The 61,177-nt window shown below is 41.9% G+C and overlaps 5 protein-coding genes across 11 annotated transcripts; 3 read left to right on the forward strand and 2 right to left on the reverse strand.

Annotated features, from left to right (window-relative positions):
• The first annotated feature begins 2,770 nt into the window (after positions 1-2,770).
• On the forward strand, positions 2,771-14,347 carry mtmr1a (myotubularin related protein 1a). 5 transcript variants are annotated; one of them, XM_019256944.2, is made up of 20 exons: positions 2,771-3,171; positions 4,490-4,595; positions 4,712-4,735; positions 5,753-5,776; positions 6,339-6,407; positions 7,856-7,943; positions 8,056-8,150; positions 8,239-8,346; positions 8,804-8,902; positions 9,242-9,325; positions 9,411-9,560; positions 9,846-10,034; positions 10,162-10,347; positions 10,537-10,695; positions 10,786-10,833; positions 11,590-11,682; positions 11,779-11,892; positions 11,975-12,018; positions 12,091-12,223; positions 12,769-14,347. In XM_019256944.2, exons 1-20 carry the CDS (start codon positions 3,065-3,067, stop codon positions 12,934-12,936), a joined length of 2,088 nt encoding a protein of 695 aa, XP_019112489.1. In that variant the 5' UTR covers positions 2,771-3,064; the 3' UTR covers positions 12,937-14,347. The 5 variants fall into 5 exon arrangements, with proteins under 5 accessions (XP_019112489.1, XP_019112490.1, XP_019112492.1 ...); XM_019256945.2 differs by lacking the exon at positions 5,753-5,776 and having other exon boundaries at positions 2,772-3,171; XM_019256946.2 differs by lacking the exon at positions 6,339-6,407 and having other exon boundaries at positions 2,776-3,171.
• A 321-nt stretch (positions 14,348-14,668) lies between these two features.
• On the reverse strand, positions 14,669-30,134 carry cd99l2 (CD99 molecule-like 2). Of its 2 annotated transcripts, none has more exons than XM_010754053.3 (10): positions 29,929-30,131; positions 27,029-27,082; positions 26,658-26,702; positions 25,561-25,683; positions 24,944-25,024; positions 24,251-24,319; positions 24,118-24,171; positions 23,897-24,016; positions 22,621-22,686; positions 14,669-22,132 (listed from the first exon to the last, which is right to left on the reverse strand). In XM_010754053.3, the coding sequence occupies exons 1-10, from the start codon at positions 29,987-29,989 to the stop codon at positions 22,071-22,073; spliced, it is 735 nt and encodes a 244-aa protein (XP_010752355.1). In that variant the 5' UTR covers positions 29,990-30,131; the 3' UTR covers positions 14,669-22,070. The 2 variants fall into 2 exon arrangements, 1 of the variants encoding a protein (XP_010752355.1); XR_002041802.2 differs by having other exon boundaries at positions 22,089-22,132; positions 23,958-24,016; positions 29,929-30,134.
• Positions 30,135-33,012: 2,878 nt separating this feature from the next.
• arrb2b (arrestin, beta 2b) lies at positions 33,013-44,235 on the forward strand. 2 transcript variants are annotated; one of them, XM_027275978.1, is made up of 14 exons: positions 33,013-33,167; positions 38,332-38,362; positions 38,480-38,540; positions 38,885-38,929; positions 39,019-39,215; positions 39,780-39,907; positions 40,374-40,524; positions 40,605-40,689; positions 40,883-40,955; positions 41,674-41,811; positions 41,957-42,040; positions 42,409-42,485; positions 42,630-42,684; positions 42,788-44,235. In XM_027275978.1, exons 1-14 carry the CDS (start codon positions 33,145-33,147, stop codon positions 42,876-42,878), a joined length of 1,239 nt encoding a protein of 412 aa, XP_027131779.1. In that variant the 5' UTR covers positions 33,013-33,144; the 3' UTR covers positions 42,879-44,235. The 2 variants fall into 2 exon arrangements, with proteins under 2 accessions (XP_027131779.1, XP_027131780.1); XM_027275979.1 differs by having other exon boundaries at positions 40,389-40,524.
• med11 (mediator complex subunit 11) lies at positions 43,227-48,504 on the reverse strand. Its single transcript, XM_027275981.1, has 3 exons — positions 48,369-48,504; positions 45,524-45,654; positions 43,227-45,200 (listed from the first exon to the last, which is right to left on the reverse strand). Exons 1-3 carry the CDS (start codon positions 48,436-48,438, stop codon positions 45,015-45,017), a joined length of 387 nt encoding a protein of 128 aa, XP_027131782.1. The 5' UTR covers positions 48,439-48,504; the 3' UTR covers positions 43,227-45,014.
• A 135-nt stretch (positions 48,505-48,639) lies between these two features.
• On the forward strand, positions 48,640-58,898 carry pelp1 (proline, glutamate and leucine rich protein 1). Its single transcript, XM_010754056.3, has 19 exons — positions 48,640-48,806; positions 48,975-49,039; positions 49,687-49,792; positions 49,892-50,041; positions 50,445-50,516; positions 50,606-50,665; positions 50,837-50,993; positions 51,152-51,284; positions 51,660-51,747; positions 52,012-52,100; positions 52,204-52,317; positions 52,466-52,616; positions 52,746-52,899; positions 53,014-53,069; positions 53,198-53,331; positions 53,684-53,786; positions 54,261-55,874; positions 56,464-56,772; positions 58,345-58,898. Exons 1-19 carry the CDS (start codon positions 48,666-48,668, stop codon positions 58,435-58,437), a joined length of 3,789 nt encoding a protein of 1,262 aa, XP_010752358.3. The 5' UTR covers positions 48,640-48,665; the 3' UTR covers positions 58,438-58,898.
• Positions 58,899-61,177: the final 2,279 nt, after the last annotated feature.

A 61,177-nucleotide genomic window follows, 5' to 3' on the forward strand; every position in this document is an offset into this window, starting at 1 on the left:
AGGCAACCTGCAAGTATCAGTCATCTTATATTAATGGAGAACCCCTTAAGCCTGTTCTCAAAATGTAGTTTATTTCAAGTCAGCATGCTGTTTATCAGGCTAAAATATTCCTGTTCATTCTTATCAAATCAATTTTATTTGTATAGCCCAAAGTCACAAAGTACATTTGCCTCAGAGGGCTTTACAATCTGTACAGGGAGTGACACCCTCTGTCCTTAGACCCTCGGTTCCAGTGAGGAAAAACTTGCCCACAAAAAACCTTTAACAGGGAAAAAAGGTGGAAGAAACCTCAGGAAGAGCCACAGAGGAGGGATCCCTCTCCCAGGACGGACAGACGTGCAATGGATGTCACATGTACAGAACAAATCAACACAAACATACTGTACAATTACAATGACTGATAAAATGACAATGAATTACAATGACTGATAAAATGACAATGAATGATAAAATGATTACAGTAGCAGTGGAACCTGTGATAGAGATAGACACAGATGCACAGATCCAACATATTTGTCCCTTTGAAAGCAGCTTGAGGTTTATATTTATATTTTTTAATAGTTCCTATTTTGATATTTATTTGCATGGGACCTTTACTGAACAATGAGCAAACTACACTAACTACTGACTAGAAATTTGTCGACAGATTTTAAACAAAAGCCAGAGACTATATTTTATTAAGTTGCTGTAACTTTGCCTGGGAGCCTGACCAAGCAAGGCCCCTCTGTCTTATTCAGACTCATCCTGGGTCCAGGTCTGCATCTTTACGGAGCTTTACAGAGAACTTCTGTGGAGCTGCACACTGACTGCCAAAAAAATTTAAAACAACTAATGGCTCTCCAACTAATTATCTGAGTTTGACTTTCAGGGCAAACCCCAGCATCATTTGTTTTAATGCAGACTATTTCTTTTTTCAGTGAGCTCTCCATGTTTTACCGTTTTAAACAGGAATGAGGAATTTCAAACTGAATTCACTTTTTATACCCAAATTTGAGCTGACTCACTGAGCTTCTCTGAGAAGTCAGAAATGAATTAAGCATAACATTTAACCACTATTCTTCTGTTCAGGAATGTAAGTAAATAACTAGAATGAAATATATCAGTGAATTTGTAAAGATTCACAGATAACAATAATAACTATATTTTAGCACTAAAAGGGCTTCTACATACTGCTGTATTGTAATAAATGTGGGTTTTACCTTTAGCTATAAAAGCTGATGACGTCAGAACCTCCGAACAGACACACAGACAGGATGGTTTACAGTAAATAACAGCCTTTATTCATAATTAGCAAAGTTCATAAAACATGGTGGGGGCTCCAATCAGACAGGGAGATGCCGGTCGGGGGCACAGGCTTCTTTCTGGAGGGTCACAACAGCAGGTCCACCTCTAATGTAACTCAGTGACAACCCACTACACATCAGGCTAGCTTCGCTAGTTTCTAAGGCACGCTTTAAACACAGCACGCAGAATGAAAACCCACTACACATCAGGCTAGGGTCACTAGCTTTTAAGGCACGCTTCAACACAGCACGCAGAGTTCAGACACCACCCCACACACGGCGAACCTGCAGCGTTTGGCACCCATGAGACTGAAACCCTACCACCGGATATCAGATATAAAAAATAGGCCGACCTATATACACAAACACTAAATGACAAATACATATAAAAATGTTAAAGTGCACTTAGCTCGCCCGATTGGCGAGACCCTCCCCCGGGGTCTGCGCTGGTGCCACCGTCCAACTCCCCGGGGCAACGGCTTCGCTGGACGGCGAGGACAGGGACTGACTGGCGATCCGGAGGGCACTGTGGCGGCTGCCCAGGGAGCGATGGCCACACGGCACTCTCTACAGAGGCCCTGGTCTAACTACAGGAGGCAACAGGCCTCCCCTCCTGACACATACACCACTAACTTCCCCCTGGCTACCTGTCTTCGTCGCCGGCAGCTCTAACTAGCTGCGAACGACACCCACCCCCGCTGACAGAGTACCGCGTCGCCGAACGTGTTGCTCCTCTCTCCCCACGCCACATCTCCGGCCCTTATCAAAATTGTCTCTCCTCCACGCCCCCCTCCCAGCTGCACCGCATCAGTGATTAAAGAGTCCTAATCCTGACGTCACCCACCAGGTCTCCCTTAATGTCACCACAGTATTAACCATTACAGAAACATCAAAAATTATTTTGGTAATTACCAATGCTGTTCATTTAGGACAGCTGTGGCATAGAGTTCACATTGGTTGGTGGTCTAATAAATTTGTTAGGCACTGCATATATAGTTTTTTTCACATACACACTGTATATTTATGTCTGAATAAAATATATGTATATTTGTGATGAGCTGGCGACGTGTCCCGGATGTACCCCGCTTCTGACCCTGATGAGGAGAAGAGGTTATAGAAGATGGATGGATGAAAGAAAATAAGAAATTATGAATTTAAGTGAATAGTTTCTATAGTTAGTGTAGAAGGTACTATCATCATTTTGGCAATGACAGTTTGGTTTGCCGTTGTCAGGGCACAATAAAGCAAATGGTCCAATTTTCATTTGAACAGGAATATTTCAGCAAACGCTGAATTCTGCCTCACTCAGAAGGGCCCATTCACTTTGTTGGAGGGCCCTTCATCCTGTTGATGCTGCCTTCTTACCGGGTGAGTCAAAAGGACAAATCGCTCAAATCTTATCACATGTGACGTAAAATATTTCAATCTATGTTATCGCGCGTTATAACACGTTATGACGTGACATATATATATCATATGTATATCACTCTCAAGTGCACTAACACGAATGAGGCGTTCACTGACAACGGTGCCCTCCGTCCTCTCATCCTCGTTGTAAACAGGCGGAGCTACAGAGCGAGGAGATGCAAGCGAGAGAGAGCCGTGAGGAGGAAGCACAGACACAGATGACAGGAAACCACAGAGTCCGGTCTACAGCTTCCGAACTCATTTCACAGACGGAACAAAGGGCGGACATTGCATTTGAACAAAGGTTTAACTTCATATCAGAGGAAACAATCCGCACGACCCCAGTGACCCTGAAGTAAACACTTCTCTGGCAGATGGAGAAACAGGCCGGAGCTGCCGGGGATGGGGTTGGATCAGGCCCGAACAGAAAGCCGTGGGGCTCGCCGACCTGCGGACCAGCCGCCGCTGAGACCGTGGATAGGTGAGTCAAGTTTACGGCTGACTTTTTCCACGATATGTCATTTTCCAAAAATAATGACATAATATATTTCCTGAAGGGGAACATTTCCTTACAACACACGAAGCAGAGCTGCTCTCACCCAAGCGTCGTTTTGAACTGGTTCAAATGATTGTCCAGTAACAGAGTTTGTTATATAATGTCTGCTTTTTGATTGGACTACACCTACGATACAGCAGCTAAAGGCGAATGAGCTACAAGCGTGTTTAAATGAGTATATATAAGAAGAAGACCGCTAACAGCTAGCGTTAGCTCAGTAACACAGTACTGTACACACACACACACACACACACACACACACACACACACACACATAGTGTGCTCTGTCAGAGATGCTGCGGCTGACATGTTTACATGTTTTTTACATGATGCCCGCCAACATGTGAGCCGTAGTTGCACTCTCTGAACGTAGAAGCCAACAGCTAACCAACATCTCACCAGCTCCCAACCCAGCCCAGGACCTGGACCAGCCCGGAGAGGGTTAACCTGGGAGGGTTAACCCGGGGAGGGTCCCAGGCCTAATGTTTCGTTAGAAGATGAAATTAAGATTTGTTCAGTAATATTCACTATGTAAGCTTAATATCTACTGAAATATGAATGATAATTTAGAGGATGACACCCAGGACACACAGGTGTGTGTTTATTCAAACAGGGTTCATTAGTTCAAGCTTTCAATACAGCTTATTAACATAAAGTAGAATAACATGATGTAAACATTTGAATGGTGCCCACACGGCTTGCTTGGAATATATTTCATAATAAAATAATAAATAACCTTTTAATGTAAAGCTTTATCTTGTAACTTAATAGTACTTAACAGAACAGTGTTGTTGCCAGGTAGAATCTGTTCAGCTGATGGAAAACATTGGTTGTGTCATGTCCTGTTTGCTGCTGATTGACAGCAGATTGTGTTGACTGTCTCCATCTGTTCTTAATGCTGTTACCTATTTTGTCCTTTCTATGTAGATGGATTATGGCTTATGTAGATCATAAGTGTGTTTCATCTCCCTGAGGTCACCTTCATGCACCTTCCATCTACTTTTTTCCACTTTAACATTGACTTTCTTCACCACTGACATTTTACAAACTATGGTTTCCAGTAGGAGGTGGATCTGACTGGCTGCTGTTAGATCTGTTCATATTGAGAAGAAGGTCCAAAGTTAGTTTTCATTGTTAGCATCGTATATTTTATTGTCCCATAATATCTCCGATTTTTGGCCGACTGATACATCGGTTGCACTCTAGAATACATGTCAGCTTTTCCTTGTCTCTGTCTGTTCAGTCCAACAGGTTCTCATGTAGAGTGGTGTAAACAGCTGATAGCGGCCACCATCTCCAGTCAGATCTCAGGATCAGTCCCACCTGACATCGTGAACAGGGACAACAAGGTAGCTAACACTCATATACACACACATACACACACACACACACACACACACACACACACACACAAACACACACTGCTGACAGTATTTCTTATCATTTTGTGTTTTGTTACTGATAGGCTGGGAGAAGAGCAGATTTTATGGTAAGGCAGACACAAAAGGCAACATGTATGTAACGTGTGGTTGAGCTTTGTGTATCAGGTGTGTGTGTGTGAGTGAGTGTGTTTGTGTGTGTGTGTGTGTGTGTGTGTGTGTGTGTGTGTGTGTGCACACGCTTGTTTCATCGAATGGAACACTGACACAGAACATATCTGCATCAGCAAGAAGAAACAATTAGTCAACTTATCAACTAGCAGAAAAATAATGACCTTGTGTTTTCATTGTAGAAGTCATTTTTCATGCAAAAAAGGCAGGAAAGTTTTCAGCCTCTCAGTTCTGGAGAGTTCAGGTCTAATATAAGACTGGCTTATACTAAAGCACTAAAAGTCTCTGTTTGATCCATTTGTACTCAACTTTTTCTTTCACAATACTAAATGAGTGAAATACTAAATCACTAATCACTAATGTTCGCTTCAGCACGCTACATTGTTTAGAGACAGGTTTTCTGAATACAGCACGTGTGGAGTAAAATGATTTTGGCAGGAAGTTTACATTAATAGATAGACGAAGCAGAAAGCACATATCCTCACGTAGTAGTCTTCAGAGTCACCTGAAATGTCTTTTTTTTTTTTTAAAGAAACACTGAGACTGATGACCTGAACATGTGTGCGTCATAGTAATATTAGATTTCTATTAATGTCAAGTGAGATGTCAGCTCTTCTGTGCAGAGCAGACATGTTCTGTGAAGCGTTTGCTGCTGCTTGTGCTTGAAAATCATTCACAAATCTATTTGCTGAGCTGTTGGGCAGCTCTCTTCTCATATTGCAGCAGGTTTCCGTTGTTGTGTTGCTTAGATGTTTGTATTACCGAGCTTTTGTGTGTCTGTCACCAGATACTGTGAATGTGACGTGAATCTGAAGATTTTTCCAAGAAGGAATGATGCAAAAGTAACCTTCAGTTTGATATCAGACAGTAAACATGTTGTTTCCATTTTGTAAAATACTATGTGTGTGTGTGTGTGTGTATGCATGCATGTGTGTGTGTGTGTTGTTAACCTCCAGGTGTCCAAGAGGCTGAATCCCAGGGTAAGAGTTGTAGCTTGTGCGTGTGACCTGACCTGTCGCAGTGTTTTTGGCTCTGACTGTTGTAGAATGTGCACGGGTTATTTCATGTGCAGTAAACAGGATGTCATTGTGTGGTTGAGGCAAATCAAAGTGATATGATAGGTTAGACTTGAGAGTGATGTCAGATGGCAGAGATGAAATGTTCTTCCTACACAAACCTGTACTTAGTCAGACCCACAGTAGACTGAACAGATCCTCTGCAGCTCAGCATGCTTCCTTTCTTAAGGCCTTAACATTCTCTCTGTCCCACCTTCACTGAGACTTTATTAACATGGCCATATGGGTATGAAATCAGCACTATTACCACATAAATAACAACAGTGCTTACAGAAAAATCATGTCAATAGCAGCTCACAAGTGGGGTAATAACTTAAATCTTTCTCTAATGCAACGTTGTCCCAACAAGCACAGCACAGAGTGAGTAGTGACACAGTAATAACACAATGATGTCTGTTTACTGTATAATGTCTCTTTCTCTCTCTTTTCTCTTTTCTCACTTTCTCCATGCGGCTCTTCCCTGCAGCAAGATTCACAGGATGAAGGGCTTTGTTACCATGGAGAAAGTGATTCTGAGCATCCTTCCAATGCTTTGGCAAGTCTTTGTCTGTCACTCTGACCTTTCTCCTGTTTACCTTCTCATCCTCACTCTGCCTCATTCTGCTGCTCCTCTCCTGCTGCCTGCGCCTCCTTCAGTCCCATTAAAATGCCACCTTATCTAGTGTATTAGCGGCTATCCAGCGCAACAATTAGCAGCGGAGAGGCTGATGTAGGGTGATCTGTCCGACACGCTATGTACAAACAAAACATCCGTCCGTAGCTGCTTTTAGTTGTTTTATTGATAAACACACATACGGGATTTAACTCACATGATGCTCCGTAGATGGTATGACAAAGATTGCATTTGCATTTGCGTTTGCGTTCGCGGTCAACAGAAAATCACGGCACCCCACTCACCCCCTCTCTGATGCAACAACAAAAACTACAAACCGGTACAGGTGATTTAAATTACTACATCCCTTGCTCCCACATCTAGTTTTAGAGTTTTGATGTGCGTTCACCAGACATGGAGGCTCTTATGAAAGATTGGCTTATACTAAAGCACTAAAAGTCTCTGTTTGATCCATTTGTACTAAACTTTTTCTTTCACAGTACTAAATGAGTGAAATACTAAATCACTAATCACCATATGAATCTTCTTATTTAGTTGTTTATGCACTGGACATTAGGACTGTACCAAATAGCTGAAAGCTTCATTCATGAAATTGATATTTCAATTCTCAGTCAACATTGAAATGTTGCGCAGTTTGTTATTTTGCATGTCTGTTTATTCTGTTTGTAGAATTCGATCCAGTGGTAGCTGTGTAGGATTGAGTCAAAAGTCCAGTTTGTGTACAGTTGCAGATTGCAGACTGCACTAATATTGTTACTAGTAGGTTTGATTTAGTCTCACATGATCCACTTTTCCAATAACTCCAAAAGTCCAAATCTACTGAATAAAGATAGATCTATTCATTTTAAATCTAACAGAATATTTTACTGTTTAGCCTTTCAAACATTGTCACTACTGTTTGTGCTCCTGCTTGCTGACACACCTGTATTAACAGGGAGGTTGAGCAGCACTATTGTATGCCCTTATTGGACTGACCTGTTACCAAAGCTGACCAGTTCTGTTCATTAAAGTTAGAGCATTAGTAGGATTTAGTGGCATCTAGTGGTCAAGATGCCGATTGTAATTGTTGTCAGAATCAGTTCAGTCAGTGCAGAGAAAGTACACAGGAGTCCATCATAGTTTATGCTGATCTGCTGATGTACAGAGTATGGGATGTACAGCATCAATAATAATAATGACATGGTGGACCTGCTTCCTCTATAGATCTTAAAGGCAACAGGTAAGGTAACAAACAGAACAGGTGATTAGACACCAACCAAACATAGTTATGAAGATTATATTAAATTTCTGCCAATAGATACTCATAAATGTCAGTGGTGCAGGTGGAGCTGGCTGTTGTGGCCCCACTCACTGCTCTGTGTTCCGTACAGAACCTTTCAGCTCTGAGATACGGGGCACAGGTCAGAATGTTCCAGAACCAGGTTCCCCTGCTTCCAGGAGAGACCATGCAGACTTCAGGTAAATAAGTCATCAGTTATTGTGTGTATGCTTTCTTATACTTGATATTTTATTTAAAGCATCAGGCTGAATTTACTTATTTGCAAATCAATCTGTGTGTGTTGACATGCAGTCAAGGACGTGATGTATATCTGTCCGTTCAGCGGTCTGGTTAATGGAACCCTGACCATCACAGACTATAAACTGTATTTCACCAGTGTGGAAAGGGTACGTCACATCTCATTCACCATTCTTTAATTCACCGTCCTCTTTACTGTTTGTGTGTTCATGTTCATGTTCCTCTGTGTGCTTCCAGGAGTCTCCGTTCATTCTTGATGTCAACCTGGGAGTCATCAGCAGACTGGAGACCATCAGTGTTCACAACCAGGGAGAGAACACTAAAGGACTGGAACTGGTCTGCAAGGTAACACACAAAAAAACACACTCAAACTTTACTTTCCAACAGGAACAAAAGTGTGACCGGTTGAAAAAACAGTTTAAAGTGTAACACTAACCCATGTTCTAAACTGGCATTCATGTTTGCTTCCAGCACTCTCACTGCACTTCAAACACAAGCTGCAGACATATACTGTGTCTTTCCATGACTAACGTTAGTTATGCAGTTGACTTAGGTTGTAGCTGTTGGTTAGCCATGAACAATATGTCATTCACTAACCAGTGGGCTGCATAGCTAACACAGAGTAGTGGCACAAAATGTTTTCACCTCTTCTGAAATCATAAACAAAGATACTCCGTTTCCAATAAAATAACACTAAGAAACTCTCACATGGGACCAGAGGATTTATTGAATTATTTGGGATGTACCTGTGATGAGTCTGCTCTTTCTGTTGACATTTCTTCAAATGTTGTCCCTGCATCAGGACATGAGGAGTCCCAGGTTTGCTTATAAAACAGAGGAAAACCATCCGGACGTGGTGGAGGTGCTGGCCAAGCATGCCTTCCCCCTGTCTCACAGCCTGGTCAGTCTCACTCAGATGTGTTCATACATGTTGTGCTGCATACATTTCTTGTTGTAACTAGTGGCCCTATGAGTATAAACTCATGAAACATGAAATGTAACAATGACAACACAGGCTGTTTTTATTGAATTCCGCAGTGTATAATTGCACAATTGATCAGTTATTTGAAAGAAATGGTCAATAGATGATTTGATGATGAAACAGGTCATTGGATAAAAAGGCTTTACACAGAATGTTTCAATGATATCAGCTGTGTAAATAAGAAATTCTTCACACACACATCATGTTTCAGCTGGATAATGACTGAATGCTAACATCTGTGCTGTTGTCCTCTGGCAGCCTCTGTTTGCCTTCCTGTACAAGGAGCAGTTTCCTGTGGATGGCTGGAAAGTGTACGACCCGACTGCAGAGTACAGACGGCAGGTAAGTGTAACACTAACACAAGATCAATGGGATTTAGAAAAGAAGAATCTTCAATGTTTTCTTCTCTGTGCTTCTTGTGTTTCAGGGTCTCCCTAATGAAAGCTGGACCATCAGTAAGATAAACAGCTCCTACGAGCTGTGTGACACCTATCCCTCCATCCTGGTCATCCCCACCAACATCACAGATGAAGATATCAAACGAGTGGCTGTGTTTAGAGCCAAGCACCGCATACCGGTCAGTCCCAGAACCATGTGACCGTGAAAGATCATCTGTCAGCAACCATGATATTGTTATGGCTTTTTAAATGTACTAGATAAAACTGTCTTTAGTTTAATACTGATGCTCTATATGACCTGTATATAAACTGAAGACACATTTTTAAAAACACTACACAAATCTGTAGTTTCAGGAAACGGGCAGTACAGTGTGTTTGTGTTACACCAAAGTGCATCAGTGTGGCTCAGTGACGTGTCCTATGGCTGTCTTCCTGGTCCTGAACTGGTCGTATTCTTCCTGCAGGTCTTGTCCTGGATTCACCCAGAGTCTCAGGCCACCATTGTACGCTGCAGCCAGCCATTAGTCGGACCTTCAGACCGTCGCTGTAAAGAGGATGAACGCTTCCTCCAGATCATCATGGATGCCAACGCCCAGTCCCACAAGCTCACCATTTTTGATGCCCGGCAGAGCAGTGTAGCTGTCACCAACAAGGTACGACAGCGACATGCTCTCTCTCTCTCTCTCTCTCTCTCTCTCTCTCTCTCTCTCTCACCTTCATATTACACATTGACAGATGTTGTTCCATTGTTTTGCACTCTGATACCTCCAACACATCCAGGCAAAGGATGGCGGGTATGAAAGTGAGAGTTTCTACCCAAACGTGGAGCTGAACTTCCTGGAAATCCCCAATATCCACGTGATGAGGGAGTCTCTGAGGAAGATGAAGGATGTGGTTTATCCTACGATAGATGAAGCCCACTGGCACTCTGCTATTGACCAGACACACTGGCTGGAGTACATACGGGTAAATCACACACGTACAAATACACACACACACACACACACGATATAGAATAAATTCCCAGTTGTCGCAGAATAATTATTAAACTATTAGCTGCAGAATGTGTCTATCATCAATATATTATACTGGCAACACAGACTTTTGTTGATCGCGAGTGTGTGTGTGTGTTTGTCTGTCTGTCTGTCTGTCTAGCTGTTATTAGCAGGAGCAGCAAAGATAGCCGATAAGCTGGAATCTGGAAAGACGTCAGTGGTGGTTCACTGCAGTGACGGCTGGGACAGAACCGCCCAGCTCACCTCTCTGGCCATGTTGATGCTGGACAGTCACTACCGCACTCTCAGAGGATTCCAGGTCACACACTACATCACAGTGTCAGCTACATATTGTAGTCTTGATCTTTACAACAAATAACACACTCTGTATGTGTGTTTTTGTTTGCAGGTTCTGATGGAGAAGGAGTGGATCAGTTTTGGACATAAGTTTGCTGCTGTAAGGAAACAAGTTCTCTTTGCTTGAATGCTCAAAAAGCAGCTTTTAGCAAGCACACTTAGCAGTCAGTACAGTCTGTACTGTATCACAGTACACAGAAGATTGAAAATACAAATAAATGCAGTTATGGATACAGCATTGAATCAGAAAATGTGTGTCCCTGGAAACAGCCCAGATTTTTTCCCTCATTTTCTCGTTCAGGACCAGCGTGTAGGATTTAGTGGCATTACAGCCCCCACCACTTACTCTTGTATTCCGAGTGTGAAGAAGAAATTACAGTGGCTGTGAGTTCCTATCTAGAACTAGTGTATACACTGCCTTTTCTGGGCTACTGTAGAAACATGGTGGTTCAACATGCCATCATCTGATGCTGCACTCCATCACTCTCTTTCTTGGTCCAGTAGCCTTACCTGGAAGTGTGTTTGGGGTCATTGTTCTGGTAAAAAACAAATGATGGTCCCACTAAACTCAAAGTGCTTGTTGATGCAGAATGCTGTGGTAGCCATGCTTGAAATTTGAATAAATCACAGACAGTGTCACCTGCAAAGCACTTGCACACCATCTGTTCACCTTCTCTGCGTCTAAGAAATACACAGTAATTGGAACCAAAATTCTAAGTCTAATGTCTGATGCTACACATTAGCTGCATGTGCAGTCTGTGTGACATACTACAGCCACTCTTCTATGTGTTGAGTTGTCTGTGTGTCATCATTTTTACACACATAGTAAAGCCCTGCTTTGTTTTCTGTGTTGTAGCGTGTGGGCCATGGTGATGAGAACCACGCTAACTCAGAGCGCTCGCCTCTCTTCGTCCAGTTCATCGACTGTGTTTGGCAGATGACTCGACAGGTGAGACTTGAGGAGTATCGCCATGACACAATATATCTAAATCCATTTTGTACGCTCAGCCAATCATGAAGCTGATGATCACTTCTGTTCCTGCAGTTCCCAGCAGCCTTTGAGTTCAACGAGCTGTTCCTCATCACTGTGCTGGACCACCTCTACAGCTGTCTGTTTGGTACATTCCTGTATAACAGTGAGCAGGAGAGGTCAGCCAAGGTTTGTACCATTCTTTCTGTTTAAGGCAGTCAAGTAGTTAAGGTAGTTAAGTCACATGAAACTCTTCCTGTGTCGTGTGTAGGAGGTGCAGATCAAGACGGTGTCCCTGTGGTCCTACATTAACAGGTGAGATGTATTGAACCACATCAGGATGAGTGAGTGTTGATTCTCTGACAGTTCATTGTTGTCCTCTTCCAGCCAACCTGAAGACTTCACCAATCCCTTCTACGTGGACTACGAGCACCATGTTCTATATCCACTGGTTTCCTCCAGACATCTGGAGCTGTGGAGCAGTTACTACGCCCGCTGGAACCCACACATGAGACCACAGGTACCCCACCTCTGTGGCTGCTGAAGTCAATTATCTGTATTATAATTTCAACCATATACACAGTACACAGTAAAACAGTGTTCACAAAGGCCCATGGTGCTACATGAAACATAAAACTTAATGCAGGCAGGACATAAAGTACACACACAAAATACAAATATATGGTGAAGAAGGCTGGTGGAGTTAATCCTACCAGAACATGAAGTCAGTCTGATCAAAGAAACAATGAATCAACAAGAAGAAGATTTGTTTTCAAATTCAATTAAATTTATTTTCTTGTAAAATGATCATTTCAATCTCATATTCTGCAGGCAGTCTTTGATATGATGCTTTATTCACTCGTGCTTCTTGTAAAAATATTTTTTTTGTGTTCAATCATTTGGTTCATTAAAGAAAATGAAATTTTAGTTATAAATTATAGAGTTATGGAGACCCAGTCAGTTTAAACCTCCATGGTTTTGTGCAGGGTTTGCCTGGAGTGTGCCTGGAGTGTGCCTGGAGTGACTTATGCAGAGTGTTACTGATGCTGTGATGGTGTATTTCAGGTGCCGGTGCACCAGACGCTGAAGGAGCTGCTGATCCTCAGAGCAGAGCTCCAGAGGAGGGTGGAGGAGCTGCAGAGAGAGGCCTCCTCCCACTCCCTGTCCTCCTCATCTGAACACTCCCACTCCCCCACACACACCCCAGGGACTCCACTGCACACTGCTGTCTGACACACACACATGAGAAACACCCTTACACATCACTATCTGCCACACACACACATGTGCACACACACACGTGCACACTCACACACAGTTAAATGCATGCAGTTACTCCACATAGTGAGGTTAACAGTTTACAGTTTTATATTAACGTTCCTAAATTTTAGCAAATGAAAGTATTTAAAGAAAGTATTTCAAAGTATCTGTCTGTGAACTAACTCGACCTCTTCTTCTTATTTATATTATTTAAACAATGAGAAAAGCCAGTTCATCAACTTCCTCCAATTTTATTTAGTGTTTTTATTTTTCTATGAAGAATTGCTCCCATGTGTCTCAGGGCTCTTATTGGTGTGACTGCAGAAGGCTGCCAGTGACATGTTACGGACGACTGCAGTGACCTGGAGTGTTGAAATAAAACAACTGCGTCTTGTACACACACTCTCTCTCTCACTTTATCTTCTGCATCAGATTAGAAACCTTTAGAGTCCAAATCATGAACCTGTTCCTCTTCATCATGCATACACACACACTCTGTCACTGTTCCTCTGTGTGTATGTGTATGTGTCGTTGCTGACCACTTTGTTTTTACTGTAGTAAAACCACTTGAATTTCTAATCAGTGTTTTTGTTGTGTGTGTGTAGCTCTAATCTTTCTGATGGTGTGTGTGGATTCATTGATTGAAAGGAGCAAGTTTACAAACCATGTTCACACATTCAGACATGTTTATGATGGACTGTGACGTCCTCCCTCTTTGACTGGCAGACAGATACTGTATATGTTTATTGATAATCAAATAACGGTTTCTGATCAGTAACAAGAAATTGTTTGGTTGAAATATCAAAGATCTGTGAAGATATTAAAAGTTACACAGTTTGAGCAGTGACAGGTGGAAGTTTTCAGCACATATCTTGGTCACAGTTTTTTAATAACCGGATTCTTATTGGCCAACATATACACTAATACTGTGTGTGATAAACTATACTTATTAATATGATGACTGTGGTGTTTTAGCACTCCATGTGGCTGATGCTCTTTTGTTACCACAAAAATGAAGTGTTGACTTTTTGTCAACAGGTTCCACATATTTCTATTGAGTTATTTAAAATTAAAAAATGTTGCAAAAAATTTTTTTTAAATGTAATTTTATCCCTTAACATAACATTTTTCATTTTAAATAACTAACAATACAATTATGTGGAACCTGTTGACAAAATAAATTTGATTAAAATCAACATACACAAATCTAAAAATATGTTAACATAGAAAAATATAAGTGAACCACATTCACAAAAGTTATTTTTAGTTCAGACATCAACAGTGTTAATACGGTTTTAGAAGAGTGCATGGACAATACTGAGAAAAATCATGACGGTATATTTGTTTTTTATTACAATTATCACAAAATGATGAAATCAAAAGTTTACATAGAAAAGAAATACTAGATTTGGCTGCACTGTGTATACAATCAATCTAATCTTTATGAATGTGTTTTGTTTTTTTTTTTTACATTTATTTTTTTGGCCTTTTCAAGTTTTATTTGACAGAGACAGCTGAAGAGTGACAGGAATGTGGGGACAGAGAGATGGGGAATGACATGCAGCAAAGAGCCACAGGTCGGATTTGAACCCTGGGCTTCTGCAGCAAGGACTGATCCTTTGCACATGGGGCGGCTGCTCTACCAACTGAGCTAAACACTGCCCCTTCTTGAATGTGTTTTAGGATTCAGGTCTCTCAACTACTGCACTGAAAATACTGTCTATAACATCACATGATCAGCACTCAGCCAATGATGTGAGATCACATGATCATGTTGCCTTTATTTAGTTATTTACAATAACTTCATCTGAGATTAAACAAACTAATTCTTTGTAGACGTCATGTCAGTCTGGATCAGTTGATGCTTATTATATCTTATCGTATTTTTTCAGTGTAATGACATTCCCTTTATTCTAATGTAACATCTCTTTTAAATCCCACTGTGACAGGAGTTCATGTAAATTGTCTTTATTTATGTCTGTGTCTAATTATGTGAGAAACCTTTAACCTCCTAATGAGCCATAATCACTTCTGACATTCCATTTAAAAAAAAAATCAAAACACAGTCTGGTTCTTGTCTTTTAAGATGTTTTTTTATTGTTTCATATTAGTAACAAGTACCTGTAACATATTGCCAGAGAGTTATCATAGTGGAATAAGAGAGAAAGAAGAGTTCACTATTACACTTCAAGCAGTGAAAACTGTCCAACATTCAGTTGTCAGAAAGACACAGAGTTTAATACTCGTAAGCTACAAGTAACTGAGTTTACAGTATGGTAGAGAAAAGCATGCATCAAAGTGTGTATATGTATGAGAACAGTATATTGGAGAGGTGTGCATGTGTTGTATGTGACAGGTATCCTCACAAAGCCAGCTCTCAAATATGAAATCATTAGGAGCTTTTGAGCTGACTTCATCATCATCAAAAAAAGTGAGCATTGAAGATTTTGGCTGGCTTTGCATGACACGGTGACAGTCATGTGTCTGTCCTCACTGTAGAGAACAGCTGTCATAGAACACGGTGCAGACACAGTGCACAGTTTGGAGGGCAGGGAAGGACAAAGTGAGCTAATGGTTGCATTGCTACAGTAACAATTCTTAAGATCGAGGCTGGCTGCAGAAAGGCTTAAGGGGCACACCACTGCTTTTACATATCAACTCCACGGAGTTGCAGGTTTTGCATGGGAAATCAACATTTTTTATGTAATCTGACTGACATTGTCCTCTGACTTAATGAATTGCAATATTAAACTAAACAGAAACATGCTAGTTTTTGTGTCATCTGACCACTGCTTTTTCAGCGGCGCTGAATGAATAATCATGACACAGAACCTATCTGAAGAATGTGTGGAAGCATTTTGAATTCAGCATGACAACAAACTGTAGAAAAAGTTAAAATGCTTACTATAATGTTTACTTGTCACTCGATGGGGCAGTGCTCCTGGAAGCCAGCGTTTATCTTAAATGCTCATGATTATTTCTCTTTGCAATGCTCGTGCATCTTTTAAACAGCAAACAGTGTAATGACAGTATCACACAGTGAGTGACTGTACTGTGTGAAAGCACACTTTGTAAACCCCACCCCAATTTCCAGACCTGCATGCCCTACACCTAATCTAGTGACACCACCTGTGGACCTTTCTGGCTCTGGCACTGTGTACATCCTCCTACTGTCCTGCCAACTTAACATGACCCATCACCACAATAGACTGTCATACCTCAAGCACTATGCGAGAACCCCCACCAGTCTGTCTGTCTGTCTGTCTGTCTGTCTGTCTGTCTGTCTATCTATCTATCTATCTATCTATCTATCTATCTATCTATCTATTCTTATGGGGTGTACACAATGTCACACACGACTGTACAGTATCTTATATAACAACACAAGCTCCAATTTTAGAAAAACAGCCCCAACTTTACAAAGGAGCTGTTAGTTGCAGGGCTGCAGCAGCTTTAGATTGTACTGATGTTCCCCTCGCCATTGCATCATCTATACAGTCTGGTAGCCAGCTTCAAACAGCAGTATGGGACTCTAGTATAGTATAGTAGAGCAGAGTCATTCAGACGTTTGGCATCTGTGTGAGCCACGATTCTATCAGGTGCATCTGTATTGTTTTTTCATGGCCATAAAAAACATTCTCACACACTTCACTCTTCGTCTAATCCATCAAGTCTTATTTGAATTCAAATTCTGTCTTAAAACACTGAAGACATGGTCTCCGTAACATTTAGATCAAATCAAATCAAATCAATTTTATTTGTATAGCCCAAAGTCACAAAGTACATTTGCCTCAGAGGGCTTTACAATCTGTACAGGGAGTGACACCCTCTGTCCTTAGACCTTCCTTAGATCGTCCTTAGATCAGGCCTGATTCAATCCTTTCCCCTCACAGCCTTTTTCTTACAAACATATATTTCAGTCTCAATACATAAAGACAAAGTCAATCTCAATCAATGCTACATCTTTGGTCAATTTGTATTTTTGCTACATGCCAAAGGTTTTTGCTTGATACTCGATACATTCAATGAACGGAAAGGTTTGTTTGTTTTGTGTTTGATTTGTGTGAAGTTCAGCTCTCAGCAGCCTGAGCATGCCTTTCAGTCCTCTGTGCTGTGACCAATCGCCCACCCAAAGGAGCTGAAAGCTGTGGGTGTTCCATACTCAGCTGCAGCTAACAGATTGGAGATGAGTACTGTGGCATGTCCCTATGGGACTGTGCAGGGTATAAGGCAGAGAGAGAAGCACCATTTGAATTACAGCTGACAGGGCAGAGAGGTTATCCATGCACAATTCTTACAAGGTGAGCAGATCAGTCTGTTCCTCCATCACCATCAGCAGTCCCTGGACACTCAAACAGCATGTTCAATTCAAAAAGCATGTTAAGAAAATGTAAAAGTGCCCCAAAACAGATTAATTTGACTTTACTTTCATGAAGTCTCTTTCTTGTCGTGACTCCAAGACTACACAGTTGTTCATCAGTCTCTATTATCAATCAGATGACCAAGTTTCAGCATTGGCAACTGTTCTCAAAGTCTGGTTGCACAAGATCTGTCTCTGTCAGCTAGTCCATGACGTCTTGTGAATTAGAAAGACACAGATCTGTTCATACTACACTGGGTATCTGCATGCATGTGCAGTTGGCACACTCAGGCTCAGACAGTACAGTTTTGAGCAGCAGGTCTACAAGTGTTTGTTCTACGTAAAGAGTAGAGCCCTAAAATCAGTAGAGCTTGATTAATGCTGTATTCTTGATGCTGATACCACTTTCATTTTTTGGGAATTTGATTGTGAGACATTGGCCATAGGGGTCTTTCTGGCCTCTTGATTAAAAATGTGGCATGAACAACAAAAAGAGATAAACCCCCTTGAAGCCTGACCTTGATATTGTAATGTAGACCTGCTGTTGCCAGACTCATCACTAAATGTTGCTTAAAAAATGAGTGTTTATGAAAGTTAAAGTTTTAGAAAGAAAGCACAGGGTTTCTACTCAAAGTTTCATATGTCCTGCTGACTGAAGACTGCTGATGACTCTGACACTATCTACCTGAACTTTTATTTACCGTTAACAAGAGCCTGCACTGCAGTATATTTGCACAACCAACCTCTGATAACAGTGTTGTACTAAGAAGACTGACTAGTGACTGAATGTTTCGGGACTTTTGGAGAAGGAGTGACACAAAGGGATTGTGGATAGAAGCGTATGATTCTCCAAGGCAACTCATGTCGGGCAGTTCATATAGGACTGCACTGCATCTGTCAGATATGTAACACACTCATTGTATAGGCCACCAACATTTATAGCTCATGCAACACCATCTCCTTCAGTATCTGAAAGGATATGATGTGATGAGAGTTCAAACCCAAGAGCCAAATTCCAAAATCCTTCATGCACCTCTGTGTAGATACAGACTACCCTATCAGACACTACTCAGGTCTTCAACAAAGCATGATGGTAGTTTACCAGGTTACCAATCACTGATCATGCCACATCCATGTGTGTCGTTTGCTTCTTCTACCTTCTTAAAAAATATGTAGGCTTCTGGCTGGCAGTGTAGAGGCGGTAGAAGAGGAATCAAATGGCTTGGGGGGTAACGAACCAATCATCAACAACAATGAACTTTGTGCATTTCAAGAGGCGTGTGAGGGTCCAAGCATTAGCTGAAATTTACATGTTTAACACCGTCGCCAGAACCATGCAATGGGTCCAAGTCAAAACTGTGACTAGGAAACTTTGAGCTATATGCACGACATATTTTCACCCTCACACAACCAACTGCAAACATATAATTGTACATTCTTGTTGCTTCCTTCCATTATACATGATGTGAATGTGCCATAATAACTATGTTTAATGTTAGAGTATGAGATCACTAAAGTCCACCACAGAAGGTTCAGTAACTCTGTCACTCTGTCAGTCACTCTGAGCAGTGCTATACAACAACAGACAGAAGACAGTGAATTATTTCAGGTGCAGCCCACACTCCCAAATAAAAGCTGTCTCATTCAGGAATACACAAGACTGCTGAGTCATTAGGAAAACATACAGAACAAGCTCAGTCAGCAGGAAGCAGTAACTATCTACAAAACGTTAAGCTAAGTTATTAAGAAAAGTCAAGTTGGGTACAAAGTGTAAAAAGAGCAGGTGAAGAGTGTAAACACACGCATACACACGCACATACACACCTAAGAGTATAGATTAATATGAAGCATATTTATGCTTTTACGCACTGCTAGTAATACAAACACAGAACTGCTCACAGTAATATGTACAACCATCACAACTTTCCAAAAGCTGTTATCCTGACACTATTCAACATCCTAAAGCTAACTACTGAAGCTAATTTCATCTACACGGCTAAAACATACTTCTGATTTTTTTCAAATGCATATTATCACAACCAGTATCGTCTTTGTGGCAGTGCCGACTCATTCAGACTCCTCCCTGACTTCACACATCTGTCACAAAAAACACTTTCCCACTTTTCTCTTGTAAATCTTGCTGTGTTGGTGGCCATTTTGAACCGACAGGGTCACCTGTCAGTCACATTTTATAGCTCTGTAGTACAAACTTTTTTTTTTTTTTTACAAATTTGAAATGGAGTATGCAACTTTTTTAAAAATGTAATACTATAATAATCAAATTATGACATCATATACACCATATATTCTCTTATCTGGTTCAATTTAATACCAATTATTGGACAGTAATCCAGTTAAGGCTACTCTGTGGAGTTTTCAGTGTTGCTGTGGAGCATGTGTCCCTGCATGCTGCTTAAGTGCTCCCCATTCTTGCTATAGTTTCGTGCTATTCTACAGATGGACAGTTGGTGGCAGTAACGCACAAAGAAATGGAACAATGTGCCATCAGGTCTGAACAGCTTTGTTAATGTTTGATGGTCATTGAACGTGTTTGTTAGGCATTAGGGACACACATTAAAAACAGCTCTTCTGTTGTTGGTTGATATCTGCCTGCTGCCACTGTCTCAAATCTGTTTGGCATATGTATAAAATGATGTCTGCAATTTTTCTCACAATATCAATTCAAAATGGCCACCATGGGATAAAGACAAACTTGGCGTTCTCCTGCACATACTGGCACCTCAAAGCTAACACAATAGAACATAGTACAAACAACATTAGCTCGTAGTAATTGTATCTTCAACAAAAGTCACATTTTCTGCCCACTTTTCTGTCCACTAGCCTCGTCGCAGCCTGCTCTCTCCAGAAGTGCTGAGGGTTTTTTTTTCCAAGCAGCTCACCACTGAAGAATTCAAATGAGCACAAAAAGAGACGATACACACTGTGCATGTTAAGACCTGAACAGCACTTCTATGCTACATCAGGCGCGGTGAGTCCATTTTAAAGTTTCATGTTTGGTGCTACCTGAACTCTGAGCACAACTGGACCAATTTTGAACTTTCTCTTTTTCTTCTTCAACTCTTCAACCAGTCAGCCCTGTACACAGAAGCTAATGGATGCTTCACTGACACAAACCCAAGCTTCTCCAGGCTTCCTTCATTGGGCGTTGTCATTAAAAGCTAGTTGAAAAAACAGGGTTTATTTATTTATTTTTTTAAATATTAGGCTATTTACACTATAAAAAGTCACAGGTTGTAAGTAGATAAATGTTTAGGTGCCTTATTTTTACTATTGCAAAAAAGATCCAAATCTGAATAAGGCAACTTTGTACATTAAGATAGGCAACATGAGGAGGGTGTAGATGGATTAGCATGTAGGAACTAATGATGTCACATGACGTAAACAGTTAGTTACCTGCAGCAGCTCCAGTTAATCCACAGTACTCCACCAGCTAACAGTGGAGCCCATTAAAGGACAACATATGTACCAAGTGTGTCAAAATGTAATTCAACCCGTTGGGAGACTTCAATAAGCCCTGATTATTCATCAAAGGAAAAACATACAGTAATCACTGATTATGACCTCATAATGATAACGCAGTAATAAATTAAATCAAAATATCACATTTTTTAGGAATAAGAGAAATTCATATTGTTTGTCAACATCATATTGACATGATGGAACTTCAGTTCTATGAGTACATGCTTATTTTAAGTTCCATAAACTGGCGGCTGTGATAATAAAGGATTATACTTTTCATCACAACACTTCAGCTGCTGCAGGCCTTTGAATTGAAGTCTGGGAATATTGTTAAGTGTTCTTCAGTAACTCTCTACACATCTGTGGAGCGAAATACAGAAGTCCAAGTCATGGATTCTCTAAATTCTAGATTTCCAGATTCTAGATTCTGCCCAATTGAATTGAATTATAAAGCAAATGTAAATTACAATTAGCCTATAAATGGCTGTTTATGCTGTTGTATTTTTATTTTATTTTTTTGGGGGGGGGGGGCAAATGACAATCTGCTATTTGCCATAAGGGGGAAACAGAACTGCTGTGTTCCATTTAGATGAGATACAATGGGACATCTGTTCATGTAAAAAACACTGGGCATATCTCACGGTGCTCCGTGGTCATTTGAAGTTCAGCTATTTAAAAATTCTCCACAGAGCACTGAGCATCACTGACATTATCAGGCTCTGCTTTGGAATCAAGCTGCAAGTCACTGACCAGGGTCAATCAGTCACCTCCTACCTGAAATCCAGTTCACTGAACAGCTGACTCCCTGTGAACTTGAAGCACTTTGACACACACCCATAGATGCCCAGCAGTTTATAGTACGATGAACTGCTCTTTTTTTTCCCCAATATTCCAACTTCACTGTGTGTCTGGAGCTCAAAGTGCTCCAACTAAAGCCTCAGCTCACTGCAGGCAAATCACAGGCTGCATGCTGAGAACTGTAAACTGTCATTGTTAGTGGTGTTCAAACAGTAAACAATAAATTACAATACAAACAGAACATTTGGCAAGGTTCCATACGCTGTCAGCTGTGTTTACAGCAGAGAACACAGATGGACTACAAATCCCAACCTCTGCAGCACAGAGGTGCATGTTACACAATAGACAGTCTATCCTGTAGCATGGCTGTGTATGTGTATGTGTGTGGGTGCTAGTGTGTGTGTGTGTGTGCAGGGGGGTTCAGTGGGGGACCTTTGTGTGTGTGTGTGTGTGTGTGTGTGTGAGTGTGTTACACAGCATTCTCTTCAGTGCGGGGTTCAGCGCTGGGCGGCTCCAGGAGAGTCTGCTGGACTGAAAGACAAAGCAAATGGCGGCACTTCATTCACGGACAAATAATTCCAGATTATTTTTCATAATCTGAGCATAGCACGCAGAGTGACTCTTGTATTTGAAGGGAACCATTTTGTATCTTAACACATCATTACGTTATGAGCCAAAAATTTTGGGCAGTCGTGCTCTGAAGTTTCTCTGATTTCTGACAAATAATCTGCTATGTGCCATAAGAGGGAAACAAAACTCCTGTATTCCATTCATATGAGATATAATGGGATGTCCATTCATGTAAAAAACAGTGGACATGTCTCACAGTGCTCCTTGTTCACTTGAAGTTCAGCTATTTTAAATTTGCCCAGTTGTCTGTACAGAGCAGAGCCTCATAATGTCAGAGATGCTCTCTGACATTATGAGGCTCTGCTTTGGAATCAAGGACAGTGCTTCATTCATGGACACTGTGTTCATGAGATGTGAGCAGAAAACAGAACACCACCTTGTGTGCTCACCTTGTGGTTCTGTGGCCACCACAGCCTCGGGGTTCTCAGCCTTCACCATGTCAGTGTTCAGGCTCTCTGTTACAACACAACAACACATCAGTGAGCATCAACACATACAAATACTGTGCTGCTACCACTGATACTAACAAGGTTTGAACTACTACTACACTTTGTAACAGTTTGTAAGTATTTGTTTTATTAATGTGTTTCAGAGTCAGCAGCATTCATACAGTGTTTACTCATTCAGTCAAACCTTATTGTTTTATGTTTAAAATGAACTTTAAACTTGAAAATGTAAACTCTGTACAGCTCATATAGTATGTTAGCAAGCTACAACATCAACATTATCTGTATCAGTTGGTAATAAATAAATATTTCTCATCTTTATCTAAGAACTGCACCAGTTCCCAAGGTGAAACTTCTTCTATCAACACAAAACGTTTATTTCTCTTAAATATTGTCCATGACCCGCCCTACTATAACTTTAATTGGCTTATCCTGATATGGTAAATGGACTGTATTCATATAACGCCTTTCTAGTCTTCCGACCACTCAAAGCGCTTTTACAGGACATATCTCATTCACCCATTTGCACACCGATGGCGCAGCCTTAAGGAGCAATTTGGGGTTTACTATCTTGCCCAAGACATGCAGAATGGAGGGGATCAAACCAGGGATCGAAACGCTGATCATCTGATTAGTGGGCGACCCACTCTACCTCCAAGCCACAGCTGCCCTGAAGGCAACGAGTAATAGCCAATAATAGGCAGAAAAGGGTGGGTCATGCTGTTTAATTAGCATCTTAATATGCCACACCTACAACACTAAGTTAGGTGTGTGTTGAATGAAACTTCAACTCATAAAAAACGGCAGCACTGCTGAGTGCAGTATGTGTGTCACAAACAGCTCCAGGATCTGCCGTTCTGATCATGATCATATGTCCAGCTGCAGAAGAACTGCAGAACTTTAGGGGCCTGAGTGTGATATATATATTCTCCCACTCACTTTGCATCATCTTTATCTGTTATACTGTCCTCCATTCAGACTTATTTACTAACTTCACTGAATTCATTATCAGGTCCTTCCTTATTGATTTCTCACTGTGCAGTGTTCCACTGATTTCTGTGGACACATTATTATCAAACAGTTATATATTTATATATATTTACACATCCAGCAGACACAGAGCACCACAAGCATTGATTTGGAGTCCTGTTTGTGTCCTTTCAGCTCTGTTTTGGTCATTGTACACTGACTGCTGATGACTGTCATATAGAAACCTTACGTTGTATACCAAAGCACAGCTTCTTCTTCTGGTAGGAGATGTAGCTGCTGATTGCACCCACCAGCGCCATGGCAACTGCACTGACAATCCCTGCAATGGTGCCCACTTCTGCTGTTGTCTCTGAAAACGCACACACACACACACACACACACACACATATTACGCTTAGGCAGCCAAACACACAGACTTTTTGTAACAAACAAAAGACGCTGTAAACCCACCATTGTTGTCATCATACTGGTTAATCTGGTCATTGTCACCACTTGAACGTCCACCTGTGAAAACACAGAGTACAAGCCACATGTGCTGGAATTCTATAACAACATGGTTGACTTCTAAAGGTGTAGACATTACCTTTGCCTTTGTCAGGTTTGTAGGTGTCGTCTTTACTAACATCAATCAGATCACTGTCAGAAAATGCACCTGAAACGAGACGAGAGATCACCACACTGAGAAGGAACAATGTCACTTAAAGGAAGCTGCTTAAAGGCACACCACACTCACACTGATGACTTTGTACAGATGTGGAGTTGTTAATGTGATGCAAACCATACTCCACATGTATACAAGATACAGACTAATAATAATAATAATAATATATTTTGAAGGTTGGCGGTCTTCAGTTTGGACAAAAACTACACCCTGGAAGCGCTTTCATGCAAAAAATAAATAAGTTAAATAAAAAGGGAGAGTATGTATGTGGGAGAACTTGAACAAGACGCAAGTGAGAAGAGGTCATGTGATGGCAAAGTAAGAAGTACCCAGTGGAGATGAGTGGATATATTCAGAATGGAGAGGGTTCAGTGTAACACTGGCATGGGTACTAAACAAGCGTACTGTTCATTAAAGCCCCTGTGTGTAGAACTTGTATATGACCGGATTATGATGAAATGTTCATATTCTACACATAGTGACTTGAATTCAAACACTCCACACATTTATTAAATTGTTTCACTTAATAAATGCAAGAAATGTTTTCAGTGATGAATTAGTGTTACCAAACTAATAGCTACAAGGACTAATCCTTCAGGAGACACTCCCACCCACCTCCCTGCCCCTTGTTCTTGTCCTTGCCACCAATGTCATTGTTGGGGTCCAAGGCATCAGCCAGGTCAAAGTCGTCTCCAGCTGCAGAGGTTTAAAAAGTCAGTGATCAACGTTATTGCAAAATCAGATCAAACACAAAGTCAAGAGAGTAACTCAAACACAGTTAGCTTATATATGTTTTTTTTTTATCAAGTTGAACTGTGTGGACATGTGTGTGCCCACATATACTGGATCTGTCTCAGACCATTATGTCACTCACTACAAGTGAACTCACTGAAGTCAACCTCAGTGAGAGACAGACATTTGGCCTCATGCAGCATTAAAGGCAAACAGGAAAAAAGCTGCTACTGGCACAGTAATGTTGATGATGTTACATGTGAACGAGCTAATATACAATCCAAACTTGAATATTAATGAGAATAATTCACTGATCATTCACTTGTGCTGCAAGTACAGCTGAGGCTGATCAGAATATCAGAGGTTTAACAATCTTAGATTCAAATCAGAAAAGATCAGAAAACTGTTTATAATAATATAAATCATGGTAAGTTTATTAGTAATATGAGAGTGAGTATACGTCCTACCCTATAAACACAGAGGAAGGAGCTTTCTCTCACCTGGCTTGGGTTTGGGCTTGCCTGGCGCCTTTGTCCCTGCAGGGACTTTAGGCACAACCTTGGGTGGGGCTTTGGTGGTAGTGGTGGTGGTGCTGTCGAGGTTGAGGAGATCCTCCAGATCTTCTGCGGAGAACATTGGCACCACTGTGTCATATCACAATTCTATAAATGTATAAATCCACTCACTTCAGTTATGATAAGGTTTGTTTAAAAGCTGTCATAGTTACAAAAGATAACACAGTGTCAGGAAGTCAAATCATAATCAAGAATATTTTTTATTTTATTATTTTCTATTTCCAAACTACACTGTTCAAATGCTAAATGATACTTAATGATACATCAAATCAAATCAAACTTTTTGGTCTTGATACCATTCTGGGCTCAGGAGGCAGACACGGTCAACACTTTTAGGAGTAGACTTAAGACTTTCCTTTTTGATAAAGCTTATAGTTAGGGCTGGCTCAGGTCATCCCTTAGTTATGCTGCCATAGGACTAGACTGCCGGGGGACTCCCCCTCCCTCCCCTCTCTCTATTTCTCTCTCTCTCTCTTTCAGGGTTATGCCTAGTCAGGCACGGTAGTGGTTGATGATGTAGTCACAGCTCCCTTTACTGAAAACTCTCTCTCTCTCTCTCTCTCTCTCTCTCTCTCTCTCTCTCTCTCTCTTTCTCTCTCTCACCATCCAGCAGGTTCTCATGGATCGTGGCTGCTGCTGTGGTCCTGCATGACGTCCACTACATATATTACTACTGTCATTATTGTTACCATATCTCCATTACAGTTTATAGTTAGTTTATGATTTGCTGCTGCTGTGCATCTATGTCTCTCTATATCTATCACAGGTTCCACTGCTACTGTAATCATTTTATCATTCATTGTAATTCATTGTCATTTTATCCGTCGTTGTAATTCATTGTCATTTTATCATTCATTGTAATTCATTGTCATTTTATCATTCATTGTAATTATACAATATGTTTGTGTTAATTTGTCCTGTACACGTGACATCCATTGCACGTCTGTCCGTCCTGGGAGAGGGATCCCTCCTCTGTGGCTCTTCCTGAGGTTTCATATACCTTTTTTCTCTGTGCTTCTTACCTCCTGCTCCTCCTGCTGGTGCTGCTGGCTTCGGTGGAGCGGTCGCTGTTGTTAAAGTAAAAAATGAATTATATATCATATTTATACACTTATATAAAGATTTTTCTTACCTGCTGTCAGTCATCAGAGGATGTTTTGAATGCAGGTTACATATTTCCATTGTTTTTTATAATTAAAAGTTTGTTTGATTTTTAATGAAGTGTGTTTAACTGATGTACACACAAACAGCAATCCTAACTTAATGCTCTGCCATTCACTGTGTGCACAGTATGATATGACCAGTATATATACAGAGGATGGAAGGACCTTACATTTCTGTTCATGTGACAGATGCACATTTCCACAGGTGAGCAGTGTTCTGTTGTACTTACGTGTTTCATCGTCACCATCCAGAGCATCAGCCAGGTCCAGGTCCTGAGACAGGACTGCAGTCCAGAGTGGACACAGGGGTGGACAGAGGAAGCAGACATGTTACACTGAAATCTGACACATCAAACAAAAAATGATTCATGCTGTGTGAATGTGTTGAAACTCAAACTGATTGCTTTTATTTCAGCATCCTATACTTTGTGGATGTGAGAGAGTGATCAGAGAGTGATCACCCACGGTGCACTAATCCTCGGTGTGTTTGTGTGTGTGTGTGTGTGTGTGTGTGTGTGTATTGTCTGGATTGCAAAGCATTTACCAGAACGCACACAAAAGCCAAGACAAACAAGCTCCGGCTAACCTCAGAGGCTGCAACAAACACAGTGTGTGTGTGTGTGTGTGTGTGTGTGTGTGTGTGTGTGTGTGTGTGTGTGTGTGTGTGGTGTGTGGTGTGAGACAATAACCACAGTTCAACATGCTCTCCTCCGCCTACAAATGACTTTCTACAGTGGTAGCTGTCGCATTTCTAACCCTGTCACTGACACAAACTGTAAGTGAATGAGTGAACTGATGAATAGACATCAGGCCAGACGTCATTTTGACATACCAAGTACCATTTCCTTACCAGATCCAGATATAGTATTTCTATAAATACAAGTAAAATAAAAAATAAAGCTACATTATCCTTTAAATTGTCCAAATAAATCAATAAATCAAACAGCTGTGAACTCAGCTTATAGTCTAACTCTGACTGTTTGTTTGATGAGCCACACCTTTTATTGTCCCAATCCAGAGGAGTCTCTACCTGTGACTGATTATTGTTACATTGTTACAAGTTTTTCCTCACTCGAACTGAGGGTCTAAGGACAGAGGGTGTCACTCCCTGTATAGATTGTAAAGCCTCAGAGGAAAATGTACTTTGTGACTTTGAGCTATACACATAAATGATTTGATTTGAGTTGATAAATATATCTGCATCTCCGCCCGCCCAGGTTCAAATGAAAAATCTCTGATGTACTGTGAAGGGCTGTGCTGCTCAGGCCGTGGAGGTGAATATGCTACAGCCACTAGATGGCACTGTATAGTTACTGGTCAAACTAGATTTCTCAACTAAGGACTGGTTGTTCTTCAAACTAACTAGTTCCTGCAGACCACTGAGCACTTTTAAAGACACAAGTGTTCTACTTGCTCCACATTAAAGTCTGCTATCATGGGAAGCAGCAGAGGGAGGCCACATTCAACAACTTCTTTCTTTACATCCAATAGTTTCTTCCTGTTGGTGCGCTCAGATAAAACTGTTTTCTTCTGTGACTCAAATACTACAATTTTTCTAGCACATAATAAACCTGTTATTACCCTGTAAGGTGGAAAGGCACCCTACAGGGCACGTCATCATGTTTGATCTACCACAAAGACTTCCAGCTGGAGGTTTTTACAGATGTTGGTGTTACTGCATATGTGGGACAAAGAAGACAATATGTGTGGCTGGTCAGGTTACAGGAGGGACAAGTTAAAGTACTCTTTGAGGTCTGCTTTGGCATGATGCAGCTGTGCCTTATGATTATATTATAATAACAAATCATAAATTAATTGTTTGGGCGTGTGAAAGTCAGATTTGCTACGAGCCTCCATTATCTTACTTCCTGCATCCCTACAGAGGCAGAATTCCTCAGCACACTGCACTGTGGTCTGATCACATGTTACCTCATGTAAAATGATTCCAGTGAGCTGCACACTCTGAGCTTCACTTCTTTTAATTTAGGAAGAACAGAGCACACACTCAAAAACATTTAGGCCAAAATGCGGACTTGTGCATTTCAATTACATAGTTTAGTATAGTTTTAATATTAACAAACTTAATGTGAAGCAAGTAATAAGATTTATGTAATAGTACTAATAAACTCAATGTGCTTCCACTACACAGTAGTGTAGTAGAAACTCCAGGTTTATGTATTCAGTTTTAATAAAGCCAATTTGTTTGCCCAAACACAACAGTGAAAATGAATGGAGCATTTTGAGTTTATTAGTACTGTTACATAAATCTTATTACTTACTCTTATTACTACATTTTTTGAGTGCAGGTAGTGGATACTCTGTGTTGACAGCAGGCATCAGAGTCATTATCAGAGGATAGAAAGATCAGAGAGTTGCAGCAGATGTGTGCAGAGATGGAGCTCCTGCCTGCTCCCTGTGTTTCCCCACACAAACTACAGAGAACTGTATATCAACCTTAAGATAACCCTTTATTACAAAGCCATACTTACCATTCACAATATTCTGCCAAACCCAAAATCAATTCACATAACCTGCATATCATTTGCATAATTTATCACATTGCATTTTCTAGCCGACCACTGACTGGATCTTTTTTTTTTTTTTTTTTTCAGTTTCGATCACAAAGAATATGTCAAAGTGCTGCAGTGACACACAATGAAACTTCTATTCATCATCACCACTGAGTGACATCATTTTCAGCATGGCATGTACAGCTGTAACCCAGACAGACAGACAGACAGACAGACAGACAGACGGGTTCCTCTGGGTGGTGCAACATGACTTTAATATCTTTAATATCTGAAATTACCGGACCGATTGAAACAAACTCCACATCATCCTTAATGTAATCATGTATTAATCCATCTATTACAGTTGCTTAACATAAGACCCGGACCGAGAGCAAAGGGAGCCACAATAAACTGAGCTTAAATTTCATTTGACGTGTAATAAGTCACAGAAAAGATGATTATTAATCAGAGAGGATACATAATGAGTGGATCTCTGCTCTCGGTATCTTTAACGTGTGCTCCCAGGCCGGTGCACCGTTACTCGGCCTTGAATCAAAGTGCGGCACAAAAGGCAGAACATGTGGATGTGCTGAGGTGTGCAGGACAAAGCGGAGCCTCACCTTCCAGCGGCAGCAGCAGCGCCAGCAGCAGGCAGAGCGAGCGCAAGGAGCGGGGAGCCATGACCGACGAGTCCGCACACACACACCGACACGCACGGGAAGTGATCAGAGAACGGTTAATGAACGAGCGGTTCGTCTGTCTGCAGCCTGCCGTTCAGCTCAGGAAAGCCGCATAAGGCGTTAACTATGGCGCTATGTGACACTCCCACACACTGCCATTTCCTGGCACCCCTTTCAAAATAAAACCCTCTGCCTAAAGAGGAGCCGTTTGGTTTTACAAAGTGTAAGTGAGAAACTAAATAAACAGTTTTAAGTGACATGGCAGTTTCAGTTGTGTCCTGCAACTAATAAATAATAATAATAATAATAACAACAACAACAACAATAATAATAATAATAATGTGTGGTTTGCCACAGTTTATACCTCTCATGTATTACAATGAATGATTGAATACATTATTTTCCATCATTAGTGTATGCGTGGCTGTTGTTTTATAAGTTGGTGCAACCTGTCCTAACTGTCTGCACACAGGCCAACACATCACTACAGTTAGGCTACCTGTCTGTCAGACACACTGCTGGACTCTTCAGCCTCACATGAGACATGCAGGTTTGTAGCCTCATACATATTCTCTCTCTACTCTGACACAGTTTTCAGCTAAAAGTTACTTCAGATCAGTAATTTCTCCACTTATAAGTATGAAGCATCACTGCTGGCAGCCAATGGGACTAGAGCAAGTTGTCACATGCAACCCCCAAAATCTGTGAAAACAAATTGCCACAGAACCACCATGTTTGATGTTTGTTATATCTTAGCTTATATATCTTATAAGTTAACTTAAATAAGGCATAAAAGTATAAGCAGATACTTTATTCTCTCTTCTACCATGTATGTAAGTAGTCACATACATAAGTAAGTAGTTACCACAAATGTATAATTGTGATGATTTGTGTGTTTTTTGAGTAGTGAATAAAATATTACCCATGTGAGAACAAAAACTTTGACTTGAAGTGACATTCACATAGCAAATACTCACAGTAGATACAGAGTGACATGATTACTAACAGTATCACCCACTAACAGTATCAGCACACTGTCACTGGAGGAAAAGACACTTCGGATCTGAGAGAAAAATTAGAATTCAGTTGGAGCACCTCAACAACTTGATGTAACACAGTCGAAGGCACTTTGAAAATATTTGAAATATAGAAGTGTTTGCTGAACTTTCAAACATTCACTGTCATTTTATTTACCATCACATTTACAGGTTTTCTCAATTCCTAAAACACTAAAACTAATTGGCTGAACAAAGTTAATTAGCTAATTGTGCAGTTTGTTGTCAATACCTTAAACCATTTCACATGGTAAAACACAATTTGAGAGCAAACTCTAAACACATTCTCAAAGAAGTGCAGCTGGAAGCACAAGCAGATCAAGAGCAACTTGACAGCAGAGACACTAACTGCTGAACTGGAAGTGCAGCTCGATCAAGAAGAACTTGGTGGCAGAGACACAACGGGGGAAGGAGACGACTCACATCCACTGACTGCAGACAACCTTGAGAGGCTGGAGAGGTTGGAGCTGTTTCAGCAAGTTTTGATCTCTGTGTGGGCTTTCTGTAAAAGTGTGGTGTGACATCTCAAATACAGTGAAAAATGGATGAAGGAAACTTTTTAGAGTCTATTTGTTCTGTCTGATTTAGAGCTAGCGGTTGAGCAATTGAATCAAATCTCCCACCTTCTCCTGTAGATGCAGCTGTTGCTCCTCAGCAGCCGAACCGCCATCATTGACTGCTGATAACTATTTTCAAGCTTTTAGAAGACGCTCTGTTGTGTCTAAATCAGAACCCATCTTCCTCCGATGTTGAAAATTATTTTCAGCCTTTAGAACAGGCTCTCCAACAGGTTAACCAGACCCCATCCTCCTCCTCCTCCTACCCCCTCTTTCGCCCCACCCACTTCTACCCCCTCTTTCTCACATCATTCGGCTTCATTTCAAACTCCAAATTTAGAGAAAGTCGGTAGAAATGTCCAGCATGGTGGAGGAAATGTGAGAGGTCAGGTAGATTCACCCCCCAGGCCATCCACCTCATCCACCTCATCCACCTCCTCCAACATGGCGACCGTGTCCCGCCACCGGTTCAACAATCTGGAGCTGAGACGAGTGTTCACCGTTCCCCCTGCCAGAAACATACCGGATCTTGTTCAGTTTTATGATGATGTGATGTTCCCAGAACAAAGTAAGTCTTTGCCATCATCATCAAATTTGTTTCATACCTGGCAACCCTGGATATCAAACACAGAACTAATTGATCAGAATTCCAAAGGCCAAAACAAAAACAATGAGACGGCCAGGCAGTAAATTTCAAAATAAGAACATTTTGGCTGTCGGGTTTTTGTCAACAAGCAATTTCAACTTAGCATGTTTCCTTAAGAGCTGATGATATAGCATATTCATTTTATGATTCAATACATTTAATTTAATTGCAGATTCAGCTCATAGGTTAACTTTAATGTATGTTTAATGTAGTATAGGCTAATCTAAACTACCCTCAGGATAAATAAAATATCTATCTATCTATCTATCTATCTATCTATCTATCTATCTATCTATTACTTACTGTACATACTGTACATACTGTACGTACTGTACTCTGTACACACTTTTGAGATGCTGCACTACTGCACTCCATTCTCTGTTACTTCACTCCACTACATCTCAGAGGGGAATTTTGCTGCTTTTGGAGTTTCAGTCAGTCCACATCCACAGTGATGTGATGAATTAATCTAATAATGTCATATATGATCATATATACAACACATTAGAAACATAAGCTGATCTGAACTTTCACTCACTAGCCTAAATGCAGGACTTTTACTTCTAACAGAGTAGTTTAATATTGTTTGTTTAAGGGTCTTTCTTCCACCACTGGGTGCAACTGAGGTACCGTTCTTGAGTAAATATAGTCTTAGCACCACAGTTAGTCTTTCATGTTACCAGCAGCAGCAGCAGCTCCAGCTCCAGCTGCAGGGTGGTGTTGGACCTGTGTGGGTGACTGGGATGTCCTGCAGATTTGGGGGGCGTGGTTTTTGTCTCTAAACTGCGGAAACAGGTTGAATGATCCCAAAAAGCAGCAGCAGCAGCAGCATTGGACCTAGCAGAACCTAGACAAGCACAGACAACAATACTGTCCACATCGTCCACAGTCTGAGGAGATGGGGGACAAAGCGGGGACCAGGTAAGAGAATCATCCAGCTGATCCATTGTGTCAAAGACGATAAAGTGAAGTCCCGTTAACCCGTAAGGAGGAAAAGGGAAGTGTCCTTTAAAAGCGGAACATCTGCTGTTTACCGCAGAAAGCAGCTGAACAGAAACAGCTTGTGCTTCCTGTGCTCTGTGAATAAGACTTGTTTGAATAAACATCGACTGACAGTCTCGTCATGGTCGAGTTTAAAGTGTCTCCAGCTGTTCGCGCACCAAATGTAAACACTGTGTACAGAGTCTGGTTCAAGTTGATCCGGATCAGCTGGAGACTTGCGTGTTTGTAATGTTAGAAACCAGCTCTTTGTGACGTCAGGAGACACTGACAGACGTTTGACACATGTGTTCTTCTGCTTTTAGACTCTGCAAATGCAAAATCCGCTTTTATAGAGTGCACTTTAACTTTCACAGCTGACTCAACCACTCTGCCCACAGTGTTTCAGACAGCAGTGTTTTCCTGTTTTCAGTCTAATTATCAATACAAACGTCTCAAAGAGAAGAATGATGATCACATGTAGGTGAAGTGAAGAGTTTTACAGGTTTGGTGAAGGTGTTTTCCACTAGGAGTCGCCAAAGATAGAACTATTCAAACCACAAGAGTTTTAAAGTTTCACAACTTTTAGGACAAACATTGTGAAATTGGTTTCGCTTGCTGTCATCACTCCTCCTGTTCATGTTGGGCCTGACCCTGATCAGCATTTATTTTGGCCTGTTATCAAATCACAGAATAAACATTCATCTGCAGCAGCTGCTGCTGCTTACCTCTTTTCTGCATTGCTGGTGATGATAATAATATCTACTACTGCAGATGAAGCTTTGTTTATGGCTTTTATTTTCTTTTATTCTGTGAAGAAACAAGAGACTCAATAAAAAAATAAAATAATAATAATAATAATCTTACCTATTATCCTATTATTATTATTATTATTTTATTTATGTATTGATTTATTTTATTTTTTTATTGAGTCTCTTGTTTCTTCACAGAATAAAAGAAAATAAAAGCCATAAACAAAGCTTCATCTGCAGTAGTAGATATCTTCCAAGTTACAGTCTAATTTGTCTGTCCACTGTGGCTCAACAGCTGAAATGGTCAAAACACAGAGGACATTTTGTTTGATGCTAAAATGAATGTAACTGGAAGATATCTACTGGATTTGTCTGATGTAGACTGCACAAGGCTCATATCAGCTTTTACTGAGAAATGGAGAGAATAAAGTATATCATATATAGAGACCACATTTTACTACATCAGGCACTCAGAATGCTACTGTATGTGCATGATACATGTATATACGTACAGCAGCACAACAGAGAAGCCTTTGTTCCAGAAGCATGAAACACCTGCTTCAGATTGTATATGAGTCATGTTCTGCACACCCACATATTCTTACACGTGGACTAAATGAGCTACCAAGTGCACCTGTACACAGGTAATTAAGGACAAACGATTCATTCAGCCTTAACATCATCATGTTATCAATTTCTTCACCTACAACAACATGTCCAAGTATACCCACCAATTCACTCCGCAACACTGTTAGCTGTCATCTTCCAGCTGTTAGCTGTCTTCTTTATTTAAATACTTTAATATTTGCGTTGTTTTGAAGTCCTAATATTCCTTCAGGGCAGAAAGTTACAAGCTATGACTTTTTTCTGGTGCCTCGTGTTTGGCTGTGTGTTGACAGTCTTGTGTGTTTAACATAGGTTCATTAGTTCATTCATTAGTGAAGAAGTGATTTTGTAGTTAGTCCCACAGTGGGGGTGAAGGGTTATAGCATGGTCCATGTTTGTCTGCAGGCAAGAAAATAAATTTTATATATATATATATATATATAATTATCTACTATATAATATATATACCTATTCATATATATATATATATATATATTATATCTATATATCATCTAAGATGAATAAGAGCTGAGTATGCAAATGTGTCAATATGTCTCAACATGATACTTGCTTGCAAAAGTGACGAGAGAGTCAAATGTCTAACTCTTTGTTAGGGTGGAGCCACTTTACAGCAGTAAAGTTCTGTGGAACATTAAAATAACTGAACAATCATTAGATATAATAACATTAGATATATCCTGTCCAGTGCTGACAGATTCCATGTTTTTTCTGCCATTAGGATAAAGGTTTGACAGGAAGTGGCTCACATGTCCTGTGTTAAGGAAGTAAAGGACATTTTTGTTGATAATCAGGATGTGCATTTTGTTCTTTGCCCCTGTTTTCTTTCCTCAGAATGTAAAAGGCAGCACATTCCTGCACAGGGACATGCTAATGTTCTTAAAACTGCAGCAGTGTGCACAAACTGGGTGAAGCTGACCTGGCCTGAATGGTGTTGGTGCTGCTCTGCTTTTAGTCAAGTGCATTTACAATAAACTTCATTCTGTGCTTGTGGTCGTACACATGGACTTTAAAGATTGGCTGATTAATTACAATGGTCACTGAACCATTTCCATGCCATACCATGCACATTACTGGAATACACAGGCCTTATTTCCTGGAATATACTTCACCCTCTTCCTGTTTAGGTCAGTGGAGACACTCTGCTCCTTGCTCTCTCTCTGCTTTGCTTTTGACCAACGTTTAGTCTCAGTTGTATCATGATTATGAGCAGTGGTTCTCCATGCTCAACAGCAGAGGTGTTATGAATTGTAGTTAATGAAATTATATTGGCTCAGTGTGTGTGAAGAAAGAACATTTGCAAGAGTTCTGACCTCCACAACACCAGCTGTTGTTTGTGGTGAGTGCATGTGTGGCACTTTCAAACTTTCCTACATTGTTGTTGTTGTTGTGGTTTGCTGCTGACCTTACTGTGTACCCTGATGTGATACCCCTACTGTTCATGTGTAAATTGCAATGTGTGGACATGTTTATGGTTATGTAAGTGCACAGCCAACACAACCAACACAAAGAACAACAGGATATGCATTGTTGAAAGTAAGTAGCCTATGCAAACCCATGATAGAGGACAAACGTGCAAGAAGAAGATCATGATGTCCAGAAAAAGACTGATTCTCAAGTGCTTTGGTAACATGCCTGAAGAGTATTTACTGAAATAAAAGTACCAATGCACTAATATAAAAAAGTACAGACACACAGTATTGTCAAAACAAGTAGTTGTTGTGTATTTAAAATAGAAATGTAATGAAGAAAAATGGCTCCTGTGAGTGTTATAAGTCAAATCAAATTAAATCAAATCAAATCAGATTTTATTTGTATAGCCCAAAGTCACAAAGTACATTTGCCCCAGAGGGCTTTACAATCTGTACAGGGAGTGACACCCTCTGTCCTTAGACCCTCGGTTCAAGTGAGGAAAAACTTGCCCACAAAAAACCTTTAACAGGGAAAAAATGTGGAAGAAACCTCAGGAAGAGCCACAGAGGAGGGATCCCTCTCCCAGGACGGACAGACGTGCAATGGATGTCACATGTACAGGACAAATTAACACAAACATATTGTACAATTACAATGACTGACAAAATGACAATGAATTACAATGACTGATAAAATGACAATGAATTACAATGACTGATAAAATGACAATGAATTACAATGAATGATAAAATGACAATGAATTACAATGACTGATAAAATGACAATGAATTACAATGACTGATAAAATGACAATGAATTACAATGACTGATAAAATGACAATGAATTACAATGAAGGATAAAATGACAATGAATTACAATGAAGGATAAAATGACAATGAATTACAATGACTGATAAAATGACAATGAATTACAATGAATGATAAAATGACAATGAATTACAATGAATGATAAAATGATTACAGTAGCAGTGGAACCTGTGATAGAGATAGAGAGACATAGATGCACAGCAGCAGCAAATCATAAACTAACTATAAACTGTAATGGAGATATGGAAGCAAAGGGAGATGTGACTACATCTTCAACTAATACCTTGCTTGCTTGCTTGGAGTTTAGTTAACTGATAGGTTTCATCAGGCTTGATCGATAAATATAATTGGATGTCATCAGCATAACAATAAAAATTAATAGAGTGATTCCTAATAATGTCCTTAGAGGAAACATATATAAACTGAACAGAAGTGGTCAAATAACTGTAGTAGAGTAAAAATGAGAGTATTTCTGAATTGTTGTGGAGTACAAGAAGAAGTAAAAAGTGACAGCATGCGTCATGTACATAAGAATGCTCAAGTGTTTGAGTACTTTAGAAAGTCAGTACATACGTAAATTTAGCTGTCTTAATGCTATATTCAACCAGTGTAACACCGGTGTAACAAGAAGACTGCAACAGATCTAAACTGGACAAATCTACTGACTTCATTTATTTTTATAGACTATTTCTATATATCTGAGTAAACAAACAGAGAATCTAGCCTTGTTCTACAACACAGACTGATGACATCTATTCTTTAGTGTGTTTCTCTAAAAACAGTTTCATTGTTCTTGCTAACGCAGTTTTCTATCTCAATGATTTATGTTTCCCTCAGGATTAGAAATGTCCCATGCATTGTAACCTAATCAGGCACACATGGTCATAGACAGGCCACACATACACACACAATACGGTTCGGATACACATGTAGTGGTGAGAGAAAATGTCATCCAGGATCAGTTTTGACTGCAGTTTATTTCTTGTCCCACGGTTCAATGAACTTCTTGCCTTTTTGTGTGTAAAATCTAAACATGTGTCATCTACAATCTTTTTAGCACTCCTCAACCTCAGGACAATTTCACAAAATATTATATACTATATTTTTTTAACAACACTAATACATGTCTTAACTGTTTTTTTTTATTGTGCTCAGCGAGTTTATTTATCAAACTATTCATAGACCCTTCCACATTTAGCTCCCTCGTATCATTTATTAATTTGTTTCTATGTTATCTTGTTTTGTGTAGCCTAAGAGAAGCTGCTCTGAACAAGTTACCCCTAATGGCAGTAATAAAGTTGTTTTAAATTTGAATACAGTAGAATTTAATATTGTAGATTAGCAAGTCTTCACACTATGCTAACTGTCAGTCGTCATGGTATCAGTATAACTGCTGATTGAGCAAAAAACTTACAGGGTACTGTGAATTCTGACTGAACATGAGCGAGAATCAACACTTTAAACTCTCTCCTCTCTCCCTCTTTTAACAGAGTCTTTAAAAAGTCCAGCCCCAACTGCAAGGTAGGATCCGTGTGTGTGTGTGTGTGAAGAGCGGATTTTATCATGGTTCTTGTAACTTTTCCTGTGGATTATCCTATTATTTCATTCATCTTTCTATCTGTCTCTTTCTTCCCACAGCTTACAGTTTATCTCGGGAAGCGAGACTTTGTTGATCACTTAAACCACGTAGATCCAGTAGGTGAGTCTAAACACACAAACACACACACACACACACACACACACACACACACACACACACACACACACACACAAACACACATCCACCACCACCACCATGAGGAGGAGGAACACACTGTCTAGTCCAGACAGATAAAATTCATCCCACTGATCAAAAAGCCAGGTTCAGGTCACTATACACACTGCTTCTCAAATCTTGCAAAGACTCTCAGAGATCAGAACTAATTTTCACAAGGGTTATGTCCTGAATTTCAACTGCATTCAGCCCTTTAGGTGTGATCTAGAAATGCAAAGCATTATACACATTACAGAAAGAATGAATGTGTGTATGTGTGTGTTCTGTAGACGGAGTGCTCCTTGTAGACCCAGAGTATCTGAAAGATCGAAAAGGTAAGAAGACTTGAAAATAGTAAAGTAAAGTAACAGTCTGATCTGATGACCACATAATTAATTTAATCAATGTCTTCTTCCGTCCTCAGTGTTTATAACTCTGGCATGTGCATTTCGTTATGGTCGGGAGGACCTGGATGTTCTGGGCCTTTCCTTCCGGAAGGATCTGTATGTTTGCACCATCCAGGTCTTCCCTCCTACACAGGAGGAAAAGAGGCCTCTTAGCCACCTGCAAGAGAGGCTGTTAAAGAAGCTGGGTCAGCATGCCCACCCCTTCACCTTCACTGTAAGACTTACCATAGACCACCATAGCCAACACATTACCATCATGGACCATCATTGGATGTGACTGATGTCACAGCCAGTTAGAGGGAACAAGGGTGTCAGAGGGTGTCACTCCCTGTACAGATTGTAAAGCCCTCTGAGGCAAATGTACTTTGTGACTTTGGGCTATACAAATAAAATTTGATTTGATTTGATTTGATTTGATTTGATTTAGACAATGGGGCAGTGTTTGGCTCAGTTGGTAGAGCAGCCGCCCCACGTACAAAGGCTCAGTCCTTGCTGCAGAAGCCCAGGGTTCAAATCCGACCTGTGGCTCTTTGCTGCGTGTCATTCCCCATCTCTCTGTCCCCACATTCCTGTCACTCTTCAGCTGTCTCTGTCAAATAAAACTTGAAAAGGCCAAAAAAAACCAGTTAGACAATAAAAACGCATTTTTTCACATTTATTGCGATGTGTTCTGTAAAGTATGAAGCAGCCCACATATCTGAACTGTTGTGTTCTGTAGTGCTGTGCATTTCGAGCTGCCATTTACATTTAACTTCATTTGTGTGCTTGGGTGTGTTAGATCCCCCAGAACCTACCTTGCTCAGTGACCCTCCAGCCAGGCCCAGAAGACACTGGGAAGGCGTGTGGTGTGGACTATGAACTTCGAGCGTTCTGTGCCAAGACTGCAGAGGAGAAGATTCACCAAAGGTGCAACACGTTCATACACCACAACCAACAACCAAACACTCCTAGAGAGAGATACAGTAATATTAGAAATAATATATAGCTAATATTTTGCATCAACACCCAGTCCCTGCTACTGCTAACTGTGCTGTCAGCTTGTTACATCCATTAATGTACATACATACATATAATGGGGCGGCTGTGGCTCGGAGGTAGAGCGGGTCGTCCACTAATCAGATGATCCGCAGTTCGTTCCCTGGTTCGATCCCTTTCAGTCTGCATGTCGAAGTGTCCTTGGGCAAGATACTGAACCCCAAATTGCTTCCGAAAGCTGCGCCATCGGTGTGTGAATGTGTATGGATGGTTAACTGATGCGCAGTTGGCACCTTGTATGAATGGATGAATAAGATATGTCCTGTAAAGCGCTTTGACTGGTCGGACGACTAGAAAGGTGCTATATGAGTACAGTCCATTTACCATATATATGAAGCTGCTGTGTCTGTAGGAACTCTGTGCACCTGGTGATCAGGAAGGTTCAGTATGCCCCAGAGAAGCCAGGTCCACAGCCAATGGTGGAGACCAGTCGCAGCTTCCTGATGTCTGATAGAGCTCTGCACCTCGAGGTCTCACTGGATAAGGAGGTAGCACACTCACACATTTTGTTGTGCTATTTCATAACTTGCATACATGCACACACTGCTAAGTGTCTGTCTCTCTCTAGCTGTACTACCATGGTGAGCCCATCAGTGTCAATGTCCAGGTCACCAACAACTCCACCAAGACTGTCAAGAGGGTGAAGATATCAGGTACCTCCTCCTGCTCTGACACTCTGACGCTGAACTTCAGTTTTAATCATTATCAGTTAATAACGGCTAGTTTTGAGTGAGTGCTATAATTACTATAACTTTTTGCATCTACTGTAATGAGACACAGAACTGACTTTGAAGACAGATTGGGACTAAATGAAGAACTAAAGTAATTATCTGCTTCTTCACTCAGTTCGTCAGTATGCTGACATCTGTCTGTTCTCCACGGCTCAGTATAAGTGTCCGGTTGCCCAGGTTGAAGCAGAGTGAGTTTCTCTTCTATACGTATCCTCCTTTTCACCTTTGCACCATTAGATTGTTTATTCTTAACTATGTTAAAGATTCAATCACCATAAAGATACTGTGTTAAATAATGTTGGCAGGATTTTTGAGGCAGGCACAGATGTTTATATTTGAGATCTTATATAATTTAAAATATTTGATCAAATGTAGAGGCCAATATAAAATAAGCTAAGATAAACAAACAAACAGAGATCATTTAGAGATGTTTTTTGTTTTTTCTTAAGAACTTCATCAAACTTTGTAATGCTGAGACTGTTTATAAATGACGTCAAACCTAGTTTCTATATTGCAATTTCTTGTCACTTATTGGCTGATATATGTATATGTACATATACACACATTTAAATATATCTACAAGACTCTAATATCAATATATCAAACTGTCGGTCAAGCTCTTATGGATATACTGGCACAGGTGTTCCACAGGGATCGATTTTAGATCATGTTAACAGTCTCTATTAATAAATGTACAACAATTGAACATTCATTGAAATACTACTAACATATCTTACCAACCTCCTGAAGGATCAAAATGTTAAATTATATTCCATATATAGTGGGTTCATATTTAAAGTTTATTTTTTTTATTGCAAGTATTTGTTATGTAGCAACAGAAGGAACTAATAGATCAATCCTTTTTGCTACTCTCTCCCTGACCTTTACCCACACTCCCAACCTCAGTCACCAGGTTTCTTCCAGCTCCACCTCATGCCAGGTCTACACTCTGACCCCCACTCTGGGTACCAACAGGGAAAAGAGAGGCCTGGCCCTGGATGGAAAGCTAAAGCATGAGGACACCAATCTGGCATCCAGCACCATGTATGCATAGAGACAAACATGCATCTGACAGAACTGACTTTTTATGCAAATAATCACACAAACTCATGGATACTCATGCACACTGTGGAACATGTATTCTTGTTGTCTTGCATACCTGTTTGGATGTGTCCTGTGTGTGTTGCAGAGTAAAAGAAGGGACCAACAAGGAGATGATGGGCATCCTGGTTTCCTATAGAGTCAAGGTCAAACTGGTGGTGTCTCTGGGAGGGTAGGTGAACGCACTCAAGTTTTCCACAGCAGTGGTTTCTGAAAATAAACAAAGTATTCGCTGCATTTCTATATAAGGATATAAAAAAAGAACAGCTACATTAGCTGCTACTAGCATAACACACCTGAACTCCAAACTGTTGGTGGACAAGTTGCATCGACATGAACAATGTTACAAGAGTGTGATGTAGAACCAGTGGAGTACTCTAAATATTTAACTTTAAATAAAGACAAAGAGCAGCTGTTAAACCATAGAAATTAGAGTTTAATTTGGATGGTGGTGATAATGATGTTCAGACAGTTGATTGCGTATCTTGCATTTGTATACGTACGTGTGTGTGCATGTGCGTGTGCGTGTGTGGTGTGTAGGGATGTAGCAGTGGAGCTCCCCTTTGTCCTGATGCACCCCAAACCTGCAGGCCAACCCAGCTCCCAGCCACAGACAAGTAGGTCTCTCTCTGTCTCTCTGTCTCTCTCTCACACTCACTCACACACACACACACACACACACACACACACACACACACATTCACATTTTGGTGAAAAATTCATTAATTCAGTTTAATTACTTATCTGATTCTTTTTTGTAGCTGCTACACACGCTGATGCTCCTGTAGATACAAACCTCATAGACTTTGATGTGGGGTAAGTGTTTGTGTGTGTCTTTACTGAAACCTCTTTGCCTTCATATGTATAGTAATATGTTGTGTTTTATCCAGCTACGTGATGACACTCTTTGTCTTTTTAGGTCTTCCTCTCATATTGATGACTTTGTGTTTGAAGACTTTGCTCGCTTGCGGTTAACGGGAATGAAGGATGAGGACGACCCAGTCTTTTAGCTCATCTTTCTCCTGCAGGGTTACTTGTCAGAGCAAAATGTTCCAGGCAACTCAACCCCATAACCCAAGAAGAAGAAGAAGATGATGAAGATAAGCAGGCATAACCTCCTGAGTCTTGCCATATGCTTTTAACTGTACCATGTATTGTGTAAGATGTATGTGTAAGATGTATCTCTTGTTAGAATCTTAGTGTAATGTAATGGTCAGTGAATCAGGTAACTACAGTGTACATTTTTCTGGAGTTCAGCTAACTGAGGTTACAGTAAGATGTTTTTGGTGGAAGTGTTAATTGACTTCTGCTGATATCAGTATTCCCCGTAATCCAGGATTTATATTTTTATCTATCAGGATTGATTGCTCTTAACGTCTTTCTAATAAAATAAATCAAAGGTATTTTTATATTTAGAACAGTACAAGTTAGACGGCGACAGTATCTGTTTTTACTTTTTGTTAGTTATTATTAGTTCTGTAATTGTTGTTTCGTTTTGGTTAATCAATGTCTGAAATTGTGTGTGAGGCACATCAACCATCCCATCAGACACACTCATTTTAAATGTCTGTTGCACAGCCAACAGTAGTTTGGATCTAGGTCTAACCTTCTTTAGTGTATCTATACAAAATACACTATTATTCAGTGACAGCACTATAGTCACAGAAATGATTCTTCTATATTTGAGGGTAAAAATAGAAAATCATATGTAAAATGCTATTACGTTTTAACAACAACATGTTTCATTAAATTTGGTTAAATTAAGAATTTCTAACCAAGGTATACAACTTGTCAGTCCTTTGGTGGACAAATGAATGGAATGGACCTCAAACATGTTTATTATTATGTTTCTTGGTACTAATTGACCAGTAAACAAACCCGTAGTGATCTATCTGCAATAAGCTAATTTATCATTTGGGCTCCACTCTGTTTTTCTCTAATTCGGCTGTACTCTGGAATTGGGACACTGTGAAGGCCCACAGACAAAAGGTTAGCTGGAGCACCAGAACCGCATGGGTTATTCTGTCTATACTGAATCATTATTTAATAATCATCATTTAACTAATCTTATTTCAGCTGAAGAGAATACACTCTCAGCTGGGGTGAAGTGTGTCAGTGTTTGGTAGTGTTTCTAAACAGACGTTTGTGCTTTTGTATCTAAGATTCATGATTTGAGAATATGAAAATGTCAATGAGATGTGAACTATGTAAGATTAAGCTACTACAGTTTTGTAAGATTTAAAATATACTTAAAATGCCACATGGTTTCATAAAGATGGCATAATACAGTAAGAAAAAATGATTACAAGATACTCAGATACTATGATTTATGTTGTTTTACTCAATAAAGTGTACAATCAACAGTCATTAAGTGTCATTAAAATATCTTTATTTCGCTGCTTTAGACAAGTTTTCACAGAGCTTCTTTATGTTTGTGAAAATAAACTTTCCACCTATCGAATGGAGGGTGACTTGATCTTTTTTTATGTATGAGAGTTTAGTGAATTCTGGTCAGCTGTATGGTTCTTCATTAACCACAATAATGTTGAGCAAGGGAAAGACCTTTCTTTATTACCTTGTACCTGCCTAACGTAGACTTTTTCTTCTTTTTAAGAAGATTGTCCACCAACAACATTCTTCCTGAGTGTGGTCCTGAACAGTCCACTTTCTGATAATACTGATACCAATTATTTGAGATGTGTGCTCAAAGCTGAAGAGTTTGTCCCTGTGTACCTGTGAATTCTTGACTTTCATCACTTAATATTTGTGTTACTGACAACGTACAGCTGAGGTTTGATGGTTGGAGAAAATTGTGCTGTTGGATTCTGTGACCTTGTGAGAGAATCCAGAGCCAAATCAATCTGTAGTTGTACGCAAAGTATTAAAAGGTCTGCTATGAACATGAATAGGAAACTAAAAAGGAACACCAAACAACAGAACATATTCAGTATTGAAAAAATCACTACTTAGAAAATCAGAGTTCTTGTATTATTATTTTTTTAGTTTTTGGTGTTTCTTGCTGCAATAATTCAGAATTTGTAATAACAATAAAAAAAAAGATCGATGAAAAGATGTTAAGGCTGCTGGTGTAAGTGGAGGAGTCAGACAGAGTCAGTGAAATGGAGTGTCAGTTTCTCTCTCTGCTCTCATGTCTGTTGTTGCTGTTGTTGCTGTTGCTGCTGCTGCTGTTGTTGTTGCTGGTCCAGCATGACTTCGCATGTCCGTCCCAGTTCGCCCAGTTTCACCTTGGCATACTCGGCTCTGTTCAGTGCCATCTGACAATCCTTCCTGGCTGAATAAGTGGAACCTTCATGAGGTTGCCCAGTAGCTACCTGGGGGGAAAATAGGACAATTACTGCTTTATTCTGCTGTTTAGAATAGAATGTACTGGAGTGGACAATCCCACCATAAGATAAGACTTGTTTCAACAGAACTGGATGATATCTTTATAAAGTAGTGCACTACAGAGTCTGCTTTTCATTTTCATTCATCAAGTTTTAGATTCATATCAAAACTTATTGAGGTGTGGCCAATATGGCATGGATACATTTAACAAACTACTACTTAGAGACAGTAATCCTCTGCTGCTGTAGCAGTGGTCTTCAGGGTTATTACACATGAATAAAACAACTGATATTAGTGCTGGCTGTTTGACCTGTGTGAGGTAGCGGATCTGGCCACTCAGTTCATTCTCCACTCGGCTGACAGAGCTCTGGAACTGGACCAGCTGTCTGTCCAGGAGGCTGGCATTGTGTTTGTCTTTGGAGAGTTCCAGAACGATATTACCTGCCGGAGGAAAGTTTATTAACCAACGTGTTCACAAAGGCAAGAACATGATTTCAAATCTATAATGAGTCTCCGACTGCACACTAATACACAATCAAAGCTACATGAGTTGTGTTTGGCTGACAGAGGAGCATCAAAAGACAAAACCTAATAGATGAAATGATTATGATATGTAAACGTGTCCATTAGCTGATAATGCTACCAGCTAGTCCACAAAAACACTACAAGCACCACTGTTTACATGATACAGCCACTAATCCACTGATGATGGAAAACAGACTCACCTATATGGGGACAGGTGATCACACACACACACCCACTAACACACTATATTCCTGTGCAGAAAAGCCACCTGACCTCTGACTTTCTGTCCGTTAAGTTGTGTAAATATACAACACGTGAGCAACACGCTCTGTGATGCTCTCTGTGACGCTCTGTGACGCTCTCTGTGAGGCTCTGTGACGCTCTCTGTGATGCTTTCTGTGATGCTCTCTGTGAGGCTCTGTGACGTTCTCTGTGAGGCTCTGATGCTCTCTGTGACTCTCTGTGACGCTCTCTGTTACGCTTTCTGTGATGCTCTATGTGACGCTCCGTGAGGCTCTGTGACGCTCTCTGTGATGCTCTCTGTGAGGCTCTGTGACGTTCTCTGTGAGACTCTGATGCTCTCTGTGACTCTCTGTGACGCTCTCTGTTACGCTTTCTGTGATGCTCTCTGTGATGTTTTGTGATGCTCTATGTGACATTCCGTGAGGCTCTGTGAGATTCTGTGACGCTCTGTGAGATTCTGTGACGCTCTGTGAGGCTCTGTGATGCTCTCTGTGAGGCTCTGTGATGCTCTATGTGACGTTCCGTGAGGCTCTGTGTGACGCACTGTGATGCTCTGTGTGGCTCCATGAGATTCTATGACGCTCTGTGATGCTCTATATGACGCTCCGTGAGGCTCTGTGACGCTCTGTGATGCTCCATGTGATGCTCCGTGAGGCTCTGTGACGCTCTCTGTGACGCTCTCTGTGGCTCCGTGAGATTCTATGACGCTCTGTGATGCTCTATGTGACGCTCCGTGAGGCTCTGTGACGCTCTCTGTGACGCTCTGTGTGACGCACTGTGATGCTCTGTGTGGCTCCGTGAGATTCTATGACGCTCTGTGATGCTCTATATGACGCTCCGTGAGGCTCCGTGAGGCTCTGTGACGCTCTGTGATGCTCTGTGATGCTCCATGTGATGCTCCGTGAGGCTCTGTGACGCTCTCTGTGATGCTCTCTGTGGCTCCGTGAGATTCTATGACGCTCTGTGATGCTCTATATGACGCTCCGTGAGGCTCTGTGACGCTCTCTGTGACGCTCTGACACTCTCTGTGACGCGCTCTGTGACGCTCCGTGAGGCTCCGTGACGATCTATGCGACGCTCTCTGTGACGCGCTCTGTGACGCTCTCTGTGGCTCTGTGAGGCTCCGTGACGCTCTATGTAACGCTCTATGTGACGCTCTGTGTGACGCTCTATGTGACGCTCTATGTGACGCTCTCTGTGGCTCTGTGAGGCTCCGTGAGGCTCCGTGACGCTCCGTGACGCTCTGTGACGCTCTATGTGAAGCTCTGTGACGCTCTATGTGAATCTCTGTGACGCTCTATGTGGCGCTCTATGTGACGCTCTCTGTGGCTCCGTGAGGCTCCGTGACGCTCTATGTGACGCTCTATGTGACGCTCTATGTGACGCTCTATGTGACGCTCTATGTGACGCTCTCTGTGGCTCCGTGAGGCTCTGTGACGCTCTATGTGACGCTCTGTGAAGCTCTGGGCTCCTGAGGGGATTAGCTGCTTTTCCCAGATGCTAATCCTGCCTTGCTGAAGTTTTAACCATTAAAGTAAACAATCAGGTGACTGAAGCAGCTCGTGTGTGAGTAAGCACAGCAGCATGAACACGGTGTGATGGGTTTCCTCACCTCCGTGAGGCTCTGTGAGATTCTGTGACGCTCTGTGATGCTCTCTGTGAGGCTCTGTGATGCTCTCTGTGACGCTCTCTGTGGCTCTGTGAGATTCTGTGACGCTCTGTGACGCTCTCTGTGGCTCTGTGAGATTCTGTGACGCTCTGTGATGCTCTATGTGACGCTCCGTGAGGCTCTGTGAGGCTCTGTGACGCTCTCTGTGACACTCTCTGTGACGCTCTCTGTGACACTCTCTGTGACGCGCTCTGTGACGTTCCGTGAGGCTCCGTGACGATCTATGTGACGCTCTCTGTGACGCGCTCTGTGACGGGCTCTGTGACGGGCTCTGTGACGGGCTCTGTGACGCTCTCTGTGGCTCTGTGAGGCTCCGTGACGCTCTATGTAACACTCTATGTGACGCTCTATGTGACGCTCTGTGACGCTCTGTGTGACGCTCTATGTGACGCTCTATGTGACGTTCTATGTGACGCTCTCTGTGGCTCCGTGAGGCTCTATGTGACGCTCTATGTGACGCTCTGTGACGCTCTATGTGAATCTCTGTGACGCTCTATGTGACTCTATGTGGCGCTCTATGTGACGCTCTCTGTGGCTCCGTGACGCTCTATGTGACGCTCTGTGAAGCTCTGGGCTCCTGAGGGGATTAGCTGCTTTTCCCAGATGCTAATCCTGCCTTGCTGAAGTTTTAACCATTAAAGTAAACAATCAGGTGACTGAAGCAGCTCGTGTGTGAGTAAGCACAGCAGCATGAACACGGTGTGATGGGTTTCCTCACCTGCACACTGCAGGATCATCGCTATCTCCTTTTCCACCTCCTCCAGAGCTCTGAGCCGGTCGTTAGCCATGGATGAACAGGAAGCAGCTAACGGTTAGACACAGTGTGGCCCTGTACACGGAGCTCAGTGCAAGCAGTACAGAGGATAGGATAGGATAGGATAGCTCAGCTCAGCTCGGCTCGGCTCGGTCCACATCCACCACACTACAGGGTGAAGGCGGCGACAAACACAAAGACTTCATTAAATTGACGTCACTCCGTCGCAGACTGGTGACGTTCGCTCTGCGGAGAGGCAAGATGGCTACATCGGCTTGGCTGCGTGGCCCGTCTGCTCTGCGCCTGACGGAGGCTTTGGTGTCGGTTCTGAAAGAGCAGCGTCCGGAGTATTTACCCGCTTTGTTGGCCAACTACAGAGAACATGGCGTGTTCCCGACACAGGTAGAGCTCGGCGCGAAGAGGCGCGTTAGCTTGGAGGCTAGCTGCCTGCCTGCCTGCTACATGCTTTGTGGTCCGCTGAGCTCGTGTGGACAGACAGCAGGCTGTGGTTATTAATAATCATAATCATGTTCATGTTCACTGTTCGTTAACACATCTGCTTATCTGCAGGGCGCGAGCTCCGTCGGTGGTCTCGTGGGTTTCACTAATGCTAAACTGGGCTCGAGCAAGACAAGGTGAGCTGTCATAACATTATCAACGTGATGCTAACGCTGCCGGAACGTTACTGGAACGTTACTGTAATGTTCTCATCAGCGCTTCCTCTCCTCTAATGAAGTGACGTCATGTATAATGACAAAACCGAATCATTTTAACACTTTTAACCAAAACTCACCGGAAAGTCCATATTTGGTTTGTTGGATGTTTTCTATGATCTGTTCTAAAATCATTGGAGACAGGAGCTTCCTGTGTGGAATGTTTTCATCCAGTGGCAACATGGCAGCAGAGTTTCTGTATATACCTGCAGTTAGTGTCCATGTCTGTTATTGCTGCACGATGCTCATATAGAAGTCAAAGAGCAGTGTGAACTGCAAATAATCAGTCACATTTATTAATGACAGATCCTGCCTGTTGAAGCCATCACTGTGCCACTATGACTCAACAGAAAACAGAAGCATGAATATTATTAGAATCATGAATCTCAAATCTGATCAAAACCAGGGAAAATAGTGTTCATGTGAATAACAACAAAGATCAATCAATTAGAAAAAGTCACAGTTCTCAAATGTTAACTAAACTCAGGCAGCCATAAAAAACAGAAAGATTTAAGTCATCTTTTTTTCTGTGTGTGTGTGTGTGTGTGTGTGTGTGTGTGTGTGTGTAGGTTTGAGGGGCTCTGCCTCCTATCCATGCTGGTTAAGGACAGCTCAAGTGATCTGTTCCAGCAGCACTGCCTTTCCTGGCTGCGCTCCCTGCAGCAGGTCATACAGGTATGACTTATGACTGACTGAAAAATGCAAATCTACACTGCCCGACACCTTTTGGCTGATTGTTCTCCCTCCTCTGTGGATGTGCTCGGCATCCTGTAGTCTCAGGCTCCGGTTCAGACCATCCAGCTTGCAGTGAACATCCTGAAGGATGTGCTGCAGTACTCGTCCCAGTTAGCAGAGCTAGCCAGAGAGGTCGGCCTCAACTCCATCCTCGGCATCCTCACATCTTTGCTGGGCCTTAAGACAGAGGTAAGCGGACAGGACCTTAAATCTTGACGATGATTACAAAGCTGTGTGTGTGTGTGTGTGTTTTTAATTTTGAATGAAAGATGGTTTTGGAAAAAAACAGAGACATCTTAGCGTCCCCAGGTTGAACCTTTGGTGGAGGACGGAGCGGCTGCCTGCTGCAGTCTCTTTTTTTTTTAATGGATGGCACATATTGTATGAATCCTTTCTCAAATAAGCTGCTGGTTTCTGTATTCAGGCTGTTTCAAATGAAGCATTTTGAATATGAAGCATTTGTGGTGTCTGACTTGTAAATGATTAATAAATGAACTAAAAAAGAAGCACCAATCGAACCGAATGATCGGGATGCTAACCAGTTGAACCCTTTGTAGCAGCCACATTCACTCTGTTCCTCTTGTGGTCTCAGTGTGAGCTGGCAGCCATGGAGGGGATGACAGCCTGTATGACCTACTACCCCAGAGCCTGTGGATCCCTCAAGGTAAGTTCCACTGAAGACAGGAATGAAAGATTTGTGTCTCCATATAGGTTCATGTTAGTAATCACTGTGTATGTACTTTTTCTCTTTAGGACAAACTGGGGGCCTATTTCCTGTCCAAAATGGACAGTACAAACAAGAAAACACAAGAGGTTTGTGATTCTGACTGTTGAGAGGAACACAACTGTTTTTCTCTGTATAACATGTAAATGAAGCTTAACTGCACTAGTAGCCAAATAACTAATAATGTACTTTTACATCACACACTGAGTCAGAATAACAACATCAATGTTTTTCAACATTGTTTCGTCTCATTCTGTCAGATGGCCTGTCAGTGTTATGGCTGCCTGCCCTGCCTCGGGGGCCTGTTGGACAGAGGGGTGGGAGCTGGCAGAGCTGAGGGCTGGACCAGTCAGATTCACTGCCTACTGGCCTCAGCCAATGGGCAGCTGGCTCAGATCTACCAGGGTTCAGAAACAGGTACATTTTCCATCCTTCAGAATTCCTCTGTAGAACTCAGTGATTAATTTCTTTATCTTATATATTTGATATACACAAACTATTTCACTGTGTTCATTTATGTGACATGTTCATTTCCCTCATGTATCGTCCTCTGATGATGGTGTTTGTTGTGACAGATGGAACGGTGCAATATGAAGGTCCGGGGGTGGAGCTGGCCTTTCCTCATCTCGACCAATCAGATCCCTTGCTGCTGCTGCAGCTCCAGCACAGATACACAGCTGTGTGCATGGCACTCAAACATACACTCAGGTACAAAACTCTAAACTTTAAAGAAAAAGTCCAAATATAGCCTGAAATAACATGAAATGTTCTCATTTCCATGTGTGTGCCCCTCATTACACTGGGGTGTCTCTGTGGTGCTTACAGCACTGAAACCTGTGTCCATGTTCCTCTGGCCTCGCTGACAACAATTAATTCACTAGGCAAACAGGCTTTGGTCATAAAGATGCGCAAGAACCTAATGCTAACTCTATGCACAGTTTTTTTTTTTTGTAAGATAGCAGAATCTGCTATGTGGGGAACTATCACCGCACAGCAAGAAGGTTCCTGCCAGCCTGCTGAGACCTTTGTGCACGTTCCCCCATGTCTGCTTACTTCATACGGCCTCTTCTCTCTGTCCATCAGGGTGGATCCAGCCTCAGCTGTCCGTCTGCCTGTCAGACCAATACTCAACCTAGTGTGTCGAGCCCTTGCTGTCAGCTCCAAGAGCATAGTGAGCGAGCATGCACGCGAGCACTCACACACTCACACTTTCTTTCTTTCTTTCTTTCTTTCTTTCTTTCTTTCTTTCTTTCTTTCTTTCTCTATCTCTCTCTCTCGATGTTTCAGACCATTAAATGACTGACTTGTCTTTTTTAAATCACTGACATGGACATGTTTAGCACATCACAGCAAATTGTAAACATTTGGGAACACACATGCATATTCAGTGTTGATCTTATCCATGCTTTTAGTTGATTGTTTGTGTATGTGGCAGAATTTAACAGGTGATGGAAGTGTGAGGTTGCTGGTCTTGCCCATCATTCATACGAACACACTGGAGGTCTTATCAGCTCTCATTACAGCGTGAGTAGTCATATACACACACACATTCCATATTCCATAATGTTTTAATTGTGTTGATGGTGTGTGTGATGCTGACCCTGTATCTGTACTGTGTGTGTTACAGTGTACGTAGTGGCATGGTTCAGTATGCTGCAGTCCTGCAGAGGCTCTTCTCTCAGACCTTGTCTGCATGGACCCCTGTACCTGAGAGTAGTCTGGGACAGCAGAGAGCCTATAGGTAACTGCACAAACTGCTCAAACTACAGCATATATATTTATGTATATATATTAGAAGTCTTACAACTCAGCGTGGTGTGGGAAGGAGGATGTCAGATTATGACTAGGCAGCTGAAGCATTTGTCTTCTCTGTGTCTCTTCATCATCAGCTCAGTGCGAGTGTCAGTGCACAGAACCTTGGAGCTGTGGGTCCAGGTGGCCGGAGCCTCTGCTAGCATATTTCAGGGAAGCCCTGGTCACTCAGAGCTCCTGTTTAGCCACCTACTTGGTGACATCACACCGGGAGCAGAGTCTATCAAGGTTAATTCGTGCAGATAATTGGTTTTAATAGATTCACGCAGCGTGTATTTTACAATAAAGAATATGTGTACTCTTTGTCATCTGTCAGTGCAGCAGCATGATGTTAAATGTCTGTGTCCTGTCCTACAGCTCCGTGCGGGTCTGTCTGCAGATGCTGTTCCTGGAGGGAAGCCAGGCCCGCGGCGGACAAAACCTTTGGTCATGGCAGACACAGTCGGGCCATCACTCCAGAGGAAAGGAGACCTCCTGGCTAATCAGGATACTTGCCTTTCAGCCCTGAGGGGTGAGATGCTGCCTCAGTTTGATGACATCCTGTAAAAAGTCTCATCGTTTTTATCGGCCTGCTGTTCCTTTTTAAATCTGGTGTAATCTCTGATTTTCTTTTTTTTCTTCACAGCGCTGAGACAGATCATACTGACCAGTGGTACACTGCTAAAGGATGACATACACAAGGTAAATGCAACTAAACAGTACAGCAGCTAGTGTATGTGAACACACAGCAGAGAAAGAACTAGCACGTACCTGCTTGCTCTATCACAGAAGCAGTATAAAAAGTCACTTTGTGGTTGTTTCTTTCACAGCGTCTACACGATGTCGTGCTGCCGCTGTGTGTGCGTCTACAGCAGCAACAGTCGAGCAGCAACACAGTGTGTGAAACTGCAGGCAGCGTCAGTGGGCAGTACAGCAGCGCACTCACCCGACGAGAGCTATACAGGTCCAACCTTCACTCATATCAAAGACACATTTACATGAGCTGTGTGTGTGTGGCTGCTTTTTGAGTGTAAGTAAGTAAAATATTGTTCATATTGGATATAAATATTAAATAAATAAATAATCATCCAATAATTATTTATTAAATAGATTAGTAGTAGTAGATTTTTCCTGTTTTAGTTCTATAAAACTCAAACACGATCAAATATTATTTGTCATTTCTGAGAAACCCGCTGCTGATAGTGTGCCACAATTCCCACAGTCACATCACATGAGATTTTCTTAGACACCTGTGCAGTTTGACTTGAGTGTTGTGAAGATGTTTTAAAGAATGTTCTGTTTGTGTGGATTCTCAGGTTGTTGCTGGCTCTGGTCCTGGTCCCATCACCCTGTTGGCCTCCACCTCTGACCTGTGCAGTGTCCATCCTCAGTAACGGATGCATCGACCGCAACCTTAAGGTAACTGCTAGAGTTAGAGGATGATGGCACATCACTACTTGAAAAATGTCTTGACAAAGCACGTTGAGCACAGCAGGGCTGTTTGCACAACCAGGAGATTAAATGTGATTAACAGGAGAGGTTTTGGGCTGTTGACATACTGAAAAGAGGAAACGTGGTCCTGCCACCATGTCTTCCATGGTTTTGTTGTGAGCAGTGCCTGCTAATATCAACCTCTCATCTGCGTTTGTCAGTATCCTCACTGCCATGTCACATCTAATGGCATCAAACAGGAAGGATGTGGTACAGTGGTGCTTGTTTTGTTTTTCCCCCCATGGCTTAAATTGCCACAAGAAGCAAACTGTAGGTAACAATAGCAACAGCACTTCTTCTTCATGTCTTGGTACTTCAGGTTACCAGTTCATCTCTGCCAGTCTTGTCTTGTGATGTGATGTGCTCACATGACTCTGTGGTTGTCTCCTCTCCACCTCTCAGGTCTCCACATTCTGTACTGAGTCTCTGACCATCTGTAACTCCCTCATCCATCCCCGCACTCCCTCCATCACCCTCCCCTTGCCACCCCTCGCCATGAAACCCACCCCCACTGCTCCAGTCCTTCCCACCTCCCAGGGCCCCACCTCCGGACTCACTTTGCCAGCCCTCCTAGGAGGACCCGCCCCCGGTCCTTCCTTTCCCACCCGCCACTCCCTCGGCCTGGGCCCTGCTTCCCTGCTGGGTTCTCTGGAGAACCACCTCTCCCTGGTTCCAGGATTGCCGGGCCAGGCTCCTACCCCAGGAGACATGATCCTTTCCCCACATGCACACCACCAGCAGGACCCAGCTGGACTAGGCCTTCCAGAGAGTCAGAGACCTGTGTTTATACGCTATGACAGAGAAGAGGCGGACGATGTGGAGATCTCGCTAGCCAGTGACTCTGACGACAGCGTGGTCATCGTTCCTCCTGGGATGCTCAACATGGAGAACCAGCAGGATGAGACGGCAGCAGCAAACTCTCAGAACATGGCTTCTGCTGCACCAGGAGGCGCTACAGTAACACTACCAGGAGGGGAGTCTGTCACCATGGTCCCCACCACATCAACAACAACCACAATGGACGAGGTCTCGCTCCCCAACGACCTCGCCACCTCCTCCCCCCTACTCACCACCTCCACCACCCCCATCAACTCCTTTCCTCCCTCCAATGCTTCGGTTGTCTCCCTGGTACCACCTCTGAGCTCCAGCACACTCACAGCTCCGCCTGGTGGTCTTGGGGACTCCTTGCCTGGCAGACCCCAACTCCAGCAGATGCTGATGCAGCCCTCCACCCCTGGCCCTATCGGTCTCCCACTCCAGATACACCAGCTGCAGAATCAACTGAGCCAGCAGGGACGGCACCTCCACCAGCACCAACCACCACCGCCTGCCAACAACGAAGACTCTGGTGTCATAAACATCAACAGCACTGATGATGAGGAAGAGGAAGACATGGAAGATGATGAGGAACTGGAGGAAGAGGAGGAAGGGATGGATGAGGAGGACGAAGAGGAGGAAGTAAGTGATTTTGCTGAGGAAGAGTTTTATGATGGAGAGGAGTATGAGGATTATGATGAAGAAGAGGGGGAAGAGCTGGAGGAGGAAGAGGAAGAGGAGGATGGGGATATACCTCCACTGGAGGGAGCAGAGGATAAGGCTGGAGAGGTCGGTATAGAGGAGGGGAAGATGCTCCGTGCAGCAGTGGATGAAGGAGGGATGGCTGGATTCAGTGTGGAGGGAGAAACAGAAGGAGGGATCGAGGAGATCCAGACCAACAGAGCGCTGTTCAGGGAGGACAGGATGAAGGTACAGGAGGTCGAGAGCATTGGTGTCCTAGAGGAGGCGAGGGAGGGGGAGGGGGAAGGGGAGGAGGATGAAAACGAAAGGATGGACGACCCCACCATGCCTCAGATCCTGTGTGTCACTGGAGGAGCACTGGAGGAGAGAGAGGAGGCCGAGGAGGAGGGAGGGGGAGGAGAAGGAGGGCCACAGGAGGAGGTGAGCTGGGAGGAAGGCGCCAATGAGACTCAGCCAAAAGTCACCTCAGAAGAATGCAAAACCGATGAGCATCAACAGGTAGTTACCTCGTCAACACACTGATGCACAGCAGACCTGCCCAACGTGACAAAACATCAACACAACATTCTTTCTGTTTAGTCTGTACAAAACTACAGCTGGTCAGGTTACGTGCCGTACTGTCTAGTCTGTCATAGAACTCTGCCAGGAGATGAAACGGGGCATTTCTCAAAATATGAAATTCCTTTAAATATATTGGGAGGAGTCAAGGTATCTACTGAGTTTACATGAAGTATCAGTTATATCAGCTCATATGAGGGGGCCTTGGTATCCATTTAACAGACGTTTGTAAAGTGGAGCACTTTGTATTGAAGGCACATTACTGTGGAGAAGAAGTCAGGGCAGCAACAACCAATCACACTCTTCATGGGCACAGCTGCACTCCTGTCATTCTTCTCTCCACATTCATACTTCACTTCAAAGTGATCAAATGAGCAGATACATTTTAAGAGAGGCGGAATCAGGGTCAGTTCTGCAGGCACAGACCTCCTCTGTTTCATGCACACAGTTAGTATTAAACAAACACTTGGATATACAGTCATGTATTGATTATGAACCCTGCACTAAAACTGATTCTCCATATCAACAGGAGTCAGGAGCTGAACCTGCGCAGGAAGCCGCTGCGAGCGACAACCAGCCGTCCTGTCATCAGGAGGGACAGCTAGCAGCTGTTCAAGGAGACGTAACAGCGGCAGATCCTGAAACCTTGACAGACCAGAAGACAAAAGAGGAAGAGGAGACTGACGCTGAGCAGAGAGACAAAATAAAGGCAGAGCAGCAGGAGACAGAAGAAGGTCAAGGCAGAGTGAGTGATGAAGAGGAGGGGAAAGGAGTGAAGAGGAAGAGAGAAGAAGTGCATAGGGAGGAAGAGGCCGGGCAAAGCACTGAGAAGAAAAAGGTAAAAATTCCTGACTGATGATTTGATGTTTACAGTTTGTAAATGATTTATCATGAAAGTCTTTTTTCTCAAATTTATATGAAGCTAAAGTATTGATGTTCAACGTTTCAGGTTACACATTTCACCTTTTTCTCAGACTAAACCAATGAACACATTAGTGAGTGTACAGGTCTGTCATTTCATTGATTTCCCTTTAACTTTATTAATAAGAGAGAATATTAAGAGTGCTCAGTAAAAACAGAAGAGTGAATAAATGCTTTAAATAGAGCCATCCTTTAAGGGAAATTCATATTTTATCTATAAATGCAGAATGGCTTAATTTCCTGTCACATCAGTTACAATACAGAGGGCAGTGCAGTCGGCAGGAAGCTGTGTACTTCCATCTGAGCTTGACAAAGACTTAAGGTCCGCGGGCCACATCTGGCCCGTGAATGAATTGTCTTTGGCCTGCATGATAAAATCTATTTACTATTAGAGCGTCTTTGTGTCAACTTTCAACTGTCCCTCTACCCAAAAAATGGCTAAACGAAAGGTGGACTTTGAAAACAGGTTTTCAAGACAGGTGGGAGGCAGCGTATGTTTGCGGACAAGGACAAAGCTGTGTGTACAAGAATCTAGACACGACACAAAGGCTACAGAAGGTAGAAGAGTTAAAAAGAAGCCTGGTGTCACAGTAGGCTGTGTTTCACTAAAGCGAAATCACAAAGCAGCGCTCCTTTCAGTAAGTTTTCAATAAACGTTGATCCCATCCGGCCCTTGCCATTTTTAAATTTCAGCCCACTGTGTATTTGAGTTTGACAGCCCTGCTCTAAACAAACCATAAACAGTTTAGATCATCAGTGTAGATGAAAGAGACTGTTCAGTCAGAAGATCACCGTGGCAGCAATCTGCTTCCATGATGTTGATCAAGCATTGAGCTTTGAGAGGTGCTTACTCTGTGACCCTCAGTGTTACATGTACCGCCACAGACACAACTCCACATGGCTTCTACACTGAGCAGTAAACAGTTATCATTATCATTCATCACATGTAGGTACAAACTTCAGATACCCTTTTAAAGTCAGAAGGAAGAAATTGAAAATTTCTGACTTTAGGCTCCCTAGAGGTACAATTGAATCTGAAATGGTAGCTCCAGTGTGTAACATTTAGGAGGATTTATTTGCAGAAATAGAATATAATATTCATAACTGTTTTCATGAGTGTAGAATAATTGTGATTTTGTTACCTCAGTATAACCTTTTGCAGTAAGCGGCTCTTCTTCCATGGAGTTCACCATGTTTGAACAGAAGCCCTGAACACACAAACCAAACACTGAGTCCGGGTAGTGACATTCACTTTTCATGAGTTTCATGGTCACTCTAGCTGCTTCTTCACACAAAGGGGAAGGTGAGGGGTATTCAATCTGACTTCTCTCAGCTAGATGCCACTAAATGCTCCACACTGGACTTATAAATCTCCAGAATAATATGAAAGAACGTTTTGTGTTGTCTGATTCACTCCTGCCAGCCGCCAACATAAGCATGTTTCATGCTTCTCTCTCTTTGTCTGTCTGTCTGTCTGTCTGTCCCTCAGCTGGATGATGATACCATGGCCTCCATGTTGGCGGATTTTGTCGCCTGTCCACCTGACGATGAAGACGGTGCCTCCGGATCAAACCACTCATAAACATTGGCCAACCTGAACTGATGTGATTGAAGGTTACCATGGATACAGTATATACTGCTAGGATACTGTATTATTAGAGACATTTGCAAGGTTTAGTTACCTCATACAACAGCCCTTGTCTTTGACTCATCTTCACTGTTGTTTTTCTTTTAAGAACATTGCCGACTTCAAGCTACAATTTGTGGGAATATTTTGGGGAAGGGCAGTCTAGTGTCACATGACCCAGCTTGTATGTGGCCTGAACTAGTCTTACATGGATGGAAAGAAGCAGGACATTCTTCAGTTTCAAGTCCAGCTGCCAGCAGGGAGCCGCTGTGAAACGTGTTACCTAGAACGCTGTAGAACACTCTGTTCTACAATTATGTGGTTCTCTTGGATTTCTACGTATCTTTTACTCTGTATGTTTTGTCATCACTGTTGTATGCTTTGTTATAAAAAAGTAAAAATCAAAGTTACATACATTCCATCGTTTTCTGAGATTAATTACATCATTAATGCCCCACATTTCATTTTAAAGGCTTGTTTCATCCACATTACAGGTCCTGGACTTTATTATTGGAAAGAGTCAGTTCCATTCAGCACCACTGTATTGTTGTAAGAGGCAGAGATCTCAGACAGATGACTGAAGAAATACAAATAATCCACATTGATGTGAGACAGCATAAGACAGACTGTTTCAAATCTCTCCTCTACAGTAACTGTACACACTAAGATTCATATCCTAACTGCTCACAGTTTAATGACATATTACACATATTTTACAGGAAATTATATTCTACATGCACAAACTACATCTTTGGAATGCCACTGGTCTTATGAGACCCCAGAAAGCAGAATCAGGTTTATTGAAACTGCAGTTATTGAACCATATTAACACTCTAGAACTGCGCTCTCAGGATGCTGGGTTCCTTGTGGTTCCTATAGTTTTCAAAAGTAGATTGGGAGCCAGAGCTTTCAAGCTCCTCTTCTGTGGAACCATGACCCAGTTGGAGTTCTGGAGGCAGACACCCTCTTTACATTTAGATAGAGCTTCTATTCACAGCTGGCTCAGCTGAGTCCTGAGCCATGTATGGTTTGTCTCTTTTCTGCTGTGAACATTACAGATTGGAAACCCGCGGAGGAGAACCAAAACAATTTTATGACTTCCCTGAACATTGGCTGCTGTGGCCACAGCTGGAACTAATAGTTCTGTCTACATTAATAAGTGAACACAGTCAGCACTGATTTTTAAATTATGTTACATTTAGATCTCAACACCTGGATACCAACTTCATTCATTCATGGTGTTTTAGCCTATTATTCTCTTTAAAGGGTACACCAAAGTTTTTGTATTACATGTCCATAAAGTTTGATACCTCATAAAAAACTGCATGTACAGCAGATGTCCTGATTTCTTTAGACTCCACGCCTGATAAATGTTGACAGCTTCCAAACTTCACACCTTCAGTTTATGTTATGGAATTTTCTATCCTTAGGTTACTTGAGGTCACGTGTGAGCCTTGTGGTCCTTGGCAGTATTAATTGTTTGTCTTTGACTAGGTGCCACTATATCTCAACACTGTGGTGGCCAGGGTCGAAGAGACCTGTTGCTGCATTCCTAGACATAATAGATAGCTAACTGTTGACGTTCCATTAGCATGAACAACAACAGTGTCTCCAAACAGAATGTGTTGAAGGTGAACACGAACATGGGTAAATGCATTCCCTTTGACTATTTGGGCGTAAAGTATTTGTGGCGTCATCTATGAGTTTTAAAGTGTGACCACCAGCATGAGTTCATCAGAATGCGAGACCGACTCAAGCACTTCAGGTGTACTTTGAGAGTGTCTCTAGTTCTCCTTGGCCAAGCGTCAATAAATAACCAGCATAAGACATCAGAGGCTCCTGAACACTTTCTTCCCTCCTGGCTTCACCATTGACCTTTGACTTCAGCAATTTCCACAACAATTGGTGTCACGAACAGGATTTCAACAGAACAAAGACGTGGTAAGTGCAAAGTTTATTACTATGCCTTACCATGTCTGCGTTTGACGAAATCATAAAAAACTAGTGTTTATTTAATCTGCCTGGAAATAAAAACATCTAAGACCCACCAGGGGGTCAGGAGCTTCAGTGTCTTGGGGACAATGTCCTGGCTGAAACCTCTGGCGTTGTTTGGAACATATGTGTCATACAAACATCCCAGTTAGATGTTCAATTCGGCATATTGATTTAAAGTGAGAAATCAAGAAAGCTGACAATGGTGTATAAAAAAACGACTTTAAAATAATTGGAGCTGTAACAATAATTGATTACAGAACAGTGTACAGTGTGTGGATCTGATGAGGTTGGGTTTATGACCCACTGCATTGCCACTACGTGGCTCTTTCCGGGGCATTTTCGGGTGGCACTCGGCACAGAGAGACCCACCCAGGTTTAAACTATAGAAAAGACATTTTCGGGGGAGTTTAAATACACCCTCGTTTGAATCAAGATCGGATCTACTCTGTGTCCTTTGGGAAACGTTGATTTTAAATGTGTATACACGGGGAGAGAAAAAGAAGTACATTTTTCATCCTTTCACCTACAACCACTGCTGTAGTTAGAAAGGTGTGGAGACTGACCTTTGATGCTGCGGTATTGTGGTTTGAAATCTGTTTGTCTGTATGTGTAATGTCCTACTGCACAAGCGAAAATGGGTAATGATCTGTCCAAAGCAGTAGACAAATCTGAAAATATGCAAACGTGACTCAGCAAAAGC

The sequence above is a fragment of the Larimichthys crocea genome, unplaced genomic scaffold (assembly GCF_000972845.2).
Source record: "Larimichthys crocea isolate SSNF unplaced genomic scaffold, L_crocea_2.0 scaffold27, whole genome shotgun sequence".
Lineage (NCBI taxonomy): Eukaryota > Metazoa > Chordata > Actinopteri > Sciaenidae > Larimichthys > Larimichthys crocea.

Excerpts from the sequence above, each read along its gene's own strand:
- mtmr1a (XM_019256944.2), top strand. The coding sequence starts at position 3,065 with ATGGAGAAACAGGCCGGAGCTGCCGGGGATGGGGTTGGATCAGGCCCG. Across the intron at positions 9,326-9,410 it reads CTGCAGAGTACAGACGGCAG|GGTCTCCCTAATGAAAGCTG; the intron begins GTAAGTGTAACA and ends CTTGTGTTTCAG. Across the intron at positions 10,834-11,589 it reads TTGGACATAAGTTTGCTGCT|CGTGTGGGCCATGGTGATGA; the intron begins GTAAGGAAACAA and ends TCTGTGTTGTAG.
- cd99l2 (XM_010754053.3), bottom strand. The coding sequence starts at position 29,989 with ATGGCTCCCCGCTCCTTGCGCTCGCTCTGCCTGCTGCTGGCGCTGCTG. Across the intron at positions 25,684-26,657 it reads ACCAGCAGGAGGAGCAGGAG|AAGATCTGGAGGATCTCCTC; the intron begins GTAAGAAGCACA and ends TGTTCTCCGCAG. Across the intron at positions 25,025-25,560 it reads CAAGCCCAAACCCAAGCCAG|CTGGAGACGACTTTGACCTG; the intron begins GTGAGAGAAAGC and ends AAACCTCTGCAG.
- arrb2b (XM_027275978.1), top strand. The coding sequence starts at position 33,145 with ATGGGGGACAAAGCGGGGACCAG. Across the intron at positions 38,930-39,018 it reads GTATCTGAAAGATCGAAAAG|TGTTTATAACTCTGGCATGT; the intron begins GTAAGAAGACTT and ends TTCCGTCCTCAG. Across the intron at positions 40,956-41,673 it reads GTTGCCCAGGTTGAAGCAGA|TCACCAGGTTTCTTCCAGCT; the intron begins GTGAGTTTCTCT and ends TCCCAACCTCAG.
- med11 (XM_027275981.1), bottom strand. The coding sequence starts at position 48,438 with ATGGCTAACGACCGGCTCAGAGCTCTGGAGGAGGTGGAAAAGGAGATA. Across the intron at positions 45,655-48,368 it reads GATGATCCTGCAGTGTGCAG|GTAATATCGTTCTGGAACTC; the intron begins GTGAGGAAACCC and ends TTCCTCCGGCAG. Across the intron at positions 45,201-45,523 it reads AGATCCGCTACCTCACACAG|GTAGCTACTGGGCAACCTCA; the intron begins GTCAAACAGCCA and ends TTTTCCCCCCAG.
- pelp1 (XM_010754056.3), top strand. The coding sequence starts at position 48,666 with ATGGCTACATCGGCTTGGCTGCGTGGCCCGTCTGCTCTGCGCCTGACG. Across the intron at positions 52,318-52,465 it reads GGACAGCAGAGAGCCTATAG|CTCAGTGCGAGTGTCAGTGC; the intron begins GTAACTGCACAA and ends CTTCATCATCAG. Across the intron at positions 52,617-52,745 it reads CGGGAGCAGAGTCTATCAAG|CTCCGTGCGGGTCTGTCTGC; the intron begins GTTAATTCGTGC and ends CCTGTCCTACAG.